Here is a 72,089-nt window from a genome sequence, read left to right on the forward strand (position 1 = left end):
AATGGAGGTAAATATACAGAGGTTATGAATAGAAAATCTGAGAAAACAGGATCTTAAAAGTGAGGGAGTCTTAAAAGTAACAAGAGGCGAAGCCTTCAAGGCTCACGTAAGAAATCGACAAACAGTAACACAAACTCAATCACTCCGTCACACATACACACACACACACACACAGTAAGCATAGGTGAAACTGTGCAAGAAAGCGAGACCCTGGATCTGCCAAGTAGTCTCGGCCCGCTCACAATAACAATGACCGAGACTTTCAGTAATTCCTTTGCGTGACGTCTAACCCTCTTACGTCATAATGTGACGTCTTCAAATAGTTTCTATCACACACGTCAAACACTTTTGACCGAGACGTCTTCTTATGCGAGCTTTATCCATAGACTCGGAAATGTTAAAGTTTCTATCACACACACACACACACACACACACGCACGCACGCACGCACGCACAGACAGACAAAGTTTATCATCGCATAGGCTACACTTACGTGAGCCAAAAACATCTGTAAGAGAGGTTCCACTGTACTCAAGAAGTGATCATGTTGTGTGAAATCTTAATGTCCTCAAAATTCATCAGTGAGACTGACTGACTGATTCAGTTCTGGTAGACAGTACACACAGTAGTATCGTAACATGTTTATGGCAAACATAAACAATGTGAACTTGAAATCTATCATACACACTGCATGAGAGGACTCCCTTGGGACCAGCCAGAAGTGTCCCTACATTGCAGGTGGCCTCTCATGACAGGTATATTTTGATCAAGACAACAGAAAAGGGGACTTCTGAGCTGATATGCACGAAAAAGTTTCCATGGTCTGATTGGTTGAAATCGAGGTTTGTTTGCGATTCCAACCAACTTAACTCATTTGTTTGGCAACTTTCTCGGGCACATCAGCACAGGTGTCCTCACTTGGGAGGGGCCTGTCATCGGAGGGGCCTCACATGTGCTTTCAAATACATGTACTTAGATTTGAATAAAAAAACAACATGATTTGGCGAAATATATGCTTTGAAACTGGCAACAATGACAGCTAGTTCCCAATTAACGTTTGTCTGGAACTGAGCTCTCTAGACTTAAGAATTATCATTTCACTATATATTCCCCAATACAGACACGTATGACCTACAGGACATCTGAGAAAGAGAGGGACGGAAGCGTTCTAAATGCATTCGACAAGTGCAACACCAGTAGGTGAGAGTTATGCCGAACCAGTCTCCTGGCACCTGAGAGAATAACAAGCACTCAAATGAACAAGCGACTTTCGTCCTAAAAAACAACAGTGTGGTTCTAACCAGCACTTTAATGGCACCAGCACAAAAGCTTAAAGCTTTCAAATGTATGTGCATGTTATCTTTATGGCGAAGGAAGACCTTGCTGAAATAAATGAAATGCACAATAAAATACGTTTTAAGTATGTTATCCATACATTGTACTATGAAGGAATGTATGTGGTTAAAATCAGAAAAAATACATTTCAGCACAAAACAGGTGTAAGGCATGAGCCAAATGGGTTGTACCTATACCCCCACACCCCTCAGATTTCGTTGGCTTGTTTTCAATATTGATTTGTGCAGTGCCTGTTATATGAGTGCTTCCATTTGGCATCCTCAGTCACATATATATTCTTTTCACTTTTCCTTCTGTTCACAAACTCAAAAGTTTTTAGTCAAGCACAAGTGAAATCAACAATTCTGTACCTCTTATTTACACAAAATCCATCATCGCACACTGTTGATTTGTAACTTCCCTTTAACCCATTTGGCTGTGCGGGACCGATTCAAGTTTGTTTCCTCTCTCAGTTTATATGCATAAGTGGTCTCCATGTTCCTTGTGGTATAAAACACAACATGAAGCACAAACATTTCAGTTTTCTCGTGCATCTATTTGCTGCACATGCAATCACAAGCGAAAAGCACTTTCTCAACAGCCATGCTGCCCAAATGACATGTTCCTCTGCACAACGTTAGACAGGAAGCCTTTCAGCAAAACAAACAGGTTTTCTGTGTCCCTCTGAGGAGGGTAAAAATAGTATATGCCTTCCCTCAGGAAACTTGGAAGATGGACTCGGTTTGCGTCCAAATGGAGCACAGGCCAAACACGGCAAGTGGGAGTTTCGAAATATTCATCTTTCAGCTGTTCATGAAAACGGCGAATAAGCTTCTGCTGGTCCGATTGTGTTTCCCTGGCGCCCTCTGTGTAAGCGTCTGCGTAGCGCAGGTATCCAGGGGAAACCATCATCAGAACTATGCTCGCCTGGTGACACAAACAGATACAGTCAATACCATTTCTTCACTTTCCACCATGTAGATTAATTAAGAACAGAACCCTTGTGACACTGAAGTACTAGTTTGTTTATTATGCCATTTACAAACTGACAGAACTTTTTGCACTTGAGTATATCTTTCTGAACACCACCATTACAGGTTTTACATGGAGCCACTGATCATTCTGTGCACATTCAAACATGTACGTGAATTGTACTTCCTTACTGAAGAACAACAGGATTCTCACATTCGGAGAGGACTAGAGAGCCAGAAATAAGATAACTGTTTATTTTTTTAAGGTACTGGAGTAAGAAAACAAAAGTGATTTTTCACAGCCAGCCCTTGACCGATGTACTTTATATTATACAATAAGTAAATTGACACAAAGTATATGCCAGAGAGACAGAGAAAGTGAGATTGAACTGAACTTAATTTATCATTAAGATTTAAAGCTTGATGAGAGAGGGAGAGAGAGTAGTGTGTGTGTGTGTGTGTGTGTGTGTGTGTGTGTGTGTGTGTGTGTGTGTGTGTGTGCATATATGCAGATCTGTATAGGTACAACAGTCAAATGTAAATAGAATGCTCCAGCATGTTAGATTCTGGACTTAAAAAACAACAGAAGTTTGTCATTTGTAAATAGAAGTCCTGAAAAAGACCCCCTCCCCCCCCCTGCTGAATCTCTACCCCCTCCCGCCCACACACACACGATCCGCAGAGGGCTCTGTAGACTGGAGTGGGGGGAGGGGGGATTGAGCGGTCATAGCAGTAGCATGCTGGTTCAAACCCAAGAAACAGTTTCAACAGCCACTTCCTCATTGGTTATTCCCCATACACGGATTTTCTACAACATCAAACACAGCAAAAAGAAAGAACAGTCAAAAGCAATCCGCACCTTCTTGAAGCAGGCAGCAACAAAGTTTTTGTCACGAGGTGGTCCCTGGGACATGTCGACCATTGGTTGCGGAGACGCTGAGGTCACAGCGATGTGCTTAATATTCCGTCTTGAAAGCTGATTGGACAGAGCTCTAACCTGTTCCTGCACACGCTCACTTTGCTCCATGTCCGCAGCAAGAATGAATATAAACTTGCTTCCACGATTCCCTGCAACAAAATCAAAAAATTGTCAGTAATTTAGGATAGTAAACCCTAATGAAATGAAATATATTCTATGATGAATAAAACTCGATGAAGTCAAACTTTAAACAAGAGGCGAAGCCTTCAAGGCTCCCGTCAGAAATCGACAAACAGTAACACAAACTCAATCACTCCGTCACACATACACACACACAGTAAGCATAGACACGGTGCAAGAGTGGGAGACGCTAGATCTAGATCTGTCTGTCTGTAGCCTACTTACGGGGACACGACTGCCACTGAGATCGACACTGCCCTTTCGACAGAACTTCCTCGCGCAGACACTGAAAACACGCTGTGCAGATCAACCTGTAGGAAATCTCCTTTGGTATCTTCTTTATCTATTTTATCTGGAGCCGCTACGAAACCGAACAATGTGAAATCGTCTTCCCCGAATCGGCGAACTGCAGCTGGGTGAGAACTGTATCTATACCACAATCCTTCACGCGATCTGACCTAACCTTGACCCCTGACCTGGTCTACATACCACACACAACACAAACCAGTCACCTGTTTTTACCCCCCCAAAACCCACCACCACCCGTTTTCTTTGGATACACACTTTATCTACATACGTGCCGACGAAATGTTGATCATTGCTTCAATACTTTGAAGCTGTTGCTTGGATAATAACCCGGTAAAATTAGTATTTCGGTGTTCAGTCAAATGTTAAAGTTTCTATCACACACGCACACACGCACGCACGCACAGACAGACAAAAGTTAGCATCGCATAGGCTACACTTACGTGAGCCAAAAACATGCGTTCTCGAAAAACGGCTGTCTCGATCTGTGTAAAATGTCAAATTTTGGTTGACAATGCAAATAACATAATTATGCTGTCATCATGCAGTAATCATTAACATCAAATCATGACAAATACACATGAGAGAGAAAAAGAGAGAGAGAGAGAGAGAGAGAGAGAGAGAGAGAGAGAGAGAGAGAGAGAGAGACACACAGAGACACAGAGAGAGACACACACACTCATGAAAAATGATCATACGTTCAGTTTTCGCTTTAAGTGAAGAACAAGACACAGCAGGCCGAGCATTGGTAGGGATTGCTAAGAGTGGAAAGCTGGTCGAAAAGCCACAGTTGTCCAACCCTGTAATACTGTTCGCTTCTTCTCCAACACACACACCATCACTACAGCAGTCCAAATTCAGTAACATCTTGCCTTCACTGAGCTCTTCACTCTTTTCTGGGCGGAAGCATTGGAACATGGAAGGCATAATGTTTTTGTTGTTGTGTACAGCTGTTTGTGTTTTGAAATGATTACAAGTACAAGTAACAATCACTGGCTTTCAAATGATGCAGAAATTCCCACTGCATTTTCACACAAGCGTTTCCGAGTCTCCGCTATATAAGTCACAAATGGCAAGCTTCCAGAGAAAAATTCAAATATGTCACAATCCACTGTCTTTTCCACTTTTTACAACATTGTCCATTCACCGTTCAAAACTTTTCTTTTGTGTTTTCCAGAATTTGTTTAACGTCATTTATGCAAAGCTCTTAAATTGTTCAAGTTTGTGTGATCAACCCTTTGGAAGAAAAGTCTGTAGAGAAAAACTAAAAATAAAAAGTGTTCTGTAATGAGCAGAAAATCAGAGAGACTTAATAGGAATTAGAAGTCCAGCAGACACAGCCACACATACACAGGAGAACCTTACAACTGGCTCTCCCAGTCCCAATTGCCATTGATAATCTTGCTTGCTAGCACTGGCAAGTAAGTATGCGTATGATTTCTTCCTGGTCCCAGAAAAGCTTGGGTGCATTTGGAATAACTAGTCAACACTTCCTATCAGCTGATACATGTAATACTGACATGTAATACTGACGTAACACTCCAGCCGAAAAAATCCCTTTCACACACACTGTTTGATGTAATACTGCTTCATATATATGGAGCTGATAGAGATATGGAAAAAAAGATAGTTCTTTTGTGTCATTGAATCAGTGATTAGGTTGCCTTGATTTAAAGTTATAGTCAGTATACAGGCTTATGAAACAAGTCAACTAAACAACACAAACACTCGTTCCAAATGCTGCTGCCTCATTAAAGCAAAATAAGCTATATAACCCCAGCTGAGGGAAGCATAAAAAAAAACCACAAAATCACCCACAAAAAGCTTCGAAAAAGAAACTTCAGTGTTTGTTTGACTACAGTAGCAGAGAATATTTCCCACTTGACTTCACTGGCTGTAAGACCTGCCTGTCAAAAACTGTCAGTGTAACAAACACAGATGACTCGCAGACGGTATCACTTCAGTTTTTCCACAGATTTCGGTCACAAGATGTCTGGCACTTCTACCACACTTGTTCTGGCACACAGTGATTGACAGTTCCTGTTTTGTCAGTATAAAACTAACTCAGCCATTTATGCACTGATAAGAACCACACTCCACATGCAGTCCATAAGACAAGTGCAGTGAATTTTTTTTTATTTAGGTCTGGATCACGCGATCATAAGGTGTGTTCAGGGGGAACAAATCCTAATGGACAAACCATGACATAGAACAGTTGTATTTAAAACAGATAAAATCAAATTTTTAAAAAAATCCCCAAATGTAAAAATTTTCATGACCCTAAAAACAAAACCAAACGATTGCGAATCCTGATGATCAAAAACAGCCAGTGGGAAAAGAGATTTGCATGAACAGGGAATTATGTTTTATGGGAAACTGTTCCTCTACTCAAAACCACCTCCCCCACTAATACAAAACAGGATGAACTGATAGTGAACACACAAGGACTATAGTGGGACAGAGGGTAAAGAATAGTAGGGGGTTTCCAGTATCACAAACAACCGAGGCACAGCCCTGAAAACTTAGGGAAAGCACCTAACTATTTGCGTCAGACCAGGAAGTGTAAAAGGTAGCTGCCCCGCTGAACAGGATCAGCTGAACAGGATCAGACACGCATCAACATAGAGAATACTACATGGTTTGCTGTGTCGTACCAGATTTACACAAGTTGTTTTTTTAAATATTGAACTGCGAGCGAAAGCGAGCTGTTCACTATTTGAAAAAGCAACGAGTGTAAATCTGGTACGACACAGCAAGCCATGTAGTATTCTGTTTATCCTACATACTGTACTTACGTGTATTTTACTGAAAATGTCCTGCAGTCGAGGCAGCTAACTTGAAGACGCTTGTTTTGAAACCTCGATCTCTTCTAAAGCCTCGTGCAATCTATTACGTCAAAGCAAAGAAACGTCACTCTGAAAGTGTGGCGTGACGTGTTAGTTCTCAAAATTCATTGAGGGTAATTAGCGAGCGCAATTTTGTTGGTCTATAATGACGTTTGTCTTTGTCTCGGTGACTTTGGCATCATGAGCAGTGGAAAAACAGGTCCCTGCCAGGCTTGCTTGACATGACCTCATTTACATGATACACACACGTGTGATTTGAACGATTATTATCTCACGGGTGTCTCTCTCACTATGTAGGATAAAGAATTGTTCATGATCGCTAACCTGCATACATCCACACAGGCTAAGGGACACATTAATTCACACAGACACACACAAGTATACGTACACACACATACAAACACACACTTAACAGAGTTTGCAAGGAATACTTGACAAAAGCATGTCATTTTACCTGAATGATTTAGTGATTACTTTTCCATGTAAAATGAACACCTGTTGTTCTTGAGAGTTGTACATAGTTGTACCTAGAGCGTCTGTGTGTTTATGCCTGACATATGAACTTTTATCATAATACAGCCGTTTGAATTTTCTACTTGAACCTTCACACTTCTAACATAATATAATTATATTCTTGTCTCAGGTGACCGCCTTTATGCTTAACTGTAATGTTCCGACAAGTATTCTGATCTGCTTTTCCGATATATTTGTATAATGCTCAACATTTTTTCTTACATTGATCCTGATTATAGGTACACAGAACCTTCTTCTTCTTCTTCTTCTTCTTCTTCGTTCGTGGGCTGAAACTCCCACGTACACTCGTGTTTTTTGCACGAGTGGAATTTTACGTGTATGACCGTTTTTTACCCCGCCATTTAGGCAGCCATACGCCGTTTTCGGAGGAAGCATGCTGGGTATTTTCGTGTTTCTATAACCCACCGAACTCTGACATGGATTACAGGATCTTTTTCGTGCGCACTTGGTCTAGTGTGCTTGCGTGTACACACGGGGGTGTTCGGACACCGAGGAGAGTCTGCACACAAAGTTGACTCTGAGAAATAAATCTCTCGCCGAACGTGGGGACGAACTCACGCTGACAGCGGCCAACTGGATACAAATCCAGCGCGCTACCGACTGAGCTACGTCCCCGCCCCGACACAGAACCAATATCTACACTGTTATACTAATTTAAAATTTTGGGATTTACAAGGATAACAGAAATGTTCAATCTTTTACCGCTAAATGTGTGGATATTTGAAGTCTGTGTATGCCTTTGTGTGATTATTGGTGATGTATACCGGTGCAATCACACACAAACACACATACACATACGCATGCACGCACGCACGCACGCACAGACACAAGCACGCACGAACACACACACGAACACACACTCGGTGCTGGTCAAGGCATGGTCAGGACATGACAACCATTTGTGGTGCGTCTTTCTTTTCAGTCCGTATTTCAGTAGGTAGCACTTTGCTAAGTAGGCCTTCAGTAAGTAAGCAGGTAACCCAATATGTCATCACTGTGTTTCACTTTCAGTCTTAGTTTGACTAGTGTCGGCTGAACAGAATGACCGGTTTCTGTGAGAGCAAAGATATGTACTCAAATACAAAATCAGTGGAATTTTTTTTCTTCTTTTCTTTTTGACTGGTTTCTGTGAGAGCAAAGATATGTACTCAAATTCGGTGGAATTTTTTTTCTTCTTTACTTTTAAAGGGTCAACATTTGTTTTCCAGGGTCAGGAGGAAAAAATAGTCAGTCAGGGAACCAGAAACTCTGATTTTTGTGGGAACTTTGTTTAGGCCTAATAATCCCTCCAATGCAAACAGGCTTTTCCTTACACCATAAATGTATGTGCACACAACTTATTTACTCTCGTCACAACTTCCTGGATTGAGAAGCTTATCAATGAGCTCATATGTGAAGTGACCTGCTTGTATGTACCGATCAGTAGAATGTCTACAATCACTGCATAATATAAAGCTGATATCATACCTCTAGAGTGAGTAGAAGACTGCACACAGTGTGGTTTTGGAAAAAAAAAAGTAATGCAAAAGACCTCTAGGGGTTTGATTGTTAAAGTCCCACTCCGCCTCACATGAGGTTTACAGAACGATGGAATCTTTCACGAAATAAGCAGTTCTTTCTTTCTTTATTTATTTGGTATTTAACGTCGTTTTCAACCACAAAGGTTATATCGCGACGGGGAAAGGGGGGGGGGGGGGGGGGGGAGATGGGAATAAGCAGTTCTAATCTTATGGAACACACTTGCAATAGCATTTAACAGCATTAAATGACACAGTTCGTTTGAATGCGTAAACCACACACCCGTTCTCGTGGTTTATTCAGCCCCTGAGCCATCGTAGACCTGTGTGACCCACTTTCTTTTTTTTCTCACAATTTAGTCGTCAGTTTGTGGTTTCAATGTCACTCGCTGTATTTACAATAGCTCGTTATTGTGCACATCTGAATATAAAATGCAACAACGACTGCGAGTCACACAAACTTATTGGTGGTGGTTGGCTTCAAAGAATCCAGCGATATGCAGAAAATTCGTCTATTTGCAAACACGACCTTGCATGACTTGCTTCCGGGCTCCCTTTTTTTCAAACTTTCAAAATTTCGAATTGTACTGATCTTGTCTTGAAAACTTAAATCTTTTATGATTTAAGAATGTTTGTGTAACAAGCTGTCAAGTTATTATTTAGATTTTAAAAGTTAGGTCTGGCGCCAAAACGAGTCTTCTGATTTGTTTTATAGTAAATCCGGCTGGTCACACAAACATAAGTTCTTTGAAAATGCTCGCTCTTCATGGAGGGCACCTGGGATTTCTCTAGCGGTAAGTGTTTAAATGAAAGGGTTTTAGTACTTTGTGTAAAAGCCTGACAGTGTCTGTGACCAGAAATCCAAAATTTTAGTAATAAATTTTAATTTAATAAATATACTTACCCAACTCACATATAGCAATTAACTCTAGTTCAGTGCTGGTTACGCTGTACGCGTCCCCTTGGTAACAAGGGAGACCACTCTAAAAAAAGAGAGTGACCAATCCCATAAGGCCAGACCAACTACGGTCCGACTTCCGTATGCGTGCGCATACGCCGCCATTTGTATCATTCCCATCGAAGCCCAACTCACTCCTTTTTTAGTCCCAAATACCACCACAGCGGGGAGGCGGGAGGGATTAAACGATGTGAGTTGGGTAAGTATATTAATTAAATTAAAATTTATTACTAAAATTTTGGATTAAATTACATAACTATACCCAACTCACATATAGCAGATTGCTACTAAAGGTGGTGGGTATTTACCAAAATTCAAGCATGCAGGACTTGCCCTGCGGCTACCATTGCTGGTAGCGCAGAGCTGCCATCCTGCCTCAGTGAAGCGATGTCCCTGAGGTAAAAGTTTATGAATATATCCTCCGATCGCCAGTATGCTGACTCTAGCACTTCAGTCAGACGACCAGACCTGAGGACAGCCAGAGAGGCAGCCCATGCTCTTGCCTCGTGAGTTCTGGCAGCGGTGAGAGGCAAGACTGCCCTAGACTCCCCTGATTGAGCATCCCACCAGGCGTAAGCCTGTTTGATCAGTGTGAACACCCACTTGGTCAACGTGACCTTTGCAATATCCTTATTCCTAGCGTGTTCAGAGAAATAAAGAGGAGCTTTTGGGTTTCTGAACGAATGTGCCGCGTTCGTGACAGGTAGCGGCTGAGCGACCGGACGGGGCAATTAGCTAAATCTGGATCTCCAGGAGCTATAACCGTGCTTAACGGTAAGATATGCAAAACGGGCGAAATCTGACCGGGCTTCTGATTTTTTGCGAGGAAGCCAGGAATAAACTTGAGAGAAATGGACCCATCCTTTTCAAAAGAAATGTCTTTTCCTAGACCTGACAAAGCATGGATTTCGCTACCTCTCCTAGAAGTAGCAAGCAAAGTTAAAAACACGGCCTTGCGTGTCAAATTAATCAAACTAGCCGAACGGATGGGTTCAAACTCCTCCGAGGCTAAAAACCGTAAAACTAACATCAAGTCCCAGGCAGGGAGCTGTGATTTAACGCGAGCGGCCGTAAGGGAAGCACCCTTAATGACGCTAGAGATCACTCCGCCGAGTGAGATCTTATGCCCAAGCTGTAAGAGAGTTGAGGAGATCGCAGACCTCCGTACGCGAAGAGAAGAGGGAGAACCTCCCTGCTCTGCCAACCACGCAAGATGGTTGGCTACCTGCATAGACCTAGGTGCAAGGGGATTAACCCCGTTGAGCGCGCACCACCTAGACCAAGCCGCCCAGTGGGAGGAGTACACAGAAGTCGTGGACTCTCTATGGGCGTGGCGGACAAACTTTACAGTAGACGCAGAGGCCCCTGCCTTACGCAAAGCGCTTCGGACAGAATCCAGGCGTGAAGGCTCAAGAGCCGCGGATTTTCGTGGGGGATGCCTGACCGAGGCTGCACGAGGTCCCCCTTTTTCACGGCGAGAGGGATCGGAGGCCGAACTGCTAGACGCAGTAGGTCGGGAAACCAGTGCTGGCTTGGCCAAAGCGGAGCAACCAGAACCAGCACTGGCTTCTCTAAGTCTACTTTCCTGAGAACCTTGCCGAGAAGGCAAAACGGAGGGAAAGCATACGCTGTCAGGTTTGTCCAACTGATTTCCAAGGCATTCACCTTCCAGGCCAGAGGATCTGGGAAGGGGGAGACAAAGAGAGGGAGTCTCGCCGAAAACCTCGTTGCGAAAAGATCGATCACAGGCTTGTCTATCTGCAACCAGAGACGGTCCAGGGATTGGTGTGAGAGAGTCCACTCCGAGTGAACCACCTTGTCCCCCCTGCTCAAACTGTCCACCAGGACGTTCAGACTTCCCTTCAGGTAAATGGCTGAAAGAAGGATGCAATGAGAGTTGCACCAAGTCAGAATGAGGCAGGCTTTGTCCGACAGACTGGGAGACCAGGTCCCCCCTTGTTTGTTCACATAAGACGCCACCGTCGTGTTGTCTGTGTGAATCCTGACATGTCTGCCCTCCAGGAAGGACCTGAACGCCCGCAAAGCCAGAGAGACTGCCTCCAACTCCAGCAGATTGATGTGAAGGGAGCTTTGTGTTGAGTCCCACACCCATGACACCATCTGCCCGTCTAGATGAGCCCCCCACCCTGACAGAGAAGCATCCGTAAAGAGCTCTTTCTCTGGCTGAGGGCAAACAATGGGAACTCCCTGAAAGAGTGCCGGGAGCAGCCACGCGCGAGTGGTCTTCAGAAACCACGTCCCGAGAGGGATCTGAAAGTTCCAATCTTGGACTGACTGGTCCCATCTTGACTGCAGAGCGACCTGAAACGGCCGCTTATTCACTCTGCCCAGAGGGATAAGAGTTGCCATAGACTCCATTTGCCCCAAAACCGACGTAAGAACCCGAGCACTGGCCTGATTCTCTCCGTTGAGTGAGTGTATCAGTGCCTGGAGTTTGTCCACTCGTCTCTGAGAAGGACGAACTGACCAAGCCTGCGTGTCGAACTCCATGCCCAGATACGAAAATCTTTGGGATGGAACCAGTTCCGATTTTGTGCGATTGATCGAAAACCCCAGCTGCGAAGCTTGGCTCAGAACCCTCTGAGTATGCAGATCGCAGAGATCCTTTTGTTGGTGTAGGATTAACCAGTCGTCCAGATAAGCTCTTAAGCGGACCCCGTCCTTCCTTACGAGAGCGCACAGCTGCCGCACAACCATCGTAAACACCCAAGGGGCTAGCGACAGGCCAAACGGCAGAGCTCTGAACTGATAAACTTTGCCCCCCCCCCCAGGGGAAGCGAAGCCACTTCCTGTCCGAAACATGAATGAGGATGTGGAAGTACGCGTCTGTTAAGTCCACAGACGTCGCCCAGTCCCCCGGACGCAGCGCCTCCCGAACTGAAGTTGCCGTTTCCATGGTGAACCGTATTGTTCGTAGGAACTTGTTCAGAGACAAAAGATCCAAGACCGGCCTCCAAGCCCCCGAGGCTTTTGGTACTACGAACAGCCGCCCGTAATACCCCGGAGACCGTAGATCTAGGACCTCCTCTATTGCTCCCTTGAGCAACAGAGCAGTAACTTCCTTTTGAACCGCCTCTCGTGCTTCTTGTTCCTTTGGCGCCCTGCAGGACGGGATTATCCTGACCAGAGGAGCCTTCTTCTCTAACCAGAGCAGCCGGAACCCCGAACGTACGATCCCAGTAACCCACTTGCTGTCCACTAATTGTAGCCAGGAAGTGAGGACCCTGGACCGGCCGCCCGCTACAACAAGCGCGGGGGCTACCGGGACGTGCTTCTTCTTCTGCGTTCGTGGACTGAAATTCCCACGTACACTCGTGTTTTTGCACGAGTGGAATTTTACGTGTATGGTCGTTTTTACCCCGCCATTAAGGCAGCCATACGCCGCTTTCGGAGGAAGCATGCTGGGTATTTTTGTGTTTCTATAACCCACCGAACTCTGACATGGATTACAGGATCTTTTCCGTGCGCACTTGGTCTTGTGCTTGCGTGTACACACGAAGGGGGATAAGCCACTAGCAGGTCTGCACATAAGTTGACCTGGGAGATCGGAAAAATCTCCACACTTAACCCACCAGGCAGCAGCGACCGGGATTCGAACCCTCGACCTTCCGATTAAGAGGCCGACGTCTTACCACCACGCCACAGCGCCCGTCCCGGGACGTGCTGTTCGGGGGAGTTTCATTGGGGGTGAGGCTTGCGCCCCGACCCCCTAGAGCCGCATCCTGGGTCTCCTTCCTGAGAGCATCAAGAGAAGATTGTCCCAGCAGAGCCCTCCCTGAAAAAGGCGAGACCTTTAAACTCTCTATGGTCGCCTTGTCTGAGATCTTGGATCCCGCCAAAAAGGCTGACCTCCTAGACAACACCGCATGGGTGTAAAGCCTTGCCGACAGAGCCATCTGCTCTCTCGTCACTTTAGCCAAAGTGGACAGGAGAGTAGTAGCCACAGCAGGAGAAGCGTCGAAACGAAACTCGAAAGGGTCGAGCGAAGACGCGATGGATCGAGAAAGCGACCTCTGTAACGATTCAGAGACAGAGGACAACTCGAGAAGAGACCTTGCAGTCTCCTCTATGGCCGTAAGAGAACCTTCAGTGCAAGGGACAGGCTTGTCCTTCCTGTAGGTATCCTCTCTTAAACCAGCCAGTTCCGGTGAAACCGGAAGCACACAAGATGGCAAAGCAAAAGATTCGATCAAGTTGACCGGAAATGGATTCAACTTGAAGGGTGGTTAGATCTCACCCCACACAGCATAGGAACAGGTGTAAAGCTTCAGGCGGTACCAAGGGGCGAATCCGAAGTCCTAAGACCAAGGTGAAAAGCTGATAACAGCAGGAGCGTACGTAAATGCGACCAGACCCTTGGACGCTGAGATTTGGAATGATACAAATGGCGGCGTATGCGCACGCATACGGAAGTCGGACCGTAGTTGGTCTGGCCTTATGGGATTGGTCACTCTCTTTTTTAGAGTGGTCTCCCTTGTTACCAAGGGGACGCGTACAGCGTAACCAGCACTGAACTCGAGTTAATTGCTATATGTGAGCTGGGTATAGTTATGTAATTTAATGATGGTTTACGGGAGACGTAGCGAGGCTTAATCTATCCAAAAAAATCGTACAACTGTTAGTTAGAAATTAGATCATTTTTGTTACCTGGTCAATGTTAAAAATACATTATTCATATGTGTACACGTACAGTTTGATCTACACTCTTTACACATGTACATTTTTTCAGGGAAATGTACATGCATTGCTATGCAAACCAGGCAGCATGTTTAAAATGACCTTGTAAAGAACTATCTGCTGCATGCCCCCCCCCCCCCCCCCCCCCCCCCCCCACTCCCTCAAAAAGCATAAACCGCTGATTGCATAAAACAACAGCATTTATTCTTTTATTATATATTTTATGTAAACACACTTTTCTATAACCAGACATGGGAAACCCTGTTTTGCACTTGGAGTATTCTCAAACAAACTACGCATATTTGCAGAAAATATTAATGTACTCCACACAGCCTTTGAACATCCATGATTCAAACATGCTCTGGACGCGTCCATCGCAAGGTTACTAAAATTTATCAAGACATTCAAAACAAATGCTTCTTTCAATGTTTAATAACATAAACTGATCAAATGCAGAGTTAAAACGTTATCTTGAATTGAAAATGTTAGTAATCTTTCTTTATTTGGTGTTTAACGTCGTTTTCAACCACGAAGGTTATATCGCGACGGGGAAAGGGGGGGAGATGTAAAAGGAGAAACAGAATCCGTTAGTCGCCTCTTACGACATGCTGGGGAGCATCGGGTAAATTCTTCCCCCTAACCCGCGGGGGGTAATGTTAGTAATGAATTTTCATTTGATTAATATACTTACCCAACTCACATATAGCAATTTACTTCAGTTTAGTGCTAGAACACTGTACTATGCATCACCTTGGTAACCAGACTCTACTGTGGCATTCAAGTCGGCGCTGACCACCAGGGCCGCTAGACGACGTCGCTGCGCACACCCACCCGTCGCGCCAAAGCCAGCAATCTGGATGCTAGCGACGTACCCACAGATACAGAAGGGAAGCAACCCTAAAAAAAAGACGGCCTTGACCTGTAGGTCTAGGCCCAGATAGAGGCTGCCTTCCCTCGTGCACGCGCACCTAGAGCGGCCATATTGAAATAGTTATTCCGCTGAAGCGATGTCTGCCTTTTTTTTAGGTGGATTTAATTAGCGGGGTAGGAGGGAGGGTGTTAACGATGTGAGTTGGGTAAGTATATTAATCAAATGAAAATTTATAACAAAAATACGCAAGGTAGCAAAACAAAACAATCTGTTCAGGGTAGATAATTGGTTTGACTTTCTTCTCGTATGTCAAAGTTTCAAAGATTTGCCTATTGTGATTTCTTGTCAATTTTTCATTCGGCTCTTCCGTTTTTGTGTGGTCGATTTTGAGGGTACTCTTACTTGAACGGCGGTCACGTGATCCCTGTAAAAGAAATATTTAATCCAAAACGTGATCCGGAAGGTTAAGTGAACGGTCTTAACTGGCATAGATATACAGTTTTAATTAAATGACACAGGAATTAATGCTTTAATTTGGGTTTGAAATTTGTTGCAATAATTTTTTGGCCAACTTTATTATGCATTTCTGATGTATGATGTTGCTGTAAAACCGTTTCCTAGAAATCCAATATGGCCGCTGTTTCCATAACAACGGCAGTCTGTGTCCATTAGTATTTATATTTTTTTCCATTTATTTGTATAAGTCTTTTCAATAACTACCCAGAAAACTAGGTTATTCCATTGTATTCTCCAAGTTAAATTTTACTGCCTCACATTGCCTTAAGGCGAAGTGCGCCACTGAAATTTAGAGTGATGGGACTTAAACAGCCATTTTGAGTTGTTAGCAGTTTTGCACCTTTCAATCTGTCTACTTTCATGAAATGCATATGATTACACTATACAAATTCATCAAAGTCTCTAAAAACATATTTCATTGCACCAACCCGGCGAATTTTTCTGTCTTTTCATTCACTCTTCCGATAAAAATTCCGATTTTCAACCCTTGACAACAGACATTTCTGCTCGCCCAACGCGGGAACGTCGTATACCGTTTGAACAGCAGTTCTCTCCCCTGTGTCATTCGGCGGTTATTTTCGGTTAAATATGGATTCTCCTGGGGAAACCCCCCTATTTTTCAAACAAACAAACCACAGACACTTTCCATATACGGGGGTATGACGTAAATACCTGGCCACGATTGGTCAGATAGGCTCGCGTGGCTTTTCGCGTTTTAAAAGTCGTCTGCTCACCGCGTTTAGTTTTCGACTGAGTTTGTTTAGAAAAATGGCACGTGTGAAAAGATCAACGCTCCGAAAAACACATAATGAAGGCAAGCGTATGAGAAGACAACAACTGAAGAGTTGCAGAGACAAGAGAACAACTAAAACACAATCGGTGACCAAGCGCACAAAATCTGGATCGACCGCTGTGGCATGCAGATCAAATTCTGCGTCAGGACTGAGAGTGTGTTCTTGGCGGTTTGACGCGAAAACAATTCAAGACGAACACATAGGCAGCAGCCACTGGTCAAAAGCGACAGGTCCAGAGGCTTCCCAAACAAGGAGATGTCTTGTTGATTTGGAAACCTTTGATGGTATTGACTTGTAAACGAACTTTGTTGTCCGCAATGTAAACAGCCAACGCTGTCACCATGCCCAGACTCAAAACAGAGACACGGCCTTGCAGTGTATGTGAGGAAGTTCCAGGTACCGCTGGATACCTTGCTTCCAAAGAAAGCGGTCAAACGGATTATGGTCTCATCAGGCAAGCCGTTTATTCGTCCAGACTCCTTGATATGTGGGCTAGGTGCTCAACAATTTAACAAATTTTGTGAAAGTTTAGATTTGGTAGGCATGGATCACAAAACCTTCCAGAAGAAAGCTGATAAACTCTATCAACGACTTGATGTAGATCTACTGGAGGAGAAAGTATTCAGTGAGGCTGTCCGTCAGGTCAGACAGATACACGCAACGCACAATGGAATGACACTGTCTGATGATGATGTTCTTGATATCAGTGTAAGCTACGACGGATCATGGCTGACCAGGGGGCACTCGTCCCACATTGGAATAGGGTGTGTTGTAGTCTAGACGTGCTGACTGGACGCTCATGTTATGTGCAACTACTGTCATGTTTGCCAGACAACTGGAAACAAACTTCTCCAGGAAAAACCCCTGGAGTATGCTGCCTGGCTGGTAAAACAACTGGACATCTGTGACAAGAATTTTGCAGGTGAGTGCGTAGATCTAAACAGTATGTGTGTATGGTGCGTTTGTGAAGACGTTTCTTGAAATGGGATAGTGTGTTGTGTTTGAATTTTACATAGATCTGTGCATGTTTGTGAATATGTGTGTCAGTGTTTTGTGTGCGCTGTCTATGTGAAGTGTACGTGTGTGTGTGTGTGTGTGTGTGTGTGTGTGTGTGTGTGTGTTTGTGTGTCTGTGCGTGTTTGTGTATTTGTGTGTGTTTGTGTACTAATCCATGCATAGTAATACATGTACTGAACAAAAACAATGATAGCGTCTATGTTGGTAGATCTGTGGCTGATTGCCTTGTGTGTGTGTGTGTGTGTGTGCATGTGTGTGTGTGTGTGTGTTTGGGTATTGATCCATGCATAGTAATACATGTACTGAACAAAAGCAATAATAGCGTCTATGTTGGTAGATATGTGGCTGATTGCCTTTTGTGTGTGTGTGTGTGTTTGTGTGTGTTTGTGTGTTTGCTATTCAGTGGCTGACTTTGACTGAAACGGTGGTTTTATTTTTAGGTTCCAGTGGCATCATGGAAGTCGAGGCGGCTCGGGTTCTGTGGGGCAGGTCAGTGTCGCAGCACAATCTGCGATACACAGTTATCCTGTCAGACGGTGACACAAAAACCTTCCTGGAACTTTCCAAAATAAAGCCTGATGGAGATCAAGTAACCATCGAAAAAGAAGAGTACATCAATCACGTTTCCAAGCGTCTTGTAACAGCGCTTCGCAACCTTGTGACAGACTGCCGCAAAAAAGGAATCACTTTGGGAGGGCGAGGGTATGATCAGCTGACTCTGAATACAATCAGGAAGTTGACGATATATTATAATCGGGCAATTAGGGGGGGCGGGGGGGGGGGGGTAAGACAGTTGCAGACATGAAACGGGCAGTGATGGCATCTCTGCGTCACGGCTTCTCAACAGATGACAAGCCACAGCATGACTTGTGCCCCCATTGTGCCGCGTCATGGTCCTTCTACCAGCCCCCAGGAGACTCGTCCATACACCTCTCAACTTCAAGAAGCTGAATCCTCCTCTAGAACCAGTTTACCAGAGACTGACGAAAGATCAACTGCTTCAGAGATGTGTGTCAGGAAAAACCCAAAACTCTAATGAGTGTCTCCACAGCAGCGTTTGGGTTCGCTGCCCCAAGGACAAATTTGCATGCAAAAATCGCGTACGGTTTGCAGTCGTCACAGGGGCTAGGGAATTCAATTTTGAACCAGCGGCTGCTCTCAACACTGCACAGTTCTACGGCTTTACAACAGGCTGTAACATGAAAAGACTAAACAAGGCTGGGAGTGTAAAAGGGTTCTTGGCAGCCTCAGGTTCAAGAAAGATCAGCTAAACAAGAGACGCGACACTGTGCGTGCAGCTAAACTCAAAAGACAGGAGGAGCTCATCAGACTAGAAGGGGGTGCAGCATATGCTGCTGGGCAGTTTTAGGTAAGCCTGTAGTTACCAGGTGTCTGTGAAAAATACCTGAACTATGTTAACATTGATTTGGGGTGAATGAAAGAGCTTTGAAATGTTCTCGGCCTTGTTTCTCTGTTCAGCGTTTTTGCATGACCTGCTTTCTAGGAAACTGTTTTTCTTCAATCCAGCTGTTCAGAATGCAATGAAACTTAAGGGACATGCTTATCAGAGGACAACCTGTGGAATGACAACAGGAATTTTCTTTAAATTAATAAATAACTGTTCAGGCGGGTCATATTTACTAAAATTGTGCTGAAAAACATGATAATTCATCTAAAAAAAATATTTTATCAGAACTATTCATCCTAGAAAAAATCCCTGTTGTCATTCCACAACTATGGACTCCTACATCCTACATACAAAAAATCACATTCCTATGATTTAAGGGGAAGCTAAAAAACGTGTTCCTAGCAACCCATTTTGGCAGTTGGAGATTGCCGTTTCCATGGTAACGGACAGTGACGGTACTGAAAACGTTATCCGTTTTGAAATCGTATATGCCTTACCACTTCATAAGTATATAACATTAGCCTATGGTAAAGTAAATCCAAAATTTTAATAATAAATTTTCATTTAATTAATATACTTACCCAACTCACATATAGCAATTAACTCTAGTTCAGTGCTGGTAACGCTGTACACGTTCCCCTTGGTAACAAGGGAGACCACCCTAAAAAAGAGTGATCCATCCCATAATATCAGACCGATGTCCGGTCCAACATCCGTATGCGTGCGCATACGCCGCCATTTGTATCATTCGAACGAAGCCCAACTCACTACTTTTTTAGAACCCAATACCACCACAGCGGGGAGGCGGGAGGGTTTAAACGATGTGAGTTGGGTAAGTATATTAATTAAATGAAAATTTATTATTAAAATTTTGGATTAAATTACATATTATTACCCAACTCACATATAGCAGATTGCTACTATAGGTGGCGGGTATATAGCGAAAATTAAGATATTAGAACCTGTCCTGCGACTACCACAACAGGTAACGCGGAACTGCCGTCCTGTAACAAGACGCCTCTGAGGTAGAAGTTAATAAAAACCTCCTCAGACCGCCAGTAAGCCGACTCCAGTACTTCAGCCAAAAAGGCCCGACCGGAGGACTGCCAAAGAGGAGGCCCATGCCCTTGCCTCAAACGTTCTAGCTATAGAGAAAGGCAAAACTGCCCTAACATCTCCAGACTGTGATTGTCAACAGGTAAACCTCTGTGTGATCAACATGGAGACTCACTTGGTTAAAGTCCCTTTCGCAATATCCTTACACCTGCTGTGTTAAGCGATATCATAAAAGCTTCTGACTTTCTGACCAATTGCCGAGTCCGTGACAGGTACCTTCTGAGCGTCCTCACCGGACAAATAACCACATCAAGCTCCCCAGGAGCAAGAATCCAGTGTAGCAGTCCATCTAGGTAAGGTTGACTACAAAACGTCATACCTCTACCAGAGTAGATAGACCTTCTTCCCTCCATAACTCAGTGTTTAACGTCGTTTTCAACCGTTCAAGGTTAAACCACGACGGAGATGAAAGATAAGGCAAATGCCCTTTGATTCAATGATCTAACAAGATCCGTGAAAGACAGAAAAATCCTCGAAACTCGAAATGTTAAACTGGCTAAACGTGACTCTAAAGGAACCAAACTCATGCTTCAAGAAAAGAAAGTGCAATTGGAAGCTGGTTGCCCCCATTACCGCTTAAATGCCGAGGTTCAATCACGACCGAGATGAAAGATAAGGAAAGTGACCCTTGATTCACTAATCTAACAAGATCCGTGCGAGTCAGAAAAATCTTCGAACCTCGAAAAGTTTAATTGGCTAAACGCGACTCTAAAGGAGCCCAACTCTCACTTCATGAATTGAGAATGCAATTCGAAGCTGGTTTTCCCTATTTTCCGCTCAAATGCCAGAAAATTTCAAAGAAAACCCACAAGTCATAGATCAGTCTTTCTTAAAAGAGCTGTCTTTATTCAAAATAGCCAGAAAGCACGCTTACTCCCACTTCTCACAGAAGCTACTAGAGTAAGCTTAGCCGTTATCCGTGATAAATCGCCAGGCTAGCCTTGAAAAAAGGGTAAAGCCAAGCTGCACCAAGCCGTAACAACGTGACCGAAATCTCATAAAGTCTTAAATAAGACATGGAAGACAAAACGGAAACCCAAAAAGAAAGGTGGATAGCCACCTGCAATAAACAGAAAGAAGAGGAGTTCTTTCCGTAAGAAAAAAAGCACTTTGAACCAAGCCAGTCAAAGTGGCAAGTGAACAAAACACAAAAACCCTATAGAGACTCTGAACCAAATCCAGAGTCGAGGCGGAAGCCCCTGAGAATTTCAAGGATACCCCTACAGTAGACATCCGTGTAAATCGAATGTGAGAAAGCAAAGATGCCTTCTTGCCAGCCTTAAGAGGTCTGGGAACCAAGATTGCAAAGACCCGTCTGTGAGACCAAAAGGTCGCCGAACAGATCTATGAAAGAGCCCTGTGAAAGCGAGGGTATCGAGCCAAAGCTAAAATAGACAACAGCCAGCCTGAAGCTTTTCGTTTGGAAACAAACAAACCGCCAAGGCCTGCCTAACGCTTTCCCTTTTACCAAGAGCTTCTCTTAGAAGGAAAAACCCCGCGTGCATAGCAGCGGATTCAAAGAGATAACTTTCAAACGAGAAAGAGATTAAAGTCACGCCAAAAGAACAAAACTTTGAAGGCAGAGGCTTACTCCTAGGTAAAAGACGGCAAAGCAACATCCTTTGCATCTGCGTCCTGTAGGACCACAAAGATAGCCATACAGAACGTAACCGCCCAGGCGAGAGAAAATAAAAACAAGTACAAAAGAGCCCATCAAAAAGAAAAGATGAGACAATCTACCCGAGCTAGGAGACCTTGATCTTACAGACAGTTTCTCCTTGCTATCAAAAACCCAATGGATGTTTGCCAAACCCGAGGGCGGTTCCGTAGAACGCAAAAAGAGAACCTAAGTTCTTAGGCTTGGCGTTAACCGAAGCCTACAGAAAGCGCTCCGTGAGTGACACGCTACTTGAGCGTGCAACACAAGCCAAAGCACCCTCGCCACAGGTCACGCGTTGTCCACCAAGGAAGAGCCAAGTGGTGACAAAGAAGACTCGCTTGTGAAAACTTCCACAAGCACAAAGGATCCCGACGGAGGATCTAAGGGCTTGACACTCAAAGATTCTCCTCGGAAAGCTCAAAACAACTACGAACTGCCGCGAACAGCGACACAAGTGAAGTAAGAGCCTCCCTCCTGTTCAAAAGCATTATAATGATCATCGAAATGATGAGACCCAGTCACCCATCCCGATAAGGCTAAACTTGCCAACATCGGAAAATTTTCGAAAAAACAGAAAATTTCAAACGCCAGAATTCCATGACCAGATCTCCATCCACCTGTCCCAAGCCAGCTGGAAGACTGGAAGGGGAAGTGGATACAGCCTGTATAACAGCAAAGGAACCGCAGTAACGGAACCGGAAGCCAAAAGCTGAAAAGTGCCGACTACCAACGCAGTGTTAACAGTAGAAGGCTGTCCCATCCTGTAACCGGAAGATGCAGCCGCAAAAGCGGAAGCGAAACCGGCCGTGGATAAGTAAACATGAGAACCAACCGGTTGTATAGAAACACACCGGAAGATTCCATAGAACCTCGACCCATTACAGCTGCGAGCGCCACTGCCCTTGCTAACTTGAAATGGAACCTGAATACAGTGCTAATCGTTAATGCGGAAGCACCTACATCTGAACAGCCGTCAAGCACAACCGTGCAATCCGGAAGCTGCCTTCCTGTTTGACTCAAATTATCCAACAAGGAACCAGCCTTACTGCTCGCTTCCTGCCCCCCAGGAGGAAGCGGAAGTCAAAACTACAAGAAATATGCCATCTTCAGGGCAATGAACGACGATTCCCGGCCGCGGAAGTGAACCTACTGTTCCTCCGAACTCCGGAAGTCGTCGAACAAAGGCAGGGGTGGACGAGGCAAAAATATTCCTCAGCCACTCCTTCCTGTCAAGTCCTAAATGCCGTTTATCACTGCGCACATCACTGCGCTGGACACCTTGAACGGCAAGTTAAGCTGGGTGACATCCACCACCGTGGACACCTCTCCAAACATCACCTTCCTACTCGGTATCAAAGTTAGGAAGGTGACCCCCAGAGAGACTCGCATGGCCAATCCAAGAATCACCCAGCCCAACAACTTCCTGCCCTCAGGGCGGAAGCTTACGTTGCCCAGCCACGAAAATGCGTGCTACATTCCTCGCGCGAACGTACACCACTTTCACCGGAGAACCCGGCTACACGTGGCCATATGCCAACTCCAGGGCAATGGACAACGATCCCCGAAAGCTGAAGAGAACATCCTGTTCCTCCGAACTTCCAGAAGTCGGAACCGGAAAGAGGTAGAGTCAGTTACGCCCTGCTCTCAACCACCCCTTCCGGTCAAAACTTAAATGCCGTTTTCCGCCGACCACGTCACTGCGCTGGACAACTTGAACGGCAAGTTAAGCTGGGTGTCATCCATCCCATGAACGCACCCTCGTTAACCTTCCTGCTCGCCATCGTAGTCAGGTAGGTGACCCTAGAATGACACCCATGGTCAGCCCCAGAGTCACCAATAACTTAAATGCCATTTCCGTTAGCCCACGTCACTGCGCTGGACAACTAAAACGGCAAGAAAGCTGGGTGTCGTTAGCCTTCCTGCTCGCCATCGAGTCAGGTAGGCCACCGCGGCCTATTCAGTCACACCGCCCTGCTGGAAACCAGACGCAGGAGGTTGACCTACAGACGGACACCCGCGGTCCGTCTCTCAAGGCTGGGAATCCTCTACCACTGAGGCATCCCCGTCATCCGCCCTAACCTACGACTCGAGATCAAGCTCAGAGCCAGAAGGCAGAACATCAGACAGTTTATCGTCGGCAGAACCGACCACTTCCTGCCCCCAGGGCGGAAGAGGACTAAAACGGTCCCCGATATTCTCATAAAGAGACGTACGGAGGCGTTCGTCCTTTCGCTGCTCATAAGAACTCTCACGACATCCATCGCCAGAGAGAGCCCCCTGAGCTCGCACACCGGCAAGCGGTGTAGACATACCTTGTACTGGTGTCACATTCGGGAGAGACACCAAGTCGGTACCCCCATCCTGCGAAGCATGGACATCCGCCCGAGTCACAGTCGCCGAAGGCTTAGCGGAAGTCGAAGCCGGAACTGCAGGCGACCGCCGGATCTTGGCTAAGGAAAAAAACATCAGAAACACCCGACGGAAGCGCACACAATTCCTCCCGAGTGGAAGATAATCCAGACGCTAATGACGAAAACTTGAGAGCTCAGCGTCAACAATAAAGAAGCAACGTCGGCTGGCGCTAACCCAGGGCAGCCAGGCGAAACCGAAGCAGAAGAAGCTACACCAGAACGACTACTCTTGTCAGAAAGTAAACAAGTCTGACCGGAAGATTGTTCGTACGTCTGCTAACACGGGAGACTTAACAGAAGTTGACTCAGATGACACAGACGCGGACTTCCCTGCGCCCTTATCTCTCCTTGAGCTTCTTTTCGGAGGCGTAACGTCAGCTACCTGCCTCGAACTAGGCTTCCGTTTAGCGCTATCAACAAGCGAAGCCTCCGCCATAGCAAACAACTCACGAAAAATTTCACAGAAAACAATTTCAGAAAAATTTCACAAGTACACACGAGCGACGAAAACGTCGCTAAAGTTACAACAAAAACAGAAAGATCTCACCACACAGCATAGGTACAGGTGTAAAGTAAAGGCGGCGACCAAGGGGAGAAGCCAAAGCAAAAGACTCTGGCGAAAAGCTGAAAACAGCAGGAGCGTACATCAGGAGCGTCCTACCCAGTTGAACCGCTGAGAGAGAATGATACAAATGGCGGCGTATGCGCACGCATACGGATGTTGGACCGGACATCGGTCTGATATTATGGGATGGATCACTCTTTTTTAGGGTGGTCTCCCTTGTTACCAAGGGGAACGTGTACAGCGTTACCAGCACTGAACTAGAGTTAATTGCTATATGTGAGTTGGGTAATAATATGTAATTTAATACAAATTTAGATTTTACTGCCTCACATTGCCTTAATTGAGACTATGCGTCACGTGACATGTCACGGTACGAGAGCTGCAAAACGGGTGTGTCAAATTATGGATCGGCTGCGTTTGTGAAGAAAAGTGGTCTAGGAATTTATCTCATCGTATTTGTTCCCACCGACCGTACTGATCACATTTTCGACAATCAAGCATACAAAATAAGGCTAAATAGTATTGGTTCCCAGGTGTGTATAACACACAGAAACTACTTAGTAAGTGGCGCAAATGGTATAGCTGTGAAAAGTTGTTTTTAAATTGTTGGTTCCCAAGATTGCAGAGAGAATTGTTTAGTTACCTTCCATGATGGACATGTACAGCATGATTCAGGTCTGGAACAGACATTTTTTAAACCAGAAACACCACTTTCAAATCATCTTTGCTACTCACATTCAGGATGATTTTTTCTTGAACCATGCATCGGAGGCATGGAGTGTTGTCGCTGGTAGGGCTGAGGAGGGATATTCTCACTTTGGGGCATGGAATGATGTCGAGATTTACCTTTTCCTCCACCTCCTGAAAGCAAAGTTCCCACACTTCAATCATAAATTCATTTTCAAAAGATCTTACTTGTGGGTCACAAAATACAGCAAGCAGGCTAACTTTTAATAAAGACTAACAGAATAGACAATTTTTCGAACTAACTCCTTTGGGTTTGTAAGTGTTGTGGAAGAGTGACCTTTTCTTGCAAAACTTCCGACAAACAAAAGATTGACCAATCACTAGCGAGGGGTCTCTCGGAAACAAGTGGAACGAGGGACGTGTTTCTGACAGACCTCTCGCTAGTGATTGGTCCATCCTTTGTTTGTCGGAGGTTTTGCAAGAAAAGGTCACTCTCCCACAACCCATTCAAACCCGACAGTTATTTTTGGAATTCGTCTATTTATTTATTTTATTTATTTACGAGGATTTATATCGCGCACGTATCTCACCACACAAGGCGACTCAAGGCGCATGTTACCTATTAATGCCGTGTGAGATGGAATTTTTTACACAATATATCACGCATTCACATCGGCCAGTAGATCGACTGCCTTTAGGCGCTGCATCCACCTTTCACGGCCTATTATTCCAGGTCACACGGGTATTTTGGTGGACATTTTTATCTACGCCTATACAATTTTGCCAGGAAAGACCTTTTTGTCAATCGTGGGATCTTTAACGTGCATACCCCAATGTAGTGTACACGAAGGGACCTCGGTTTATCGTCTCATCCGAAAGACTAGCACTTGAACCCACCACCTAGGTTAGGAAAGGGGGGAGAAAATTGCTGACGCCCTGACCCAGGGTCAAACTCGCTTCCGAGCGCAAGTGCGTTACCACTCGGCCACCCAGACCACTATTGGCAATTTATCGTCGGTGAAATCATGGGACCTCTTAAGTGACTTTTGGTGCAAAGTCACTTACGAGGTCCCACGATTTCACCGACGTTATGCAACAATCAAATAAAATGCTGACCACTTTTCACTTCTGATTTACATAATGTTCACACGAACTACACTTAGTGTTTACCCAGCCCTCCAGACAACCTACCAGCCAGCCCACAAACCATCCAAACAACTGACTAATCAGCATCAGGCCAGAGCTGATAATTCACATTACACGAGAACTGCTTGTTCTTCCACTGACCTTGAGAGAAGGGTGCCAGGGGTTGTTTTGCCTCGGTCTGATGCAGAGCATCATTCCAGGGACTCACACTGCCAGACACACCTGCTGGCCAGCTGCTGCTAACAGAGGTGCTGCCAGTCAGTGACGGCCCCCAGCTTCTCCCCCCTCCTTTCGTTTGACTGTGCGAACCAGAGCCCTGTGGACTGGTGGGTGTGGGAGGAAAGAAACTGTAGTTGGAAGCAGCTGGGCAGTTGCAGGCTCCAGAATGCATGCAGAAATGGCCATCGCTGTTGCGGTGCGAAACGTAATCGCTGGATTTGTATGACGGGCGTCTGTGGGATGGACAACTGGCTCTGTAGTCTTGCTGGATTGGTTGCTTTACTGAAGTGTTCTCTTCATGTTGGCCGGACAGAGTGGTCTGCCCCTGCTGAGATGTCTGGTCCTGACACCGAGTGGCTTTTTTTTGCTGAAAGTTGGGGCCTGATTGGCGTTCTGGACTGCTGAGCATGTTGGTTCCGTTAGTGGATGAACTACGTCCCTCTCCCACCATTGGCCCCTGCAGAGGCAGCTTCAGGTCCTCCATGTCTGTGGGGGAGAGACCACCAGGCTGCCTCAGGTTCATGTTAAGCGCCGGATGGTGCATAGTTGTCGGCGCATTGGGAACCAGCATCAAGCTGTGTTGGAGCTGCGACTGGTTGTAGCTAGGGGGAGAGAGGGTTCCGCTGGCATACGTCGTGTGGATGGTGGGGGAGTCGTTGAAAGAATAGGAATCTTCGCCAGGTTCTCCAGGGCTCAAGTTCACCCCATGCTGCGGGATTGGGCCAGGCCGAAGCATGTAGCCATCTTCACTGCCAGCAGAACCCACATCAGAGTTTTCCACTGGCCGGCATCCAGCACCAAGGTCATTCTGTTGGTAGCCCTCGCTTTCATCTTCCACGTAGTGCGATCCTGAGGTGTCTGTATATGGGGGAGGAGGCGACTTTGGCCGATTGTGATCCAAAGAGCGCGGCAATAGGGAGGCAAGTGATGGAGTTTCCGTGTGCTCCTCGCCGGGTCTTGAGCCACTGTTGTACATTCTGCGAATATCTGAAACGAAAATACATTTATTTGAAAAGTTAGTAATAACGCAGGGTTACACAAGCGTACAACGCAGGGTTACACAAGCGCACAACGCAGGGTTACACAAGCGTACAACGCAGGGTTACACAAGCGTACAGCGCAGGGTTACACAAGCGCACAACGCAGGGTTACACAAGCGTACTAGAGTGGACCTCCTCTTCTAAGACCTGTACAAAATGTGAGAAAACAGGTCTTAAACAGGAGGGAGTCTTAAAGGCACAGTGCAGCTCACAGCCTTCGTTTTGCGTTTTTGTTGCAGCTGAGTGCATTTACAGTTCAAAAATCCTCCTATGGTAGTAAATCAAACCCAAAACTACCCAACGACGACATCTATGAAACTCGAGAGTTTCTTGTTCACGCTAGTGCATAAATTAACCTAGTTATTACGTTGGTGTTTGGTCGGAGTTCGATTCAACTTGAGTGATTCCGGCCTCCATTTTGTTTTACACAAACTCATGATGACGTCTGACATAGTTTGCTAGTGACGTGTCTTTTTGTGCATGATGTGGTGATCTACCTGATCTAAATTTAGATCCAAAAATAGGCCTAGACCAGCCGGGTCCGAGTACGAAATTAATTCGAAAAAAAATCGCACTTCTTGACTCTTTGGGTGCAAGTCAATGAAACTTGGTAGTTCTTCTAACGGATAGCTGCCTGAGGTATGATTAAAAGCCCCTGGGGCTCCGTGCACCTGGATTTGACAAGTTCAGTACAGGAGGGAGTCTTAAAATGAGGCTAAATTTACACAGGTTATGAACAAAAAATCTGAGAGAAAAAAAAGGGTATTAATCAGGGGTCTTAAAAGGGGGGTTCCACTGTAATATCATGGTATCGGATCTCTCCCCTGTGCTAAAAATAGTCCTTCTGGACCTTATTCTTCACATGAAACTGTTCATCCACTTCACTAGATACACACCATGCAACAACAGGCCAAATCTGCTTTCCATGTTTTTTTGTGCACCAGTCCTACTGCTGAAGCAAACGAATAGTTATAATAAAATCACAAATCATGTGATGGATGTGGTCGAAAAGGGTAATTAAAAAAAAGGAGACATAAAAAGTATATTTTCAGGGAAAAGCGTTAACTCATAACACCTTTCTCAGAAAATGTACTTTTTATGTCTCCTTTTTTTTGTAAATGCTTGCGACAGAAGGCACCATACCATGGGATGCGATCAGTAAACTGTGCAGTGAAACTGAAAGAGTCATGTTTATGTGCTAAATGCCAATGAAGATTGAACGTGTTACATCGTATCTGTTGCAATAAATCAAAAATTTTAGTAATAAATTTTCATTTGATTAATATACTTACCCAACTCACATATAGCAATTAACTCTAGTTCAGTGCTGGTAACGCTGTATGCATCCCCTTGGTAACCAAGGGAAGCCCCTCTAAAAAAAAGAGTGACCAATCCCATAAGGCCATATTAATACATACTTCCGACTTCCGTATGCGCGCGCATACGCCGCCATATGCATCATTCCAAACGAAGCCCAACTCACTCCCTTTTTTAGAAACCCACAACCCACAGCGGGGAGGCGGGAGGGAATAAACGATGTGAGTTGGGTAAGTATATTAATCAAATGAAAATTTATCACTAAAATTTTTGATTAAATTACATATCTTACCCAACTCACATATAGCAGATTGCTACTATAGGTGGCGGGTACTCACCATCTCAAGCACGAAGAACCTGCCCTGCAGCCACCAGAGACGGCAAGGCAGACGAGCCGTCCTGACGACAAGAGGCAACATCCCTCAAGTAGTGGTTAATGAAGATGTCTTCTGATCTCCAATATGTCACCGCAAGGACCTCTGAGAGGCGTCCTGAGCGGAGCACAGCCAAGGACGATGACCATGCCCTAGCCTCATGTGTTCTGGCAGAAGTAAGAGGCAGAATGGCTCTAGCATCCCCAGACTGGGTCTGCCACCAAGTATAAGCCTGCCTGATTGTCATTGACACCCATTTGGTCAGGGTAACTTTCGAAATGTCTTTACTTCTCACAGTATTGAGTGAAATAAAAAGTAGCTTTTGGGTTTCCGAGCGAAGAGGAGAAGTTCTAGACAAGTAACTGCTGAGGGCACGAACCGGACAGTTAAGAGCATCGGGATCTCCTGGAGCAAGCACAGCGCTCAAGGGGGGAATATGAATAACCGGGGAAGCATGACCGGGCTTTTGATTCTTTGCTACAAAATCGAAAATTTTTAATTAAATTTTGATTTAATATAATATACTTACCCAATTCTTATGAATGCATTGACTTTAGTCCCACATGCTAGATGTCGAAAAACCTCTCAAATTACCTGCCCTTAGTAGGGTGGTAACCAAGCTAAAAGCGACGCCATAGCCGTTGCTATGGCCTGACCTTGCTCGGTTACCCATAACACCCTGCGCACCACGTGAGCGCCAGCATCCGTAATAATCATTCGAGACTATTAGTCAAACAAACCCCCAAGGACATAATCCAGCGGGGACGGATGGGAGGGTATTAACTATAAGAATTGGGTAAGTATATTATATTAAATCAAAATTTAATTAAAAATTTTCGATTTAATCACATATTCTTACTCCAATTCTTATGAATGCAGATTCCTCCTAAAGGTGGAGGGAACCTACTTATGTCCTTGTAAGAACCTGCCCTGCAGCAACTAAAACCAGCAATGAACTGGAGCCGTCTAGCCGCGTGCAGGAGAAATCCCAAAGATAGAAACCGATGAACACATCATCTGACCTCCAGTAAGCCGTTTGCAAAGCTTCGCCTAGGCGACCAGAACGCAACACGGCAATAAATGTAGCAGAGCCCCTAGAGAGAGACAAATAAAAGATGTCTCTTTCGCTCCATTGTAAAGACATAAGAACCTGAGCTAAAGCTCGTGGTTCCAAAAGACAGTAACGTCAAAAAATGGATTAAAATAGTCTAACCAGACAGTTAGAAAATCCGAATCTCCCGGAGCGAGAATCCTCCCAAGAGGAGGGAATCAAACACCAGAGGATATTGACCAGGTTTCTGAAATCCCAAAACCTGACCAAAAACCGTGAACAAACGGAACCAAAAGCCCTAAGGCTACATCCTCTGGCAAACCCCAAAAGCGCATGCGCCTCACTGCCCTATAGGGCTGAGGCCCAGAGTAAGTAGAACAAAGTCCCACGCGCTAAACAAGGGGGAGCCTCTAAACCTCGTAAAACAAGGTCCTTTGATCATGCCCACAAGAGCGCCATGAGCAACAGAAGAGAGGCCTATTTGTTTCAAAACAGCTGAGATAGCCGAGACGCCGGAACCTCAAAGAAGAGGCCCAGCTGCCCAAAGCCAAAAACTGAAACAGAGGTGAAAAACCACCTGGCTTGAGAGAGGGGCGCTAAGGAGTTGCACCCCCGCTCTAAATCCCCAATTGGCCAAAGAGGCCAAACAAGGAGCATACACAGATAAAGTGGAGGAAATATATGCTTCGTGCCCAAAGAACAGAGTAAGAACCCATGATCTAAAACACAAACAGCACGCCTCCAGACCCGTAAGCAGATGGGCCAACCCCTGAGCAAGCCCTGAGAGGACCTGTTGAGCGAGTCGGCCCGATCGCAGAGCTGGCCGGGGAGAAATTCCCCTGAGAAAATGATTTAGTGAGAAAACCCAATCAGAATCCCTTATACTCTGTCTGACAGGGAGTGAGAACTTGCTCACCCCAGCTAGTTCACATAAGAAGCAACAGACGAATTGCCCGAATGCAACAGGACATGCCTGTAAATAGCCAAAAAGGAAAGGCTAGTAGACTAAGAGCCACTGCTCCTAACCTCAGGCAAAAGAGAAGCCCAAGGATTCACGTCTACATCACAGCCTCAAGACTGCAATCGCCATTGCCGGCCCCATCTAGACGAAAACGCATCCAAAAAGCGGTCTAAGTCCAGGGGGAAACAAAGCTAGGGAAAAAAGTCCCCTGAGCGATCCAAAAGGATTCCAGCCACCTTCCGGCGTGGAGGAACCCACTCTGGAGGAGGACCCTCATGTCCCAGACCTGTGAGGCCGAACCCCCCAAAAAACTTGAGGAAAGACTAGAGGGCCAGCATAGCTATCGATACCGTCCGACCGAAGATCGGGTCTAAAGACCCCACAGAGGCCTGCTCTCGTGCCAGTCTGGCAGTAAAAAGCGCTAAAAGCCTCCCTATTCTCTCTTGTGTGAAGAATAAACCTTCCAAGAGACAAAGTCGAACAGCATGCCCAGGTAAAAAACCTGGGATAAGGACAGCTCGGAATTTTGCCTGGTTACTGAGAGCACCAGGCAAAAAGCCTGGTTCAACACCAAAAGGAAGTGCAGCTGACAAGCTGATTGACCTTGAAAAAGCTCAACCAGCCCCCGAGATAGTCCAGAGACCAACACCCCCAGAAACCGAGCCCTTTCCTGTGTGCAGAAACGCAGAAGGAAAGCTCATGTGAGAGCACCGAGGAAAATCTCAGCCAAAGCTGAAAGCTCTAGCCCATGCCGACCCACCTCCCGCAGAGAGGGAGGCGACACTGAACCAAAACACCCCTTTGTAACCGGGAGCGCATAAATGCGCTGCCAGAGGTCCACGAAGGAAGGGAAAGATTCCAGCTATTGAGTAGGTCTTAACAACCCCCGAAAAAGCCTGACCCTTGCTTCCTGCAACCAGCATGAAATCAAACCCCTTGTAAAGGAAGGAGATCACACCAAGCAAAAACAGTGTGGGCCTAAAACGTCACCGAGAAACTTCTCTGCTCAGTGACGACCCTAGCCCAAGCTGCCAGCAGCCTGGCTAAAGCCTTATCCAAGGCATCCTCCCTAACCCAAAAGAGCGTTCAGGGAGGATAAGATTGCCTATAAGAAAGCACAGAAGAGAGTCTCTGCCAAAGCAGAAAACTCCAAACCATGCCATCCTAGCTCCTCCAGAGAGGAGAGGGAGGAGTAACATCATGAAAACTCCATGTTCCCTGTGGTCTGTAAGCGAAGCCAGAAACTAGCCCCTGGCAATAAAAAGTGCGGATCAGACCCTGAGCCTGAAAATTCCCTGCTATCTTCTTCCGCACTAAAAGTGAGGACGAAGCAGCCTGAAACCCCGAAGCCAGCAGTCCCCTGCGTATAAAGCAGCGGGAAAGGTGTAGGATGAAGACCACTATCCTAAGGTGCGGAACAAGCCAAAAGTGTGGCATGAGGTAGGCAATCACCGAAGACTCAGCAAATGAAACAAATTGCGAGAAAGCCTGTGAAAACCCAAAGCCATCCCGGAAGAGGAAGGAAGAGAGACACCCCCAACCTATCCGGGACAAAGTAAACTGCAACAGCAGCCGCTCTATGTATGGAAAGCCTACAACCAGTAGGCAACCCTATACACTCCCCCTCCTCCAACAAGAAGTCCGAACCTAACCACCAGTTGTGTAAAACACAAAAGGAGGGGAGACCGGGGAGGTCGCGCACTAAATACTCCTGCCGATAACACCGCCAAGAGTGTGGATGAAAAGCGTGATCAGTCTCTGACTGCCAACCCAAAACCGCCCACCTGAACAAGAGGTGGGGGGAAGAGGGGTTGGTAACTGGCACAGATCTCTGCCGAGAAGGAGATAGAGTGGAGAAACAAGACAAAGCCGGGCCCGGCGCATCTTACCCCACCCGCTGTGCGAGAGAAGCATCCCAGTGCTAAGAACCAGACTACCTGGTTTGAACCACAACTCACCCCAAGTGGGGAGGGGGGTGGTCCAGCACAGCCGCAACCCCTAGAGGGGGTAAGGACTGAAACAGAGAAACGGCCGTAAACGGCCGATCCTCGCTCGCCCACCTGCCAAAGTCAAGTAGCCCTATCACTCACCCACCCCTAGGAGGGGGGGGGGTGACCTATGCTGGCTAAGGACAATGACCACTGGCCAGGTGATACTATAGCCGAGTCCCCGCAGACCATTGTGAATACAAAGAATGGGAGACTGGAGAGAAAGAGTATATTCTGTCTCCGCCTGTCCCAGGTAGACAGCCGGCACAGCCCGTGCAGAGAACAAAACGGAGCAAAGCTCATTGTTCCCTGACCACTGTGCGAGACACCCTGCCGAGAACAAAAGAGAGTCAAGCTCATTGTTCCGCGACCGCTACCCGCGACGAGCGCGGGCAGCTAACACAGCCACCTGTCCCAAATGGAGCAGAGGAGTATGTAACGTAGCCTGGAAAGCCGTACATAGCACCCCCGCTGTGTAGAAAGGCCTCGATAGAAGAGGAGAACGATTGTCAGGCCAGGACCATAGAGGCACAGACTGTGAAGACAGTCTAACAGCGCCCACCCCGTCCAACCCAGAGGGAGGGAAAGGGTGGACCCGCGACAAGCGCGGGCAGCTAACACAGCCACCTGTCCCAAAAAGGAGCAGAGAAGGAGTATGTAACGTAGCCTGGAAAGCCGTACATAGCACCCCCGCTGTGTAGAAAGGCCTGAGCCACTCCATGCCCCAGATGGGGAGGGGGGTGGCTCGTCACAGCAGTAAGAGCGACGGAGAGAGACGAACCGAGCAACGGCCGACCCCCCTCCGTCCACCTGCCGTAGTCCTATAGCCCACCGCCCGCCCACCCCGATAGGGGAGGCGAACGATTGTCGGGCCAGGACAATTGAGGCACAGACTGTGAAGACAGTCTAACAGCGCCCACCCCGTCCAACTCAGAGGGAGGGAAAGGGTGGAACGCTACTCCAGCCCCCACCCGATCCCGCCCGGTGGGCGGGAAAGAGTGAGCCACTGATACCCCACCCTGCCCCAAATGGAGCAGAGAAGGGGTATGTAACGTAGCCTGGAAAGCCGCCACCCGAACGCGCCCGGGGGGCGGGAAAGGGTGGGAAGCTAACACGGCCCCCTGCCCGCAAAGGGCAGAGTGGGACAAGCCCTGGCCGTGACTTACCGTGCCCCCCCACTCCCCCTTCCTCACGGTAAGGGGGCTGCATGACCGACCCAGCAGTGCTGTTTTTAAAGCAAGCCGAGCGGCCAACGCAGGCGGGGAGCTGGCCCCCTCTCCTAAAGGAGAGAGTGCTCGCGAACAACCCAGTCTACCAGTGGCAGAAAGGACTGAACCGAACTGGCCGATTGCACCAGGCGACGGTGCGACGCAGGAGCGCCCCCCCTATCCCCCCCCATTGGCGGGGGGCTGCGTAACACACTGTGAAGTACCGGCGGTAATCAGAGTGGTTAGACGCAGGCAGGGAGCAGGCCCCCCCTCCTAAAAGGAAGGGGTGCTCGAGAACAGCCCAGAGCCACCAGAGGCAAAAAACGGGCTGAACCGAACAGGCCATTTGCACTTGACCACAGTGCGAAGCTGACGAACGGGAGGGCGGGAACCGCCGATCGCGCCTGAAACAGCTGAGAATACAGACCAAAACATCGTTAAGTCCCCCCAAAAGGAGGACATTGACTGATTCCTCTTACGCAGAGAAAGGGGAAAGAATAGCCACACGGCCACCCCCCCCCCCATCAGTCGCACCGACGACGATCCAACAAAAAGTCTATAAGAAGCCTAAAGGCTGATTAACCCCAACAGGGGAAGCGAGCTGTGAAAGAACTGAACCCGCCCTCGGAGGGATAGGAACATAAAAAGAAGTGCTGTTTGACGGATCTAAGACCCGCATAATAGGCAAATCAAAGTTCTTAGGCTACTCTTAGGTATAGTTTTCTAAACCAGGCTAAGAGCCTTGTCACCTTCCAGTCTCGCGCCACGTTTAGCTTTGTTGTCGGCCATTTTAAGACCGGCGAAAAACAGTCACCCAGAACAAAAACCTTCTGCGTGCGTGTTCAACACAAAGCTATCAACATTTATACCAAACATAAACAGGAAAGATCTCACCAAAAGGTAGACGGACAGGTAGACCCCCAAGAACCGGCTAGTCTCAAGGACGAGCAGGCATGTGAAGGCCAAAGTGAGAGCGAAATTCGGACACGTCCACCGTGTGTTGTCGAAAGTCGAGAATGATTATTACGGATGCTGGCGCTCACGTGGTGCGCAGGGTGTTATGGGTAACCGAGCAAGGTCAGGCCATAGCAACGGCTATGGCGTCGCTTTTAGCTTGGTTACCACCCTACTAAGGGCAGGTAATTTGAGAGGTTTTTCGACATCTAGCATGTGGGACTAAAGTCAATGCATTCATAAGAATTGGAGTAAGAATATGTGATTAAATCCGGCCTGAACTTCAAAGAAAAAGAACCATCCTTCTCTAAAGAAATATCACGCGCCAATCCCGACAAAGCGTGTACCTCACTGCCACGACGAGCTGTGGCGAGCAAAACGAGAAACAAAGTTTTCCTCGTAAGGTTAGCTAGACTAGCTAAGTGTAGAGGCTCAAATTCGTCCGATGCCAAAAAACGTAAAACTAAAAACAGATCCCACGCAGGGAGCTGCGTTTTGGAACGAGCTGAAACAAGGGAAGCGCCCTTTAGCACACTCGCGATCACGCCACTTAAATCAATTTTGCGGCCCAGCTGTCTAAGCGTTGAAGAGATAGCAGAACGCCTCACGCGCAAAGAAGAAGGAGACCCTCCCTTCCCTGCCAACCAGGATAAATGGTTGGCAACCTGCATTGACCTGGGAGAGAGAGGGCTAACACCATTTTCAGAGCACCATTTTGTCCACGCAGACCAGTGCGATGAATAGACCGACTTCGTCGAATCTCTATGCGCTTGCTGAACGAAATTCAGAGTTGAATTTGTGGCACCCGCACGGAGCAGAGAGACTCTGATAGCACCCAGCCGTGAAGCTGCAACGCTTGCGGGTCCCCGTGCGGAATGCCCGACCTGGGTTGTAACAGGTCGCCCTTTCAAACGCCTAGAGGAATGGGCGGACGAACCGCCATGCGCACCAGATCCGGATACCAATGTTGACTGGGCCACAGAGGGGCCACCAGAACCAACGCTGGTTTTTCTAAGTCTGCTTTCCGCACCACCTTGCCTAGCAGGCAAAATGGGGGAAAGGCGTAAGCCTGCAGATCTGACCAATCTAGATCCAGTGCATTCACGGCCCAAGCTAGAGGGTCCGGAAACGGAGAGACAAACAGAGGGAGACGAGCCGAGAATCTCGTTGCAAACAGATCGATGGGAGGCTTGTGAACTTGAACCCAAAGACGATCCAGAGCCTGGTGGGAGAGAGTCCATTCTGAGTGCAAGACCTTGCTCCCCCTGCTGAGGGAGTCGGCCAGAACGTTGAGAGAGCCCCTCAGATAGACAGCTGACAGCCGAATGTTGTGAGTGCTGCACCAGACCAGTAACTGACACGCGCTGTTCGACAGAACCTGAGAGCGCGAGCCCCCCTGGTGATTTATGTAAGCCGCTACAGTCGTGTTGTCCGTGTGTACCAGGACATGACTGTTTGCCAGCAGAGGCAGAAACGAACGCAGGCCGAGTGCCACAGGCTCCAGCTCTAGAACATTTATGTGCAAAGAGGCCTGACTGGCGTCCCACACCCCTGAAGCAGTCTGGTCTGCCAAATGAGCCCCCCAGCCCGAAAGCGAGGCGTCCGTGAAAAGATTGTTCTCCGGTGCAGGGGGAACAATAGGGACACCCTGTGACACCCAGGGAAGAAGCCATATGCTCGTTGTACGGCTGAACCAAGCACCCAACTCGATCAGGCAATTCCAGCCTTGAGTCGCTTGGTCCCACTGCGCTTGGAGCGCTGCTTGAAAGGGCCTCTTGTGGACTCTTCCCAGAGGGACAACAGTGGCCATGGATTCCATCTGCCCTAAAAGAGAAGTCAACTCCCGGGCCGTAGACAGATTCTTTCCGTAAAGAACACGGATAGCCTCCTGCAACTTGTCCACCCTCTTTCGAGCAGGACGGACTGACCAGTTCAGGGTATCGAACTCCATTCCCAGGTACGTGAACTGCTGGGAGGGCACCAACTCCGACTTCACGAGGTTGGCTGTGAAACCGAGCTGAACCGCTAGACTGAGCACCCTCTGAGTGTGCGTATTGCAGAGGACCTGGTCCTGATGCAAAATCAACCAGTCGTCCAAATAGGCTCTCAGCCGCACACCTTCTTGCCTCACGAGGGCACAAAGCTGACGCACGACCATCGTGAAAATCCAGGGGGAGAGAGACAGACCGAACGGGAGCGCCCGAAACTGAAAGATCCTCTCTCCCCAGCGGAAACGAAGCCATTTTGTGTCTGCCGCATGCATCAGCACATGAAAATAAGCGTCGGTCAGGTCTATAGACGTGACCCAGTCCCCCGGCCGAAGGGCTTCTCTCACTGAGGCAGGCGTCTCCATCGTGAACTTCACGACCCGCAGGAACCTGTTCAACGGCGACAAATCCAGAACAGGCCTCCACGCCCCCGAGGCTTTGGGTACTACGAACAACCTGCCGTAAAAGCCTGGGGACCTGTGATCGAGCACCTCCTCGATCGCACCTTTTGAAAGGAGTGCAGCGACCTCTCCCTGAATAGCTGCTTTGGCCTCCGCGTCCCGCGGAAACACAAAAGGCGGCGGTATCCTGGACAGCGGTGCCTTCCCGTCTGCCCAGAGAAGACGAAATCCCGAACTGATTACCCCCAAAATCCACTGGCTGGACACCAAACGCATCCAGGCAGCGATGGCCCTGGAGGGGCCGCCCGCCACCACAAAGGTGGGGGCTAACGGGGCGATCTGCTCGGGAAGACATCATTGGGGGTGAGGCTTACGCCCCGACCCCCTAGATCCACCAAACGAACCCCTCTTCTGATAAGGGGCGCCACGCCCCCTGCCTCGAGAAGAGGAGTTCTGGTTCTGACTCTTGCCACCGCCCGAGAACGAAGGCTGAGCCTTGTTCTGCTGCTGAGGCTTATTCTGCGGTTTTTGAAAGCCCTGATGGGCGATCCTGGCAATCGCCAAATCCCTGGCGTCTTGGGTCTCCTTTTGCAAAGCATCAAGAGACGAACGACTTACAAGTGAGCCGTCCTCAAAGGGAGAGAACCTCAGACTATCGATAGTTCCCTTGTCCCTGATCTTTGAGCCACTCAGAAAGGCAGCTCTGCGCGAGAGAATCGCATGAGTGTACAGCTTGGCTGAAAGCCCCATTTGCTCACGAGAGACCCTGGCTAAGGTAGCCAACAGCGTTGTAACGTCTTCAGCAGAAGCGTCATAACGAAACTCAAAAGGCTCAAGACTTGACGCAATCGATCTCGACAACGAACGTTGAAGTGACTCAGAAACCGAGGACAATTCCAACAGAGATCTCCCTGTCTCCTCTAGCGCCAACAGAGAGCCCTCCACATAGGGCACAGGTCTGTCTTTGCTATAACCGTCTTCCCTGAGAGACGCCAGATCCGGCGTAACAGGCAGAGCCGCTCTAGGAAGAGCAAAAGACTCCACCAAGTCAACAGGCTGCGGCACCAGCTTGAAATTGCGGAGAGCCGCTGCACCAGGCACCGCTTGTCCTGTTTGAGCCAGCCACGACGTGGCCGAATCAGGTGCGTCCCCATGTTGAACCAACAAAGGCATTGGGGCCACCTGATTATACGACTGAGAATTCTTCTTCAAGACTTTCGGCATCTCATACGCAACAGCGGGCGATTCGAGAAATTTGAAAGAACATTTCTTCCCTTTCGCACTGCGAAAGTCTCCAAGTGCAGAGAGAGGAGGAACCACAAGAGACTTAGATTCCACCACCCCCTCTGCAAAATATCTTGAAGCCGTCTCAGCCGCAGATGCCACCGCATCAGAAAGCTTAAACGGAATCTTGAATTCGGTACCTTCGACTGCTGCGGAAGCACCGTCTTCTGAACAGCCGTCCGGCACTTCCATGCCATCCGTCAGCTGGCCCCCTGCTTGACTACCATAGTCAAACAAAGAGCCAGCCACACTGCTCCCTTCCTGCCCCCCGGGCGGAAGCGAAAGACGCGCACCCTTACCGCATTCTAAAGAAGCGGGTGGTTGCGACAAATCTTCCGTTCGCTCTCCAAGGTTCTTGACCGCCACCGACCTGCTGCCAATGCAGTCAGAGCCAGCCTCAGCTTCAGAACTTTCACCCACAAAGCCTGAGCCCGGAGTTACTTTCTCTTGAAAACGCTCTACCCTTTCTCCGGAGAACCCAGATACTTGGGTAGAAGACATACCTTTAATGTGGCGAGAACCACCAGAAGCCGGACCGCAAGCCACCAGAGTAGGCATGGTACCATCCTGAGACGCATGAACCTCAGCCTGAGTAACAGTAGCAGAAGGCAAAGGGCGGAAGTCGGCCAGAGACGACACACCAGTCACACCAGCAGGCAGTGACCGGAACTCCGCCCGCGTGGACGCAACCTCCTCTGCCAAGGACGAGACCTGTGAGCTTAAAGAAAGTAAAAGAGACGCTACGTCCACAGACGCAAGGCCGGGAATCACAGACACCGAAGCCGCCTTAGCGGGCTTATCAGCACGAGACAACTTGTCTAAAGTTTTATCAGTCAAATTCGCCGAAGTAGGCATGTCAATCAAAACATCGGTAATCTTTTGCAACGACGGTTCCTGAACCGAAACATGTGCCTGGCCGGGAGCTTTCGCTTTCCTAGGCGTTTTCTTTGTAGGCGGAGAATCAGCAGTTACTTGCTTAGACGACTGCCGCTTCTTGGCGCTATCCGCCATGACCAAAACAACTCACGAAAAATTTTGTAAACAAGAAAATTTCACAAGTTCAAATTAAAGGTCAAAACGCCCACAAACACAAGCAAAAAACAAGAACGACCTCACCTCAACATGTAGAGAAGCGAAGACAAGCTAGAAGAAACCAAGAGGTAAATGACCAAGTCCGCAGACGAAGTGTCAAAATGGCTGAACACAGCCAGAGCGTACAAAACACGACCAGTCCCACTGCTCGCTGAGTATGGAATGATGCATATGGCGGCGTATGCGCGCGCATACGGAAGTCGGAAGTATGTATTAATATGGCCTTATGGGATTGGTCACTCTTTTTTTTAGAGGGGCTTCCCTTGGTTACCAAGGGGATGCGTACAGCGTTACCAGCACTGAACTAGAGTTAATTGCTATATGTGAGTTGGGTAAGATATGTAATTTAATATAGATTACATCCCACCGATGTCACACATGCATTACACCCCACGTCTTACCAGAATACAATGGTACCTGCCCTTCTGATGAGGACACCTCAACAACAAAAAAGGACATCTTCTTTAGAACCCTTGTCTATTAGTATTATCTTGACCAAAATATACCTGTCATAACAGGCCATGTGAAATGTAGGGACTCTTCTGATTTTCCGAAGAGTGTCACAACTAACTTGCCATAAATAAGTTTACGGGTTTCGCCAGCCAAGTTTTAGTCGTCTCGACGATGATCCCAGGTTTTCAATGTAGATCTTTTAGTTTCAGGCTGACAGATTGTCTAAATGTTTTGATATTGCTTGAAGCGACTTACTTTGTTGGCCTAGACAGTGGGACCACAGAAGGTGTCCTTTACTGGGAGTTGTCCTCTCATCGGAGGGGCCTCACATCACAGTTACCATTGTACACCATTTGCTAAAGAAACAAAATAGTGCATTATTTAGGTAGATGAATACCTGTCATTCCATTCAAGATGACATTCTGCCCCTCAGAGTCCATGTCGACCAGCGTTTTGTAGACATCGAACACCGTGAAGCGTACCCCACGCTTGTTTATGAGGTAGTCCAGAACCTTGCAGATAGAACTTGTCTCCCCTGGAACCTTCTGAGAATCCAACCACTGAAACAGGCACACCATAGATGGCTCTGATTTACTGGGCTAAAGTTCAAACTTATAATCCGGTTATTCTCCAGAGCTGTGAACCAGAGGAAACCATGATACGGGGGTGATATTTCTTTATCTAAGTCAGACATTTTAACCATACAAATTGATTTCAAAAATGAATACTGGTTCTAAAGATATCCTTGGCCTGCAGAGAGCGAATTAGAAATACTTGCATATTTTGATTGTCTACGTTCAGAACATTACACACAATTCAAAATACGTACGTACATGACTCACGTAAAATGAAATCCAGAGGATGTGACAAGAATTCAAATTGTAACATTTAAAAAAGATAAAAAATTGTACACTATGGTTTTCGTTGAGTGTTTGTATCACTATCTAACTAAAATATTAATGATGAAATAAAGATAATACATTCTAGTTTCTGGTATTAACCAAGAAACAGTGTTGTTCCCAGCCTCATAAGACAAAAGTTGAGATAGACCTGGACTGAACATGCATATAGGTCCAAATTTAGGTCCTGGCCTTGTCCGCTAAGTAGGAAAACTCAGGACCAGGGCCGAGGTGCACAGGAAAGGTCACTTGGTACCGCTTGACTTTATGACAGGAAAGGTCACACCGCTTGACTTTATGACAGGAAAGGTCACTTGGTACCGCTTGACTTTATGACAGAAAAGGTCACTTGGTACCGCTTGACTTTATGACAGGAAAGGTCACTTGGCACCGCTTGACTTTATGACAGGAAAGGTCACTTGGCACCGGTTGTCTTTATGACAGGAAAGGTCACTTGGTACCGCTTGACTTTATGACAGGAAAGGTCACTTGGTACCGCTTGACTTTATGACAGGAATTGTCATTGCCCTTCCTTTCCTTGCAAACAGGTACAATCTCTACCTGGAAATATTTCAAGAACAAGCAACACCGATTTACCTGCCAGTCCCTTGGTGTCAGCCCATTTCTATCGGCAAAAGCGCGATAGTCTCTGTCAGGCAAGTCCTTGACAGGATCTAGAATCTGAGAGAGCTCCATTCTGATCCTGTGTGAAATATATCTGGCTGGGATTCTCTTCATCTCCTGGACCAGTCGACAGCCAGCACCTCTGCCTCCTGATGCAGCCCTGGAACGTTCAGGAGAAAAGTTGAAAGAAGAAATATGATTGGAAATTCTGTGAAGTGCCCTTCGCTGTCAAAAATATATTATTGTGCCACAGAAATGTACCAAAAAATACCCTGTAAGCGCCCACCCTCCTAAGGCATCAAGTCCACCCCTGTGCAGGGTCAGTTCCTCATTAGAAATAGCAAACTTTGGCCACTTGGTATGAACATATTTTCTTTATATCCCATGACCTCCCTTATATGTCTCTGTAAATGTACTCTTGGTATATTTCTTGTATTTCAATTGTTCTCTTGTTACATTTATGATGTAACAATTGCACTCTTATAACACATAAAATAGTGGAAAAATAAGGGTGCAACAAATACATCATAGCTGGCTCTACTTTCTGTCGTCTTTGACATTCCAAAATGCACATGTACCTGTCAACCGGATGTGCAATGGGTTACCACAATTTCGAGAACTTGCACGAGAGTCGTTCAGTGCTATAGCTGAGTTTTAGTCTCGACTTGCCGAGACTATCATCACAGCGTCATAGATTTCATGACGTCTGTCATCCATCGCGTCACATTCTGGGGACGTAATCTGTTATGTTTCCTTCTATTCGCTGTTCTATTTCTCTCTTGTGATCAACATGACAAACCGTGGGTGTGTGAGTGTGTGTGCTCGTTGGTGCCGGCTCTCTCAACTAAAACAGAAGTCAAACTAGCAATCGTTAAAAACCCAGTCCGTCTGACCAGCACTGCTATGTTCAGGCTATGCTCATGTGAAGTTACAAGCTCGGTACAAACGCCCTTATCGGTACATCATCGACTACGATTGTTCTCTGGACAAGCTGTTTAATGCATTTTGCGAGTATTTCTAGCTCCTCTGCGGCGCAGTAGGCCCTATAGACGATGAAGGTGTCCAAGATCTCATGATATGCGTGTGTAACCACTTGGTGTTCAGTCAAATCCGTGTAAGAGGCTTTCAACTGACGGGGACAACCAAGCCACCATTATGCACCGACTTGACATAGATCAAGAGGCGTGCCTTTAGAATAAGGTACAGTACTCCTCGGATAAGGTGACCCCCCTTGGGACCAAAAAAAATCGTGATCTTATCCGAGGGACACGTTAACCGATCCTCGGATAGGATCAATTTCATTAGAAAAAATTGATCTTATCCGAGGAGATCAGAGTTTAGTTTGAGGCCTCATAAAAGACTTCCCGCCAATTGAAAGTCAATGACGTAATAATGGGCAGATCCGGAGCTAGAGAGAGACACACTGACATACATACTGACACTGACACATAGACCATCAGCTGCATTAGAGAGAGAGAGAGAGAGAGAGAGAGAGAGAGAGAGAGAGAGAGAGAGAGAGAGGGGAGGTGAGGTAAGACAGACATAGCAAGAGAGGAGAGACACAGACAAACTGATCATGACAGAGATAAAGAGAGCAGACGGAGAGAGAGACAGAGTTAAAAAGAGGGAGATCGAGAGAGAGAGATAGATTGGAGGCTGAGAGAGAGAAAGAGACATGATAGAAGAGAGAGAGATGGCCAGAGGGGCAAAGATAGAGAGAAAGAGAGAGAGGAGAGGGGTCGGAGACTGAGAGTGAGAGAGAGACAGACAGACCAGACAGAAACAGAGACCATGAGAGAAGAGAGAGAGGGGGAACGAAAGAGAGAGAGAGAGAGAGAGAGAGAGAGAGATAGAGAGAGCTTCCAAATATCTCAAATCTTCAACAATGTCTTTTATTTTGGCCTAAAATTGGCACTACTCAAATATCGCTTATGGCATTCATTACAACATGAGGTCAATTCTAGCCTCATGCACCTCTGCAGAAGGGGAGCGGGCACACTGCAGTTAGGGGAAGGGCTCCTAATATGGACCGGCTCCTAATATGGACCACCACCAACTAACGGCGCTAGAGCGTTCAAAAAAGTTTTATTCGCTGTATTCACCCTCTTTGGATAACTTGCACATGTCAAAAACACAAATCTCAAAACCGTTAGGCTTTTTCTCTTTTTTCACTTTTGGCAGCGTTCACTCTAAATTTGCCGCCTAAAACGGACACGTTTCTGTCTACAGCCAAAGCTTTTATCAAACAGAAATGGCTATATATGACAGCTAAAACCGTATTTGTTACATTTTAGCAGTGTTGACCCCGAGTTTCTACTGCACACAAAAAATAATAGCAAAATCTCAAAGTATGTGCGAGTCCCCTAATATGGACCACCTTCAACAAATCGAAGAAAATAAAAGCTAAAGGCTATTTTCATATAATTCATTAAGCCTTTCGCTTCCGACCGCGCATTTAAGCGCGGTCGGACCCTCACAGCAGTCGGACGCCCTGTTACTCAGGGGAAACAACCGAGAGTCCGCAGTTGCCTCGTTTTCGATAGCCAAGATGTCTGCCTCCATGTGGGTGCTGTTTTGAGTGAATTCGATTGATTTTGACGGATTTTATTGCGTTTTTCTGGACATCTTTGGTTCGATTCTCTAACATGGCGAATCGGCGCTATACTGTTGAGGAAGCTGTTCGTATGTTGATGGATATTCCCGGCAATGGAGATGAAAGTGAAGATGAAAATGTGGTGGGAGGCGAGGGAGACATTGTTCAAAATGAAAGGGAATTGAAAGTGACGAAAGTGAGAGTGATAATGATGATTTTGTACAACCATCCACGTCGCGTGGAAGGGGGCGTGGCAGAAGGGGACAAGGCAGGGGTGGGAGGGGTGGGACAGGTAGGAAAAGAACCGACACAGTTGATAATTCTCGTCAGGAAGATCCAACATTTCCACGTGAGTATCCTATATACATAGATGTTTCTTTCCTCTACTGTTGTCCTAACAGTTTTTATGCAATCTCAATTCAACACACTCTATTTTTAGAAATATCGTCAAAAATCTCATATTATGGCTAACCTGTTGCAAAAAAAAACAAGTCGCGTAAGGCGAAAATACAATATTTAGTCAAGTAGCTGTCGAACTCACAGAATGAAACTGAACGCAATGCCATTTTTCAGCAAGACCGTATACTCGTGGCATCGTCAGTCCACCGCTCATGGCAAAGGCAGTGAAATTGACAAGAAGAGCGGGGTAGTAGTTGCGCTAAGAAGGATAGCACGCTTTTCTGTACCTCTCTTTGTTTTAACTTTCTGAGCGTGTTTATAATCCAAACATATCATATCTATATGTTTTTGGAATCAGGAACCGACAAGGAATAAGATGAAAGTGTTTTTAAATTGATTTGGACAATTTAATTTTGATAATAATTTTTATATATTTAATTTTCAGAGCTTGTTTTTAATCCAAATATAACATATTTATATGTTTTTGGAATCAGAAAATGATGGAGAATAAGATAAACGTAAATTTGGATCGTTTTATAATTTTTTTTTTTTTACAATTTTCCGATTTTTAATGACCAAAGTCATTAATTAATTTTTAAGCCACCAAGCTGAAATGCAATACCGAAGTCCGGGCTTCGTCGAAGATTACTTGACCAAAATTTCAACCAATTTGGTTGAAAAATGAGGGCGTGACAGTGCCGCCTCAACTTTCACGAAAAGCCGGATATGACGTCATCAAAGACATTTATCAAAAAAATGAAAAAAACGTTCGGGGATTTCATACCCAGGAACTCTCATGTCAAATTTCATAAAGATCGGTCCAGTAGTTTAGTCTGAATCGCTCTACACACACACACAGACAGACAGACAGACACACGCACATACACCACGACCCTCGTTTCGATTCCCCCTCGATGTTAAAATATTTAGTCAAAACTTGACTAAATATAAAAATGAATAAGGCATATCTCAAAACTAAAATCATTCAACTATGCTGACAAAAGGCCAATAAAAATGTCTACATTAGTTTTGACTGGATATTTTTAATATTTACAAGCATAAAATAGCATTTTGTCTATATTTTCACTAATAAACTGAATAAATTGGATTATCCGCCCCTTGCGTAAAACATTGTCTGCCCCTTTTGAGTAATTTGTGGTATTATTGGAATCTCCAATCATATACCTACACATACATATATGTTTCTTTCCCCTACTGTTATCCTAACAGTTTTTATGCACTCTCAAATCAAAACACTCTTTTTTTACCAATATCTTCAAATAGTTCCGGAAGTTGGTTAAGAAGCTTGCTGGCAATAACCTTATAACTAGCCCTCGAGATTTAAAAAAAAAATGCAACGAAAAGTCTTCTTTTCGTGGAAGTTGATAATTTCACTTATTTTCACTCTGTTTTTGATAAGCTTCTTTAGTTTCCTGGTGTGCTTCAAATAATGCTCTCATCAACCCGAAACAGATAAATCTAGAGCATATTTTAATTAGGCTGACTTGTACACTAAGTTGTATCATGTTATTTTGAAATATAGGGGGCTTTTTACAGTGATTCGTGAAGGCCGCTTCACTGGTCCATATTAGGCGCCCAGGCTCCTAATATGGACCCTTTGTGATTTTTTCTGTATTTAAATTTTGCTGAATGTGTATCAAAGCTATTTTACTCTAATTAGGCCTAACGGTTAACCTAAGATTAACCTAAGAAAGAAGGACTACCAAGCACAAAATGAAACTTCTTTGCACGAAAACAAGCTAGTTATCAGCAATAAACAAAAAGTGGTCCATATTAGGGGCCCTTCCCCTACATCTGTCATCATCCACGGGTCTCACTCTGTCAAAGTGGTTTCCGTTGGCAATTTTGATTGGTTCAGCGACTTTTTTGGCGGGAACTATTTTCCAAGTTTTATTTGCGAAAGATTTCCTCATCCTCATCCTCTTTGGGGTAAAATAATCGGGCCAAATAATCTGATGACGTTTACATTTGTGCGTCACTTCTCTTTTGACGTCATATGGAAAAAAACTCTGTCAAGGCCGCAAAATTGGGAGATTTTTTTCCGTTTCAGTTTCGCTTGATCTTAAGCGGTAGTCTTCTGCATTTAGAGACCAGAACGGGGGTCACCTAAAAAGAGGTGTTCCCGTATCCGAGGTCACGCTAAGCGAGGTTTTCTTAGTCATACAAAGAAGGCTTTAGGTCGGGACGAACACCCTGATTGATGTTATCAGAGGTGTGACCTTAAACGGTAGTGACGTTAACCGGGGAGTACTGTATGTGCAGAGGTTAAGCCCCCAGTGCCTCATCTGAACAGACAATTAAAGCTTGATGTTTCCGTCACACTTTGTCTTTTAGATCTTCATGGGAATGGATATACAGGTAACACTCGTGATTTTTATATGGCTTGTATTTCAGTCAAGACCCAGCGGGAGTCCCTTGATATTCATCCACTGGGTCTTGACTGAAATACAAGCCTTGATACACACAGGCGCTAGCAGTGAGAGTGATTGAACATAATAACATGTGAGCAAAACTGTGTGCGAAACCTTACAAACCCCAAAAACAAACAATCAAAAAGTTCTTTTCCCTTACATGTCATTGATCAAAGTGTTCTGGCGTTTACTAGGTATTACATACCCTATTCACAGATTTTGACCCACGGTTGGGGTGGGTGTCTCCTTGATACAACGTACTTCACCCTATATGTATTAAGAATCTAAGAAAGTCACTGTAAATATCTCCTACTGTCTATTGTCCAAAATTCTTTCAAAGAAAATTCCAGAAAAAATAGATATACAATTTTTAATTAAAATTCTCTATGTTGTGTGTGCTGTTTGTGATTTTAGTTAAGTACATATTACTATCAGGGAACTATTTCCACAGATTAAACAAGTCGCGTAAGGCGAAAATACAATATTTAGTCAAGTAGCTGCCATTTTTCAGCAAGACCGTATACTCGTAGCATCGTCAGTCCACCGCTCATGGCAAAGGCAGTGAAATTGACAAGAAGAGCGGGGTAGTAGTTGCGCTAAGAAGGATAGCACGCTTTTCTGTACCTCTCTTTGTTTTAACTTTCTGAGCGTGTTTTTAATCCAAACATATCATATCTATATGTTTTTGGAATCAGGAACCGACAAGGAATAAGATGAAAGTGTTTTTAAATTGATTTGGAACATTTAATTTTGATAATAATTTTTATATATTTAATTTTCAGAGCTTGTTTTTAATCCGAATATAACATATTTATATGTTTTTGGAATCAGCAAATGATGGAGAATAAGATAAACGTAAATTTGGATCGTTTTATAAATTTTTATTTTTTTTTACAATTTTCCGATTTTTAATGACCAAAGTCATTAATTAATTTTTAAGCCACCAAGCTGAAATGCAATACCGAACCCCGGGCTTCGTCGAAGAATACTTGACCAAAATTTGAACCAATTTGGTTGAAAAATGAGGGCGTGACAGTGCCGCCTCAACTTTCACGAAAAGCCGGATATGACGTCATCAAAGACATTTATCAAAAAAATGAAAAAAACGTTCGGGGATTTCATACCCAGGAACTCTCATGTCAAATTTCATAAAGATCGGTCCAGTAGTTTAGTCTGAATCGCTCTACACACACACACACACACAGACACACAGACACAGACACAGACACACACACGCACATACACCACGACCCTCGTTTCGATTCCCCCTCGATGTTAAAATATTTAGTCAAAACTTGACTAAATATAAAAACAAGAATATTAATAACAGTTACATGTAAGCAAGACTGTTAACTTCATCTTCATTATTTCTGCCTTGGAATTTCCGCCTGGAGGAGATTTGCGATACTGATAGTTATAAAATTGTAACTCACATATTGACAAGAGACTTTGTTGTCAGTGAAGAACGCTGGTCATGCTCAAGAGATCAGGGTAGGCTGCAGATGGTGTTGATGTTGCCAAGATGCCCATGCAGCATGTTGTTTGTGTCACATCTTCCCTGTTCTCTTCTTGCTTTTACTCTCCTCCCCTCTGGAATCAAATACAAGAATGTTAACATTGATGATTTTAAGTTTAACACTATTTTCATATCATTGTTTGGCTATAATTCTTACCTGCTTATATAAATTACTGAAGGGGCTGAATCGGCACAAAAGATTTTTGTGTGCCTTGCAAACATTTCATCAGAATCATAGGAGGAGAGAGTTTTGTGGAGTGATAAAGTGAATAAATCAGCAAGCGCAGCAAGCTAAAAAGAGGATGTTCACTTGACAAATTACAACTCTTCCACTGTACATGATATACATTCCCCCAAGTTATTTCCGGAAAGTGTCTATTTTCTGAAAGAATGTTAATGAGAAGCTGAAAACCTGTCAGGCTATTCCTGCTCGTTAGTCTTGCCAGCCAACAGCTTCCAAAAACATTTGATTTTTTTTTTTTACCAATAGGGACGTTTAGAAACTGCGTTACCTATCAGCTACATCACGTACCAGGACACGTATCTCACATGCGGGTCGCGCTGCGTGTGGTGATTAGGGACCTGTTCACGTAGCAAACCCTTCCATACGTATGCGCAACGTATGTCAAATTTTATCAAGTCCAACCATCCGAGGAGGTTGTAAGGATGCTCAGTATTTTCTTGAATCTTTCCTTCACACTTCAGACCATGTTTCATAATTCTGGTTTGTATACATCGAAGTCGCCGATGTGTCAAGAACATGACCCCCCCGAACGGAAAGGCGCTGAGACTTACGTCACGTATCCTTCTGTTGGCCTATTGAGTGTGCTTGCCTCGATTCACTTCCAAAAACAGACACAGAAAGCAAAATACCGCTCGTTCAAATGTAGTTTGTTGTTAAATCTGTTCAGTGGAATGAATTCCATCCCTCCAGTAGGAAAAATCATGGAAAAGCTCCCCTGAAATGGATTTTAGTGCAAATGTGTCTGAGTCACGATGATACGTGAACACTGTGACCTTGTTTTTGACAACTTCTGAGCGTTAGATACCACGTTACGTGCATAATACACCCCTACCGTGTCGCTCACTGTGCGTGCTTCTGATACGGACGTGATCACGTATAAAACAACGTATTTTATATTACTTTAAAATCTAAATCTAAATCATTGAAATAAAGTATGAGACCTCCCCTTAAAGCATTTTCCTATATCCTGGCGCATTAACCACATTTGTTAGTTGTGTGGTTGCTTGACTAAAATTAAATAAATCGGGTGACCCGTTCCAACGGCTCTGCGATATCACAGCAAACCATGGAGCACGCAAGGACGACCCAAGCTAAATTTAGAAATGTCGGCTCGACCAAAATACTCCCAGGAAGCAATTACCTTGCGTGAGGAAGCATATGTTTAAAAATTAATGCAAAGGATTGAATTGAATACATTTTAACAGACTGAAAATTCAGCATAACAGTACTTGTAACCCTTTTCCCAGGAACAGATGAAGTCTGCTGAGTAACCCAATGCACACGTGTATCATGTGTGTGTGAGTGTGTGTTTATTTTGGTTAGTAAAACTGCCTTGCAAGAATGTGTTTTTTCATAAAGACTTTGTAAACGACCTGCAAAAAACATTCCGTCCAATTCATTTGAAGTGATGGCCAAGTTTGGGCTCGCACATGTGGGCATGCATGTACGCATGCACACCCACACTCACACAAACACACTCTCACACACCAATTTACAGGCAGACAGACAGACAGACACACACACACACACAAACACACCCGCACACACACAAAAACCACGCCCACTTACACGGACAGAGAGAGAGAGACAAACAGGCAGACAGAATGAGAGAAAAAAACTCCAAATCTTTTCTCGAACTAAAAGTTCAAGTCACAGCGACACCCACACAATGACAGCAGCAGTTTCAACACAGGGTATTTTTGCGGACTTCAGCGCACTGCCACTGTCCGCGATTTTTTTAAAGCACGAAATGCATGATGTTCGAAAGGAGTTTTGCCTTACTTTGATACGTGACGTGGAACCTAACTAACAGTTTTGAACACATTCCTCTGCGTGACTTATCTCAATAGGGATAGGTGAGGCCGGGGTAGGTGACGCAATATCTAAACCTCCCTAATAATTACAACTGTTATGACACGATTTCAAATTCAAGAGTTGTTCACAAGACTTGTGATACATTTTCTTGAAATTCTTACACTGTAAAACCTGACTAAATAGAGCAACGCCTTCATCATTAATAGAAACTACTGGGAAACATGACCGGACAAGGCTACAAGGCTACAGCAAGAGTCCACCGTCCCTGCAAAAACCATGTGCCTTGGCTTGTGCAAATGCAAAAATCAAGTCACATCGTGTAAGTAAAATTACCTCTGGTTATACAGTGTTCCACTACGGTCAAAAATAAAAACACACAAACAACGAAAGGCGACTCTGTCACATCATATCGATCTACTCAAAAATATTGATTCGATAATAATAATAAAGAGACCAAAAAGTAATGTACTCACGTTAAAATGACGAACACGGAACGAATAACAGCGACTTTTCGACCTAAGGGTCTTCTTACGGCACAAAAACACACACACACAAAAAAGAAGAAGAAAGACGATAGAACAGATAAAGAGGAGAATAACTGACAAAACAACTGCACTGCACAAACCAACAAATGACAAAGACAGAGAAGCAAGGGAAGCTACTCGAGGGGAAGCCAACAATAACACAGGCAAGAAAAAAGAGTTGAAAAGCGGCAGTTTTGAGGTCTGTAGACCAAACAAAATGTGGGGGGGGGGGGGGGGGGGAATGAATGGGAACGAAAGAGAAAACTCACGTACCCGTGCGGACACACACACACGCATGCGCACACACACACATACACACAAGGTGGAACAGCGGGGGGAAAGTTTAGATGAATCGGCGGATGTTAATTTCATCGGGGCAGGTAGTGCCGAGGGATGATATGATGTGGGACTCCCTGAGTTTGCGCTCGAAGGAGTCGCCACGTACTTGCCACAGAGCCATGACTCTGACATGATCAAGTGAGTGATTAACGGCGGTGAAATGAAGGGATACTGGCCTATTACGGGAATGACGGCCAGATGCTCGGAGAAACGCACCTCGAAGGTGCGCGCGGTTTCTCCGATATAAATCTGGCGACAAGAGAGGCAGACGATCGCATAGACATGGTTGTGACTTTGACAGTCAAACGTTCTGTTGACCGTGAAGGAGCCACGAGGGCCTTGGAGGCAGGTGTCAGAGTGGAGGAAGGGACAAGATTTGCAATTTCGTTTGGAACAAGGAAATGTCCCAGGGGCTGTGGGGTTGGTGGGACTGCGAAGACGGGATCTCACCAAGAGGTCGCGAACGCTGCGGTCTTTTCTGAAAGCACAGAGTGGTTTTTGAGCAAAAATCGAACCAACAGAGCCACTTCCTTGAAGGATGTGCCAGTTTGATTTCAGGATTCTGCTTACTGGCATGTTGTGGGGATGAAACAGTAGGGAAACGACGGGTCTGTCACTGTCCCTAGATGGTGTAGGACTGAGAGCGGACTCTCGACAGACCTGGGTAACACGCAGAAGGGCGTCACGGACGAGTGCATCAGGGTAGTTGCGGGCCAAAAAGAAAGACGTCATCAAGACAGACTGTTGGTGGAAGTCGTCGTCTTCAGAGCAGAGCCTCCGAAGACGAAGGAATTGAGAGAAAGGAATGCTGCTTTTGTTGGCAGGATGATGAGAAGAGTTGAAATCAAGGTATGAATGAGCGTCAGTTTCTTTGTAGAAGACAGAGGTGGTGAAGCGACCATGCAAGATGGAGATGGAGATGTCAAGAAAGACCACAGATGAGGAAGAGATGTTGAATGTGAACTTGATGCTGGGATGGAATGCTTGGATGAAGTGAATGAAATCGAGAAGGAGGGGTTCAGACAGAGAAGTGGCACCCAAACCATCGTCGACGAACCTCTTGTACAGTTCTGGAACTGGGCCAGAATAAGACTGTAGAATGAGGTGCTCAAGATGACCCATGAAAAGACATGCATAACTGGGTCCCATCTTCGTACCCATGGCGACTCCGCTGATCTGCTCAAACACCTGTCCGTCAAACTCAAAAGTGTTCAAAGTGAGAACAAGCTCAGCCAGGCGAACAAGTGTTGTGGTTGGTGGGTAGGCAGAATCAGTGGGACGACGATCCAGAAAGAATGTAAGGGCTTTGAGTCCGTCAGTGTGGGGTATGGATGTGTACAGGGACACAACATCCAACGTGAACAACAATTGGGGCTGAAAACTGGGATGGCTGTTGAGGTGTTCAAGAAGGTTGAGGGTATGAGTTGTGTCTTTGACGTACGTTGGCAGTGACTGTACAATGGGTTGAAGGAGGAAGTCCAAGTATTCCGAAATGAACTCTGTTGGACAGCTGCAGGCAGAAACATGGGTCTGCCTGGGGTGTTGGGTTTGTGTATTTTCGAGAGGAGGTAGAAAGTGGGCTGTTTAGCGACAGACTTCAGCAGAAGTTTGGCAGTGGCGGGAAGATTGTTGTGTTTGATCTGTTCTTTAATTGCATAATAATAACAACCTACAAATCACAACATCTGTGCTAAAAATAGATACTGGGATTTCCCCCAATGTCTCAAGGAGTCACATATATCAATAAATCCAAGTGTATGCTTACAAAAAGAAGAAATCATTTGCACAGGTTATACAGGATGGTCATCGTTGCAATCAGAACCGATTTGACAGTTAGTTTCAAGTTTCTGCTCTGCTTTCAGTTTTGACACATTCTCCGAAAGTGGCCGCCAAGAAGGCAAGATGGCAGCTTTGGCTTTGAGCTTCGATTCATCAAATCATAACTTCAATATTGTGGAGATTAATTGGACATAACAGAACATCATCGATTTCGCAAGAATAATGTTTTTGCCAATCCTTTGTTAATGTAAAACAATCTGTTGTTATGAACAAAGCGCAGAATCAGAAAATAAAACTGCGAGCAAAAGACAGCATGTACTACACCTTTTGTCGCTGGGGTGCTGCGCTACTGATTATCTTCCGGTTCGGTAGTGTCACGTGATTCAGGGGTGGATTGGGGGGGGGGGGGTGTTACAGGGGTTCCGGACCCCCCCCCCTCCCCCCGGCTGTAAAAATAAAAAGATTTTGTCTGTGAAAAAAAACCAAAAAAACATTTTCTGCGAGGTCTAACGAATGACGTCTCACAACGTGCGCGGTCGTCCTTGGGGTCAAGAAAGCCGCGGGCGCCCCCGCGATCATTGCGCAGACGACACTTCCAGCGTGAGAATGATGTCAGTACGTTTATTGTGGTGTCAGAGTGAGTGTGAGTGTCAGACGGTGAGTGTGATGGTGGTCACTAGCGAAAGAATGATGATGTGGTGTCAGAGTGAGTGTGATGATGGTGATCAGTGTGGTTTCACTGAGAGTGAGTGTGATGTTGGTGCCGCTAGCATAAGAATGATGATGTGGTGTCAGAGTGAGTGTGATGGTGGTGCCAGCGTGAGAATAAAAGAGTAGAGTCAAAGTGAGTGTGATGTTGGTGCCAGACGGAGTGAGTGTGATGGTGGTGCCAGCGTGAGAATGATGTTGTGGTGTGAGTGTGATGGTGGTGCCAGCGTGAGAATAAAGGAGTGGTGTCACTGAGAGTGAGAATGATGATGTGGTGTCAGAGAGAGAGAGTGATAGCGGTGTCAGATTGAGTGTGAAGGTGGTGCCAGCGTGAGAATGATGTTGTGGTGTCAGAGTGAGTGCCTGGTGGTGCCAGCGTGACAATAAAGGAGTGGTGTCAGAGTGAGAATGATGATGTGGTGTCAGAGAGAGCGTGATGGCGGTGTCAGATTGAGCGTGAAGGTGGTGCCAGCGTGAAAATGATGTTGTGGTGTCAGAGTGAGTGCCTGGTGGTGCCAGCGAGAGAATAAAGGAGAGGTGTCAGAGTGAGAATGATGATGTGGTGCCAGTCAGAGATAACGTGACGGCGGTGTCAGATTGAGTGTGAAGGTGGTGCCAGCGTGAAGATGATTATTTGGTGTCATGGACAGTGTGAAGGTGGGACCAGCGTGAGAATGATGAAGTGGCGTCAGCCGTGAGAATGATGATGTGGTGGCAGAGTGAGTGTGATGGTGGGGCCAGCGTAGGGTTAATGGAGCACACACACACACATACACACACGACACACACACACACACACACACACACACACACACACACACACTCACATGCACACACACACACACACACACACACACACACACACACACACACTTACACCCCTCACTCACGTACACACGTCAAAGCTTAAACAATAAACAAACCCTTTCTTTCTTTCTTTCTTTATTTGGTGTCAGTTTAACGTCGTTTTCAACCACGAAGGTTATATCGCGACGGGATAAACAAACCCATTAGTCCATTAGTTTTTGAATAAGTAAACGTACATTGCATTTAAAATTACAGCCAGGAAGGTTAGGAAATGTTTACGTTCCCGAATTGATTATACGAGGGCGTAGTATTTCCAACCATAGATATGCACCACCACAAAAACACATGTGTTTACAACGGTAGTTAGCAGGCTGTAATGCGGAGATGGAACGTTTGTGAATACCGTCAAACGAAATGAGTGTGTCAGAGTGAATGTGATGGTGGTGCCAGCGTAGGGTTGATAGAGTGGTGCAAGAGTGAGTGTGATGTTGGTGTCAGAGTGAGTGTGATAATGGTGCCAGCGTAAAGTTGATGGAGTGGTGCCTGAGTGAGTGTGATGTGGTGTCAGAGTGAGTATGATAGTGGAACCAGCGTATGGTTGAAGGAGTGGTGCCAGAGTGAGTGTGATGTGGTGTCAGAGTGAGTGTGATAGTGGTGCCAGCGTATGGTTGATGGAGTGGTGTCAGAGTGAGTGTGATAGTGGTGGCAGCGTGAGAATGATGATGGTGGTGCCAGAGTGCGTGTGATGTGGTGTAAGAGTGAGTGTGATAGTGGTGCAAGCGTGATAATATTGATGTGGTTTCAGAGTGAGTGTGAAGGTGGTGCCAGCGTGAGATTGATGGACAGGTGCCATATGGTGAGTGTGATGGTGGTATCACTGAGAGTGAGAATGTTAATGTGATGTCAGAGTGACTGTGATGTTGGCCGTCAGCGTAGGGTTGATGGAGTTGTGTCAGAGGAAGTGTGATGTTGGCGCTAGCGTGATGATGATGATGTGGTGTCAGAGTGAGTGTAATGGTGGTGCCAGCGCGAGAAAGAAGGAGTGGTTTCAGAGTGAGTGTGATGGTGGTGCCAGCGTGCAAATGATGATGTGGTGTCAGATTGAGTGTGATGGGGGTGCCAGCGTGAGAAGAAAGGAATGGTGTCCGAGTGAGTGATGGTGGAGCCCGCGTAGGGTGATGCAGTGGTAGCACAGTGAGTGTGATGTTGGTGTCAGAGTGAGTGAGAATGATGATGTTACTGTGTCAGAGTGGATGTGATGGTGGTGCCAGCGGGAGAATGAAGGGGTGGTGTCAGAGTGAGAATGATGTGGTGTCCGAGAGAGTGTGATGATGGTGCCAGCGTCAGTGAGTGCGGTGTTGGTGCCTCTGTATGTGCGTGTTGTAAACATACACGTATGTATGTCGGAATGATTCCTAGAAAACTACTCGACAGATCTTCATAACTTTGCATACAAAATCTTACAGATCATATTCACCCTTCCCACCCAAAAAACAACAACATTATTTTGTTCCTTTTTTTCGATAAATGTTTGATGACGTCATAATGGGCTTTTAGTTACAGTTGAGGCGGCAATGTCCCGGCCTTCTCAGTTTTTCAGTGAAATTGATCAAAGTTTGTCCAAACTATGGGATTGCATTTCAGCTTGGAAGCTTAGAAACTAATTAATGAGTTCGGTCCGCATTAAAATAATTAAATGGCCACGGGGTATCGGCGAACCTACTGTCTTTGTGGAAAACATCTTGTGCGTTTAGTGTCATAGATTGACTAAATGTATTAATTTCACTGCACGCGATTTCTTTTTAAACTCAAGAAATTGTTCTTCAAACGTCACGAAATAGAGACAAAGGGTAAGAGGCAAACATAAACTTTACACCCAATATTTTATGTACAAGTTCAGTTTAACGCTGAAATTGGGAATTTATGGATCTGGGTTCGAATCCAGACCTTATCGGACGCTGGTCAATTGTCCATCTATGCCAGGGAGGCAAAACTATATTTTCGTCCAGTAGCTTTTATTATTGTGACAGGGGAGGCTACCGCTCCTTTCACAGCAGACTATGCACCCGAGTTGTTGGCCTTTAAAGGCGAAGATCGGGAGGAATTTTTCTGCGAGTACGAAGACTTGATTAATGGCCTCCAGATGCGCAACTGACACTCACACCCTCTATCCAGCAAGTGTCTGGAACTGTTTAGATAAACAGTAGTATGGTGGTACCTCTGATTGGACCGAGAAAGAAGGGGAAGTCACTGTTTCGTTCACTTTCGTGTGCCAGAACTCAGTGTGTGTGTGTGTTTGTGTTTGTGTGTGGCAGTCTTTTTGTGTGCGTATTTGTGTGAGTCCATGTATGTTTGTATTTGTTGTAAAACAATTGTATGCATTCTTTTACACTGTTCTAAAAACTCATATTCCGAGCAGTTATACCTTTTGTCAATGTGTCATGTTTTTACATTTAGTCAAGTTTTGACTAAATGTTTTAACATAGAGGGGGGAATCGAGACGAGGGTCGTGGTGTGTGTGTGTGTGTGTGTGTGTGTGTGTGTGTGTGTGTGTAGAGCGATTCAGACCAAACTACTGGACCGATCTTTATGAAATTTGACATGAGAGTTCCTGGGAATGATATCCCCGGACGTTTTTTTCCTTTTTTTGATAAATGTCTTTGATGACGTCATATCCGGCTTTTTGTAAAAGTTGAGGCGGCACTGTCACACCCTCATTTTTCAATCAAATTGATTGAAATTTTGGCAAAGCAATCTTCGACAAAGGCCGGGGTTTGGTATTGCATTTCAGCTTGGTGGCTTAAAAACTAATGAGTGAGTTTGGTCATTAAAAATCGGAAACTTGTTATTAAAATTATTTTTTTTATTAAACGATCCAAAAACAATTTCATCTTATTCTTCGTTATTTGCTGATTCCAAAAACATATAAATATGTTATATTTGGATTAAAAACAAGCTCTGAAAATTAAAAATATAAAAATTATGATCAAAATTAAATTTCCGAAATCGATTTAAAAACAATTCCGTCTTATTCTTTGTGGGTTCCTGATTCCAAAAACATATAGATATGATATGTTTGGATTAAAAACACGCTCAGAAATTTAAAACGAAGAGAGGTACAGAAAAGCGTGCTATATGCAGCACAGCGAAACCACTACAGCGCTGAACAGGCTCGTCAGTTTCACTCCGTTTTGCACAAGCGGCAGACTACGGTCATTGTGAAAAAATGCAGTGCGTTCAGTTTCATTCTGTGAGTTCGACTGAGCTTGACTAAATGTTGTATTTTCGCCTTACGCGACTTGTTATCCATTATGCTGCCCAGAAGGAACAGGAGGAAAAGTGTGACCCATGTATATAAGCAATTTTTATCCACCAAAAAGTAAACATCTGGAAAATAAGATTTTTGCAAACGAAAGTAAACAACCATACGGTGCTTGTGCAAAGGGTATTTCTTTGGTCTTTATTAGCCTGTAAGGAGAGGTAAATCTTTTTTTTATTCGATTTATGACCTTGTGACCACCCCGCCCCAACCCCTCCTTTTTACCCATTTATAATAAAGTGCAGCATAAAAAATATGGTATCTATAGCTACTACGATGATATACATTACGTCACTCGGCTACACGTATGTGAAGACAGACATTCTCAATACACTCACACACACTCGACATCACTCTCTCTCTCTCTCTCTCTCTCTCTCTCTCTCTCTCTCTCTCTCTCTCTCTCTCTCTCTCTCTCTCTCTCTCTCTCTCTCTCTCTCTCTCTCTCTTTCGCTTTCGATTTGTATGTTGCTTACTTTGCGATTTTATTGTTTATGTTTATTTGCTTGTTTGCTTACTTGTCGATTGTTTGCTGGTTCGTTCGTTTACTTTGTTTATTTGTCATGTTGCTTTACTTGTTTATCATTTATTAGATATTTGTATTAGAAGTAAGGACCGGTTGTAAGAAAAGGCGTCGCCTTAAACCTCTATCCTTGAAAAATATAGTTCCATCATCATCATCATCATCTCTCTCTCTCTCTCTCTCTCTCTCTCTCTCTCTCTCTCTCTCTCTCTCTCTCTCTTGCTCTCTCTCTCTCTTGCATGCACGCATACTTATAACACACATATACAGAGACAATTAAAAAGAAAGCAGAAAAAAAGGGTGAAAAAAACAACCTTGGACACATCCGCGAGTGATACCATTATATTGACTCAGCTTGAGTCAAATCTACAGTCATTTGTATAAGTCGCTTTAAAAAAAATATATATACATGATGTAAATATTGTTTGAAATGCTACTGGTTTTCTTGAATTACAATACTTACTGTAACTTTGTATGATGTTGTTCATGTCTGAATTTATGGGTCTTTTGCTTCATGATGACGAAAGTTGGTGCATTGTGCACATAGGCTTGAACGAATTTTGTAATATCATTGTTAAATGATATAAAGACATCTCTGCAAATTCATATAAACTCATTTTAAATGCGTTGTGTTAGCAGGTAAGTTAGGTGACGTGAAAATGTCCACTATCTTCTGTGGAAGTCTTCAGTATATTCTACCGTGTGAATTTAAGGCACAGGTTCCTCCATAATGTCAGCGGTTTTTTTCAGTGGTGTTCCTAATTGGTGAAAGAGCAAAAGAGAGAGAGAGAGGGAGAGAGAGAGAGAGAGAGAGAGAGAGAGAGAGAGAGAGAGAGAGAGAGAGAGAGAGAGAGAGAGAGAGAGAGAGAGAGAGAGAGAGGGAGAGAGAGAGAGAGAGGGAGAGAGAGAGAGAGAGAGAGAGAGAGAGGGAGAGAGAGAGATGTTGATGTGTTTATTTTAGTGATGAAATAAAACAAGTTTATGGATTGTCAAACATCTTTTATTATTAACTGAGTGTATGTTTGTTTGGATGCCTTTTTACATTTAGTCAAGTTTTGACTAAATGTTTTAACGTAGAGGGGGAATCGAAACGAGGGTCGTGGTGTATGTGCGTGTGTGCGTGTGTGTGTGTGTCTGTGTGTGTGTGTGTGTAGAGCGATTCAGACTAAACTACTGGACCGATCTTTATGAAATTTGACATGAGAGTTCCTGGGTATGAAATCCCCGAACGTTTTTTTCATTTTTTTGATAAATGTCTTTGATGACGTCATATCCGGCTTTTCGTGAAAGTTGAGGCGGCACTGTCACGCCCTCATTTTTCAACCAAATTGGTTGAAATTTTGGTCAAGTACTCTTCGACGAAGCCCGGGGTTCGGTATTGCATTTCAGCTTGGTGGCTTAAAAATTAATTAATGACTTTGGTCATTAAAAATCTGAAAATTGTAAAAAAAATTAAAAATTTATAAAACGATCCAAATTTACGTTTATCTTATTCTCCATCATTTGCTGATTCCAAAAACATATCAATATGTTATATTTGGATTAAAAACAAGCTCTGAAAATTAAATATATAAAAATTATTATCAAATTTTTTTTTTCGAAATCAATTTAAAAACACTTTCATCGTATTCCTTGTCGGTTCCTGATTCCAAAAATATATAGATATGATATGTTTGGATTAAAAACACGCTCAGAAAGTTAAAACGAAGAGAGGTACAGAAAAGCGTGCTATCCTTCTTAGCGCAACGAATACCCCGCTCTTCTTGTCAATTCCACGGGCACTGCCTTTGCCACGGGCGGTGGAGTGACGATGCTACGAGTATACGGTCTTGCTGCGTTCAGTTTCATTCTGTGAGTTCGACAGCTACTTGACTAAATATTGTATTTTTGCCTTACGCGACTTGTTACAATTTACTTTGAAGGATTGGTAATTGCATCCCTATGAAGAAGAAACAAGTCGCGTAAGGCGAAAATACAATATTTAGTCAAGTAGCTGTCGAACTCACAGAATGAAACTGAACGCAATGCCATTTTTCAGCAAGACCGTATACTCGTAGCATCGTCAGTCCACCGCTCATGGCAAAGGCAGTGAAATTGACAAGAAGAGCGGGGTAGTAGTTGCGCTAAGAAGGATAGCACGCTTTTCTGTACCTCTCTTTGTTTTAACTTTCTGAGCGTGTTTTTAATCCAAACATATCATATCTATATGTTTTTGGAATCATGAACCGACAAGGAATAAGATGAAAGTGTTTTTAAATTGATTTCGACAATTTAATTTTGATAATAATTTTTATATATTTAATTTTCAGAGCTTGTTTTTAATCCAAATATAACATATTTATATGTTTTTGGAATCAGAAAATGATGGAAAATAAGATGAACGTAAATTTGGATCGTTTTATAAATTTTTATTTTTTTTTACAATTTTCCGATTTTTAATGACCAAAGTCATTAACTAATTTTTAAGCCACCAAGCTGAAATGCAATACCGAAGTCCGGGCTTCGTCGAAGATTACTTGACCAAAATTTCAACCAATTTGGTTGAAAAATGAGAGCGTGACAGTGCCGCCTCAACTTTCACAAAAAGCCGGATATGACGTCATCAAAGACATTTATCAAAAAAATGAAAAAAACGTTCGGGGATATCAATCCCAGGAACTCTCATGTAAAATTTCATAAAGATCGGTCCAGTAGTTTGGTCTGAATCGCTCTACACACACACACAGACAGACAGACACACACACACACACACACACACATACACCACGACCCTCGTCTCGATTCCCCCCTCTACGTTAAAATATTTAGTCAAAACTTGACTAAATATAAAAAGAAGAAAAACAAGTCGCGTAAGGCGAAAACACAATATTTAGTCAAGTAGCTGTCGAACTCACAGAATGAAACGCAATGCCATTTTACTCGTAGCATCGTCAGGCCACCGCTCATGGCAAAGGCAGTGAAATTGACAAGAAGAGCGGGGTAGTAGTTGCGCTAAGAAGGATAGCACGCTTTTCTGTACCTCTCTTTGTTTTAACTTTCTGAGCGTGTTTTTAATCCAAACATATCATATCTATATGTTTTGGGAATCAGGAACCGACAAGGAATAAGATGAAAGTGTTTTTAAATTGATTTGGACAATTTAATTTTGATAATAATTTTTATATATTTAATTTTCAGAGCTTGTTTTTAATCCGAATATAACATATTTATATGTTTTTGGAATCAGCAAATGATGGAGAATAAGATAAACGTAAATTTGGATCGTTTTATAAATTTTTATTTTTTTTTACAATTTTCCAATTTTTAATGACCAAAGTCATTAATTAATTTTTAAGCCACCAAGCTGAAATGCAATACCGAACCCCGGGCTTCGTCGAAGATTACGTGACCAAAATTTGAACCAATTTGGTTGAAAAATGAGGGCGTGACAGTGCCGCCTCAACTTTCACGAAAAGCCGGATATGACGTCATCAAAGACATGTATCAAAAAAATGAAAAAAACGTATGGGGATTTCATACCCAGGAACTCTCATGTCAAATTTCATAAAGATCGGTCCAGTAGTTTAGTCTGAATCGCTCTACACACACACACACACACACACACACACACGCACGCACACACGCACGCACATACACCACGACCCTCGTTTCGATTCCCCCTCTACGTTAAAATATTTAGTCAAAACTTGACTAAATATAAAAACAGTCAATCCGATGCAATGTTCTAAGCAACGCGAAGAAAAATGTCACTCGGACAAAACAGTTACATTACAAACATTTCAACACTGCTTTTGATATAAAACAAACAAACTGTAAACACTTCAAAAATACATCAAAATTAATCCTTCTGTAGGCCTACAGTACGGACCACAGACGATCAAAAGCAAATTGCTTATCAGAAAACTGAACATGTCCCGCACAAACCATGGGCCCATGCGAAGCGCTCGCAGACTGAAATTGGAGACGGCCTGTAAATTAGCCAGTGGGCATAGGGAAGCTGGGTGTTGACAACTAATGATAACAGACTTGGAGGAACGAGTCGCTGTAGCCTACATGTAGCACATAGCAGACATTCTTTCAAAACTGCGGCTTTAAGTCAACACCGGTGGATTGTGGAATTCTGTTTGTGATGGGGTCTGGTGGTTTCCAATTGTCTGTATGTTCATGGAAACCTACGGGTTTGCATAACAGTTTTTATAGGGCTAAGAAACTGGCCCTAACATTTTCAATCCTGTTTGATTGCACTTCGCCTCCCGAGGTGATCGTAGTGTTACGGCACTCGGTTACATTATCATCCGCTAAAAACAAAACGCAAGCACGCACACACATACACACGCTTATACTGCACACATACGTGCGTGCATACACACACACGCAAACTCACTCGTACACCCACACACACACACACACACACACACACACACACACACACACACACACACACACACACACCAGGGCCCGGAAGATCCCATCATTTTTAAGTTTTTGTTCTCCACAGTTCCTGTTAGGGACAGATCGACGACGCGAAGAGGTGATCGTAGTGTTACGGCACTCGGTTACATTATCATCCGCTAAAAACAAAACGCAAGCACGCACACACATACACGTGCGTGCATACACACACACACACACACACACACACCAGGGGAAGATCCCATCATTTTCAAGTTTTTGTTCTCCACAGTTCCTGTTAGGGACAGATCGACGACGCGAAGAGTTTAGTTGAGGCCCCCCCCCCCCCCCCGGAAAATGTTGATAAAAACAAGGGAGCAATCTGAGCCAATAAACTACCCCTAATACACCTTCCAAAAAGTTAATTTAAGAAGACAAATTTTGATTAAAAAAAACCCATGGAAAATTGACCGATCTGGTGCAACCTCAGCCAACAAATGACCCAAGTACCTTCCAAAACCGTCATTAAGAAGACAAAGACCGGCTCCTAGACCTAGGGGGGTCTGGGGGCATGGCCCCCGAACATTTTTGATGAAAACAAGGAAAATCGAGCAATCTGAGCCATAATATTTTTTTTCTCGAATTTATTTCTCTATTTAGAAAATAAATTTTTGGGTAGGCTTACGGAAACCCCGGACCCCCCCCCCCCCCCTGCACACACGCACACGGCGCACACACACGCGCGCGCTTAAGTAAGAGTATACAGTCTTTGTGTGCTCGCAAAAAGAATGTATTTGCATACGACAGATTTACATCGAGTGGCCATGGCGTCACATGTTTCACTGTTCACAAATAGAACAACCAAAATCTCAGCTAAAAGAATGATGTGCACAACCGATGGAGTTTTCATGATTCTGTCGTCAACTACACTTGGCCTAAAGATTATTGCGACAAATTTCTCAACCAAATTAAAGCATTAATTCCCGTGTCATTTCATTCAAACTTTCTATGCCAGTTAAGGCCGTTCACTTGAATTTCTGGATACAATTTCGGATTAATATTTCTTTTACAGGGATTGCGTGACCACCGCTCAAACAAGGGTACCCTCAAAATCGACTGTTCCTACTGATGCAGGTGTCGATGGCATGAGCGGTCAAAAACGGGAGTTCAGGACAGAAAGCAATTACTTGGTGGATTGCTTTGAAACGTTCATGCCTACATACTAGACGTACTTCGAGTAAAATGTTGAATTGTTACAGGTATTTGCAATGATACGGAAAAGCAATCGTAGACGTAATTTTTATAATCACAAATATAATATACAAGAAAGAAAACTTGAAGAAGACAGAGAGGCAAACGAAAGAGAGGAATGCAAAAAGAAAGAAAATAGACACATCACAAATGCACACTGAAAGGAAAAGGGCAAGAAATATCGCACGAAACAAAGAAAACAGACAAATGCACACAGAAAGGAAAAGGCGGGGATGAAATAACGAACGAAACAAAGAAAATAGACACGACAAATGCACACAGAAAGAAGAAGGGGATGAAATACCCAACGAAACAAAAACGAGAGATCATACTGCAGCTGTTTCTGCTTCACTCATTTCTAAATGTACATGCAAAAGAAAAGGTCAACCAAATATTTCAAAGCAACTACACAACGTTTAATCATCACACTGTTTATTCACCAGTCCGACAATTATTAATGAAAACATGTTATACACTACATTAAGGTGCCTTTTTGCAAGATGAACAACAACTATGGGAAATGAAGGTGATCAATTTTCATAAGACAAAAACAGGTTACAGTGTGCTTTGATTGTATGAAAGCGCTCACGTGTCAACAATTTGTTTTAATCATTGCTCTTCTTCCTTCTTCGCCTTATTTAATTTGCCGCCATTCTCTCCCTCCCCCCTGACTCCAGAGACGCCTGTCTGTACAAAACGCCCGGGTTCCGTCAGCAGGCTTGTAGGCTATTGGTTCCGTGTGCACAAGGAAGTTTTCTAAATAAATAGAACTGTACAGAACTGGATCATTGTAGCCGCCGGCTATTTATAATTATAGCCCGGCTAGTTAGGTTTCGCTCTTGAAATTCACGTTGTTTGTTGACTGGGGACTGGGGACTGTATCTCTGGTACTCTGGTGTCAATTGAGCTCAAATATGGCGAGTAGCTTGGAATTGTGGGGCCAAGGGTTTGTGCAAAAAATTACGTTCCTAACGGTAGGCAAACGGAAGATATTAGCTTTATACGTTTTTCACTTTTTTGGCACCCGGCCAAGAAAACAAATTCCCTGTAAAGCGGGTGCTAAAAATTTCGCATCAGGACGCGCGTTTCAACCTTTTGTTTGTTTATTTGCTTAACGCCCAGCCGACCACGAAGGGCCATATCAGGGTGGTGCTGCTTTGACATATAACGTGCGCCACACACAAGACAGAAGTCGCAGCACAGGCTTCATGTCTCACCCAGTCACATTATTCTGACACCGGACCAACCAGTCCTAGCACTAACCCCATAATGCCAGACGCCAGGCGGAGCAGCCACTAGATTGCCAATTTTAAAGTCTTAGGTATGACCCGGCCGGGGTTCGAACCCACGACCTCCCGATCACGGGGCGGACGCCTTACCACTAGGCCAACCAAACACTTGACGTCAAAGACATGTGCTAAGTGAGACCTAAAACCTTTATACACGAAGCATGGAAGCTTTTACAAAGCATGGGCGTGTACACTAGTCAGATAACATGTTTTTTAATTCGTTTCAGCTGTTGTCAAAGACGTTTTCAACTTAAAATGAATGTGGTACTGTCATTTCGTATGTCTGGGTTTGAAACATGTCCCGCGGCGCTCTCGATGTGTTAGAGGGGTTGATATGCGCAATAGCTCAATCGTTTAGGGCGCTCATGTGGCATGGCGCAGGTGCGTGGTTCGATACACCTCATGGACCGAATATTTTTTTGTTTATTATTTTCATCCGAGCATGCAGCTTTCACTTTTTTCTTCTGCACTCCTTTCTGGCTCTCTCTTTCACTTTATTTTAATAATTTTTTAATTTATTTTTTTAATTTAAATTTTGTTATACATTTTTTTTTAATTTCCTTTCTCGCTCTCTCTTTCATTTTATTTTAATTTTTGTAATTCTAAATTTTTTTCAATTATTCTTATTTTAAATTTTTAAAAAATTCTGTTAAATTTTTTTATCAGTGTCAAAAGTTAGACACGGTCAACTGGTTTTGCTCTGAGTGAGTGCAGATGACCTCAATTAGCTGACGGTGACACCTCTCTGCCCACAGAGGGGCTGGGGAGACAGGGGGTGGGGGGTGGGATGATAGTCAGCTGGACTGAAGTGAAAGATCTCTGGAGGTAATGAAGAGGTGTACTCTTCCAAAGTTCAGTTGTCACGGCTTCGGGTAAGGAAAGCGGTGTTGTGTACAGTATGCGTCTCAGTGGTTAGTCGAGACTATCTAAAAATTAATAAGGTCTCGGCGACGACTGTTGTTGTTAATCTGTTACTTTGATGCTGACAGCTCTGTCTGTCTGTCTGTCTGTCTGTCTGTCATTCGGTGTCCCCCTCTCTCTCTCTCTCTCTCTCTCTCTCTCTCTCTCTCTCTCTCTCTCTCTCTCTCTCTCTCTCTCTCTCTCTCTCTCTCTCTCTTTCTCTCTCCTTTTTTCAATATTTTTTTTACAAATCAAGTCTTTACAAATCAAGTCTTTCTTATTCTGGCGCCTTATTGTGGAACTCCATTCCTGATTTAATCAAAATGCAATTCAGTGCAACTTTCTTCAAGGAACTCTACATGCTGTTTCTCTTAGAAACAAGTAAATAATTCTGTGATAATATTACATCATTGTTTGATATTCATAATGCATTTTGAAATGTCTTTTTAATTTTTTGACATGTTAATTATATAAATTGTATTGTAATTAACTTAACTTCTATTTCTTCTTGTTATTAATCGAGTTACCCTCAATGGGCGAGGGCCGGATGAAAAAAAGCATGTATACGTTGCTTATTCTGTTACCCTCGATAAATAAATAAAGTTCAAAGTTCTCCCTCTCCCTCTCTTTGTCTCGCTCTCTCTCAGTATGGTTTGAAACTTAATAAGGTCGCGGATTAGGTCACAGGTCAACTGTTTGTGCAGAGACGGTATCCATGTCCTACCCCCGTGTCACCACGAGCGGCTACTTTGCCCGTTAAGGTCAATGCTTGTTAGGTCACGGGTTCGAATCCAGACCGGGACGGACACGGGTCAACTTTATGTGCAGGCTCAGAGACGATATCCTTGTCCCACCATAGTGTCACGTAAATAACAATCGGCCAGACACCTAACCACGCACACACCTGGATATTGCGACTCTTGTTGCTGCTAGCTTTCCACCGTGGGAGGTAGCGACCCGAATTTCCCAGCAATGGGGGTAATAAAGTAATAGAAATGACAAAAATGAAAACAGTAGGAGTTTCATTTAAAAGTGGGCATCATCCTTAAATTGACGTCACGTGCATATTTATGCGTATTGGATTGGGTGCAGTTTTCTTTCTTCACAGGAATCACTGCTATGTCATTTTAAGGGACGAAGGAGAAGAAAAAGCACGGGGGAATTGTACATCGAACGTCGCAAGTGAACAGTTATCCGTACAACTGTGCCAAAACTCATACGACATAGTTCGTCGTAATTCAGGCAATAAGTACTATGTTAATATGTACTTTAACATAGACATGTCATCTTTGCTTGGATACATATAGATTTGTTTGAAGTATCTTCTGGTGATAGTTCTGGTCGCCATTTCCCCAGCCTCCTCACATGCCAGTAGTTCCGGTTCCGCTGGTTCCGGTACCAGAACCGGATCCGGAAGAGTGGTCACTGTAGGAGAAGAGGGCGTGTTCCAAGCGTTTCCCGCCAATCAGACGGTAGAGCTCGTGGCGGAAGCGCCGCCCACTGACACAGTAGAGAACGAAGTTGATGGAGGAGTTGATGATGACACCCAGTTTGGCAATGGCAAACGCTTCGTCGATGATACTGACGTCAAACTGTACGCAGAAAAGAGGACATCGGATGACGTCAAACTGTCAGATTTAAAAACATAACAATGGTTCGTCAAATTGGAAGAAGGAAAGAGAAGAGCGATACTGGGACAGAGTTTATTGTGCGGCTACATCATTCTTGTCAAGCCTCCGAGTTGATGTTTGAGACGACGACGACGACGACGACGACAACGACGACGAAGAAGAAGAAGAAGAAGAAGAAGAACAACAACAACAACAACAACAACAACAACAACAACAAACAACAACAAACAACAACAACAACAACAACAACAACAACAAGGGGGTGTTTCCAGGCTGTCAAGGGTGTGTATGTGTGTCTGTGTTTTGTGTAGGTCTGCTTGCCTAATCTGTCTCTAAATAAAATGCCTTATATCCCATCCTCACCCCGTCAGGCATGATCATGTAGAAGCACTGAGTGATGCACTGGAAGCCGATCAGCACGAGAAAGCTGAAGGTCACGAGTAGCAAGAGTCTCGTGACCTGGTTCTCGGAGCGACGAGATTTGTCAGCCGATTCGGCCGTCTTCTTGGAGCTCATTCGCCGGTTGGACTTGCTGATCTGTAAATCATTCATCCATTAATATTGATAACATTGATGACGGGCGCTGTGGCCTCAAATTCTTTCATCACAAAAGCGATCTTTGGAATTGACTGACGTAAGTTGATGCATGAATTCTTCCGGACTACGTCAGTCAATTCCAAAGATCGCTTTTGGTAAACAAAACAGGAGCAGAGTGATACGATAGGAATACAGAGACATATTTCTTGGGACTTGACCCTTGCAGGTAGGTGGACTGAAAGTAGTGTGTGAACAGAACAGAACCAATTCTGTCTGTTTACAACCGCATGAAAGCAGGAAAGAGATCGTCGTCAGATTGAATTACAATAACATTAACATGCTTCCATTTGAAACTTCTCGGTCTTCATCGTGGATTGACGCCCTCCCAAAGTCTAATTGAAGCCCTCCGTCGCTTCGCTCCGTCGGGCTTCAATTAGCTTTTGTCGGGCGTCAATCCCCGATTAAGACCTCGAAGTTTCAAATGGAAGCATGTTAATGTGTAATTAGACGAACACCTAGTCAGTCTTAAAGTCTAACACATGAAATGGAATTCTATATCAAGTACAGTAAAGCGTTATTGAGACAGACACTCAGCACGGACTAAGTTTACTTCCTTCAAAGGAGTAACAGGTTGGCCACCTGTGTGGTATGTGATTTAAAAAAGACCCGTGTATTCAAGTCAAGCAGTTAATTCACTCATGAATGTTCGCCGAAGGCAAGAGAAGTACGGAAGAACGTGTGCATGCAATTACTGAAAAAGTAGGCATGTTCTTGAGACTCTTTATTTATTCAACATACGTGAAACTGACCAGCCATTTTATAACTAAACCACAAACTCACACGTGTGTATATCATGTAAATGAGGTCGTGTCAAACAACAGTCAGATAGGGACCTTATTTTCCACTGCTCGTGATGAATAAGATCACCGAGAAACACTTTTGCGTTTGCTTTTTTGCTCTGGAAGAATGTTAAGAACTTACACGCGACCCTATGATGCCTAGAGTGACGTCTTTTTGCTTTGCCGTCAACGATTTCAAGAGGCTTTGGAAAAAATCGAGGTTCAATAAGACGCGTCTTCAATTTGTACGCTTCGACTCCGGATAGACAGAATACTACACGGCTTGCTGTGTGACACCAGGTTTAAACTCGTTGCTTTTTCAAATATTGAAAAGCTCGCTTTCGCTCTCATTTTAATATTTAACAAAGAAATAACACAAAACTTAAAACAAAAGTAAATTCATAACAAAGATATAAGCATTCAAAAACCTAGCAGCTTACCTTGGAGATGATGAGGAGGTTAAGGGTGAAGACAGTAAACCAGGGAACGAGAACGAGGAAGATGCAGTGGATCCAGAACTCGTAGCGGAGGCCAGCTTCACCCTCTTGGAAGGGCGTCTTGAGCAAGGCGGCCTCCGTGGTGTTGCCCACCTTGAGTCGCTCCCAGTTGACCTCGAAGGACCAGAAGTGCGGCAGGTTGATCAGGAAACACAGGCCGCAGATGAGGAAGATCCCCACGTTCGCTCGACGCTCGTTGCAGTACTCCTGTGGGGGAGATAAAGAACGAGGTGGTGAGGTGGCTGGCTAGTGAGCGATAGTATACGGAGCGAGTATGTAAAGTGTTCGGAAAACATACGGACAGAGCGTGTTGTGCGGTCCCGCATAGCCAAAAACGTTGAAGAGACGTTAAAAAACCAACAACCAAATAGTCTGTCAGTGTGTATCTTGTTCGATAACTTTAAATATCGGCAGATCAAAGTTCTAGTGAATGTTTTGCTTTATTGCCCATTACCTAACGCATATGTGTGTGTGCGTGCGTGCGTGCTTTTGTGTGTGTGTGTGTGTGTGTGTGTATGAGTGTGTGTGTGTGTGTGTGTGTTTATGCGTATGAGTGTGTGTGTGTCACACCTTAGCCTTGGTGATGAGACAGACCATGATGAATCGGTCGACGGTGACGCCGACCATGAACCAGATGGAGCAGACGACGAAGAGGAAGAAGACGGGGTAGCCCAGGTAGGCAAAGAAGGCGGCGTAGGCCTGGTCGTTTTCCAATTCCGGGTGCAGCGACCTTAGAGTGTCCACCAGGATGAACCAGATCAGCACCCCCATGTCCGCTATGGCCTGGTAGACAAAGAGGCCGTACAGATACATGTGCATAATGATCGTGCGTGTTTTTCTTCTCAAAGAGACGGTCACCACAGTGCCGGATTAACTTCGAAAGTGATGACATTTTCACTCACGTGTTAAAGGCACTCTTTTTCTCTCTCGCAAAAACAGTTCGGCTCACCATCTCACATTTGGCCAGGGTTTTGTATGGGATATGACAATCGACTTGGTCACATACCAAAAATCAATATCCTGACTGCTCCCAATGCAGAGTTTGATTTTTTATTGAATCAACTTCTTCAATGTCACCAGTTACTTTTTTGTTACTAAATGAATTTCAACACAAAAAAAATCCCACTCTACACAGACAAAACTCAGGCCCTTTAATTTAAACAACGTTTTATTTTGTCCACAATGAAATGTTCCATTTACTAACCTTTTTGGATTCTTGGTGCTCACCAACATCAGTCCCTTCCCTCTCCTCTCAGTCTTCCTTCCCCGCCCCCCCCCCCCACCCCCCACCCCACCCCTCCCCTCGCCACCACACATGGTAGTGAGGCATATACTCGTAAATTGTTCTCACCACCATCAGCCTAGTCCCCATTCTCCCTCCCCCCTCACCACCACAACACACACTCCCCCTCCCCCGCTCGTACCCAACCAGCCGCAGAGCACTGAC

General features: G+C 45.0%; 2 protein-coding genes across 5 annotated transcripts in view; both read right to left on the reverse strand.

The window, feature by feature from the left end:
• Nucleotides 1-1,641: 1,641 nt before the first annotated feature.
• Nucleotides 1,642-54,328, reverse strand: LOC138970921 (uncharacterized). Of its 4 annotated transcripts, none has more exons than XM_070343502.1 (8): nt 54,274-54,328; nt 49,166-49,322; nt 42,282-42,468; nt 41,183-41,345; nt 26,597-27,661; nt 25,358-25,480; nt 3,166-3,374; nt 1,642-2,262 (listed from the first exon to the last, which is right to left on the reverse strand). In XM_070343502.1, coding segments are annotated over exons 2-8 (2,082 nt in total). In that variant the 5' UTR covers nt 49,168-49,322; nt 54,274-54,328; the 3' UTR covers nt 1,642-1,929. The 4 variants fall into 4 exon arrangements, with proteins under 4 accessions (XP_070199603.1, XP_070199601.1, XP_070199602.1 ...); XM_070343500.1 differs by having other exon boundaries at nt 25,358-25,483; XM_070343501.1 differs by lacking the exon at nt 54,274-54,328 and adding an exon at nt 53,936-54,220 and having other exon boundaries at nt 25,358-25,483.
• An 11,036-nt stretch (nt 54,329-65,364) lies between these two features.
• LOC138970917 (FMRFamide receptor-like) overlaps nt 65,365-72,089 on the reverse strand; it is a 17,270-nt gene continuing 10,545 nt past the window's right edge. The window contains exons 3-6 of the mRNA XM_070343496.1: nt 71,213-71,425; nt 70,586-70,849; nt 69,133-69,306; nt 65,365-68,730 (exon numbers count right to left, since the gene is read on the reverse strand). Of these exons, the coding sequence (XP_070199597.1) occupies nt 68,500-68,730; nt 69,133-69,306; nt 70,586-70,849; nt 71,213-71,425 (882 nt within the window). The 3' untranslated portion in view covers nt 65,365-68,499. The remainder of the gene's footprint in view (nt 68,731-69,132; nt 69,307-70,585; nt 70,850-71,212; nt 71,426-72,089) is intronic.

The sequence above is a fragment of the Littorina saxatilis genome, linkage group LG7, assembly GCF_037325665.1.
Source record: "Littorina saxatilis isolate snail1 linkage group LG7, US_GU_Lsax_2.0, whole genome shotgun sequence".
Taxonomy (NCBI): Eukaryota; Metazoa; Mollusca; class Gastropoda; order Littorinimorpha; family Littorinidae; genus Littorina; species Littorina saxatilis.

Bases quoted from the DNA above. Each gene is read 5' to 3' on its own strand.
- LOC138970921 (XM_070343500.1), bottom strand. The intron at 41,346-42,281 runs GTAAATCGGTGT...TGCCTGTTTCAG, and splicing joins TGACACCAAGGGACTGGCAG to TGGTTGGATTCTCAGAAGGT. The intron at 3,375-25,357 runs GTGAGTAGCAAA...ATTTTGTTGCAG, and splicing joins AAGAAAAAATCATCCTGAAT to GGAATCGTGGAAGCAAGTTT.